The sequence below is a fragment of the Marmota flaviventris genome, chromosome 12, assembly GCF_047511675.1.
Source record: "Marmota flaviventris isolate mMarFla1 chromosome 12, mMarFla1.hap1, whole genome shotgun sequence".
In the NCBI taxonomy this organism is placed as follows: domain Eukaryota; kingdom Metazoa; phylum Chordata; class Mammalia; order Rodentia; family Sciuridae; genus Marmota; species Marmota flaviventris.
This window is the reverse complement of record NC_092509.1, coordinates 62598663-62656466: the sequence shown is the minus strand read 5'-3', so window position 1 is coordinate 62656466 and position 57804 is coordinate 62598663. Positions and strand designations below refer to the sequence as shown.

The 57804-nt window shown below is 38.2% G+C and overlaps 1 long non-coding RNA gene across 2 annotated transcripts; it reads left to right on the top strand.

Annotated features, from left to right (window-relative positions):
* The first annotated feature begins 35151 nt into the window (after positions 1–35151).
* LOC114092211 (uncharacterized) lies at positions 35152–54684 on the top strand. Of its 2 annotated transcripts, none has more exons than XR_003582648.3 (4): positions 35152–35400; positions 44234–44334; positions 53574–53725; positions 53855–54684. It is a non-coding gene; the product is annotated as an uncharacterized lncRNA (long non-coding RNA). The 2 variants fall into 2 exon arrangements; XR_003582647.3 differs by having other exon boundaries at positions 44216–44334.
* The last annotated feature ends 3120 nt before the right edge of the window (positions 54685–57804 follow it).

The window sequence follows — 57804 nt, the reverse complement described above, 5'->3', positions numbered from 1 at the left end:
CTCCCTCCTCCCCCTCCCCTCCTCTCTCCCTCCTCCCCCTCCCCTCCTCTCTCCCTCCTCCCCCCTCCTTCCCCTCCTCCTCCTTTTCACCAGGATGTTCTTCTTCCTCTCGCCTTTTCCCCCCTCCTCCCCCTCCTCCTCCTCCCCCTCCCCCCGTCTCTCCCTCCTCCCTCTCTCCTCCCCCTCCTCCTTTTCACCATAATGTTCTTCTTCCTCTCTCCCTCCTCCCCCTCCTCCTCCCCTCCTTCCCCTCCTCCTCCTCCCTTCCCCCTCTTCCTCCTCCTTCTTCTCCCCTCCCCCTCCTCATCTACATGAAAGATACAATGCAATGCAACTGGATAGCATTCTCATTTTTGCAATAGGAACCACAAAGAAAGAGAAATCAAGGCACCATGATTGTATCTTGCCTGGACTATCTTTCCCCTCAGCACAGGACATTCAGAGTGTGTGTGACTGGGTATTAGGTTTTTGTTGTTGTTGTTGTTTGTTTTCTTTTCTGCCCACAACAAGTAGAAGCCAGTGAGATTGTGTGTGACATTCACTCCTCACAAATGCTATTTCAATTGTGGTGAGTATGTTTCCCCTGCATTTTTCCAAGCAAAGTAAATGATTTGGAAAGAAAATATCCTGTGAGAGAGTCTGGCTGTGATAAAAGCACAGTGAGTTGGGAGAGTGGAGAGCGAGGGAAGGGAAAGATTTCTTCTAGCTACCAGCGCCCCTGAGTCCTCATGTGTTTCTGGGCAATCCTCCTATTTGAGTTTTCTTCTCGAAGATAAAATCGGCACCACATTATTGACAGCACAAATTCAAGGTCAACCCTGGAGTAGTGGTTGTTGGTTGTTATGGTTTAGAATGTGAGGTGTTCTCCAAAAGCTCAAGTGCAAGACAATGCAGGAAACTTTAGAGGTGAAATGATTAGGGATATCCTTAACATAACCAGCGCATTAATTCACTGACAGGGATTAACTGGGCAGTAACTGAGACGGGAAAGGTGTGGCTGGAGGATGGGGGTCATTGGTCACTGGGGGCATGCCTTGGGGTTTATATTTTGTCACAGTGAAGAGAGCTGGCTTTCTCTGCTTCCTGGTGTGATTCCCTGAGCTACTCTACTCTGCCGGGCCTTTTCACCATGAGGTTCTTCCTCACCTCGGGCCCAGAGCAATGGAGTTTGTCATCTATGGATCGAGATCTTTGAAACTGTGAGCACCAAGTAAACTTTTCCTCCTCTAAAATTGTTCTTGTCAGGTGTGTTGGTCACAGCAGTGAAAAAGCTGACTAAAACAGTGGCACTACAGTACCTACTTGTACAACCTCCTAGCATTTCATGTCTATAAACTCATCTTTCTGGCTGCTACTGATATTTTACTAAGATTGCCATTGGTTCTGAGGGGTGAGTGGGAGAAGTTACTATTATGCATCAATAGTCCCACTTTTCAGGGGGAGAATGGCCATCACATAGCAGTGTCAGTTTTCAGAGTCAAACCAGATTTGTGATATAATATGCACTACCATATACTATAAAAAAATACAGTAATACTTTAGGGTGTTGGGATCAGAACATTAATGCCTAGGGGAGGCAACTTCTAAAGCTACCTTGATAGCATTTCAGTTAATACCCAGTTTTACAGTTTCTAAAGCTAACATAGCCATAGATACGTGGGAAAAAAACCACACCACCAATAAGTTTACTGTGACCTCTCAGGCAAGAGTAAGTCTGGCTAAGTTGGCCTGTTGCAAGACATGCTGCTTAACTGGTCTATACATTCTGGGTACCAAAATCTTGTCTGTGATTTGTCAGTAAAACTCTGCTTGCTATAAATATATGTATCAATATACTTACTTAAAGGGATTATTTAATTCTAGACTTTATAAACTCAAATCCCTCCACAGTAGGAATTATTGAAATACTTTTCTAAGGGTGTCTAGTGGAGTTCTGATAAATTTTCTCATTCAGGATTAGGTTCTGCAGATGTTCTTATTTTTAGTTCATATTCTTTTTATATCAGGGGCCCTATTCCATTGACAAAAAGCTTATGGTCTCTGTTTATATGCAGTGATTCAACTTTTGGATTTTTATTACTGAAAAATTATCAATTGCTATTTAGAGAAGTTATTATTTTCTAATACTATTTGAAAACAAAGTCTGTTTCTAGTTATGTGTTACTGAAAAGAGACAACCTAAGGTTCTAATCATTTGCCAATTTTTGATTCTCTGCCAATCAAGAAGAGAAGAAAACATTGTCCTGATAGTTGAGAAAACTTGGTGTAGGGCTCCTGGATTTTCAGTAGGAAGAAATTTTTGTCACTCTCATATGAACTGAAAAGGTCTCTGTTGTTGGGGAGAAGTCAAAGTTGCCAGGAGCAACTCTATTAAATAGACATCTGGCTGCAGAGACCCTGGAGTGTACTCTTAACTCAATATTGGGCAGGCTGCAGAACCATTTTTCAAAACATGCAGAAGGCAGTCTACGGTTGGGGCTCCTAAAAAGCTAGAAAACAAGGGTTTGAAGAGTTAAAACTTAAAAGGATTTGAGTTTAAAGAAAAATGTGTTAGTCACTCGTGCCAAATTTCAGGATGATCAAATTCTTTCATCTGTTCATTCATTTTCTATAGTGACACTTATCTACAGGATTTTGGGGTCAGCCGGCTTGGTTTTACATAGCACGAGCTATTCTCCCTGTAACTCTGTGCATTCTCACCCCCTTGCCTGCTCTTCTCCAAATCCCTAACCAAAATATAATTCAGATGCCTTTCCAGGTCTTATATAAGACACATTTCCCAAACTAGGTTCTTTGGAACCCTGTTCTACAAACTGTTAATAACACTGCTGTGAAGACAGTATACTGTGCTGAAAATAATATAAGAAATGCTGGATTTAATTAACTAAAAGGGTTCATTTGCTTTGGGACTTCTCAGGAATTTTAGCATATTAATGCACATTGTAATTTGCAAAAAGGAACATTGTATGCATATTTCCCAAATGCATACGATCACGGTGGACTATTTTGTGGTATGTGTATTTGTTAACTTTAAGAGTTTTCAGTGAACCCAAAAGATGGTTTGGAAATGTCAGTCTTAGAACATTCTCCAAATAGTACCCTGAAATATATCTTTACATGATCCAACCCAGATGCCATGAGGGATAAGGAAGGAACACAATACCAGTTCTTTCTTCTACTTCTGTATTATGGTCAAAGACCTGCACTTAGCTGATTTCTCAGGATCAGTTCTGACTCAGGCTCTCCCATCTTCAACTCCTAAGGCTAGCATTCAAGTTCTCATGCTCTGGCTTCAAACTACTTCCCCAATTTTACCTCCAGAGGTGTGAGGTGGGAATGTAAGAAGACAAGGCAATATTATTATATCACTATCATCTACCTCTACATGTTATTCATTCCTTGAATCTATCCCCATAAACTCCCATCTCTATCTTTTTGCATTCCACCATCTTTACTATACATGGCCCTTTTCCCATCTCTGCTTTTCAAAATTTAACCAGGTCTTTGAGGGCAATCTCATATGCCATTTCTTTCAGGCAGCCTTCTCCACCACCCATCTCCAGAACTAAAAGGTGTTCTCTCTTCTTTGAACCATCATAGTCCCTTGATAGCTTTTTTTGTGGTATTTAACATTCTGCCTTAAATGATTATTTGGCATGATTTTTGTTGTATCTTTTTAAATAATATTAACCTCTATCTGTTGCTATCAGGTATCAGTTATTTTGTTGAATGCATGGCTTCCTTACTAACTCTGACAAGTTAGTCTTATTATTCACCCCATTTTACAAATTAGGGAAGAAGTTGAATTATTCAAGCATTTTAGCTGGCAAACGATCTTTAGACCTAGGCTCTGGTCTATCTGTCTCCATGCTCTTGGGTTAATTTTCTATAGTGACACTTATCTACAGTTAAAAAAAAATGGCCTCTAGTCTGTATCTCATTAAGGAAAGAATTTTATAAAGGGTTCTACTTACCTATTGCATAACCCACAAACACTAGAACCTTGATTAGAATAATGAAGTAGAATCCCATAGGGGTTTTAAACAACAGACTTTACAAAAACTTCAGCAGAATTATTGAGAATGACTAAACTATTCTCTGCAATGACAATCATACCAAATCCTTTGGTATCAGATTCTTACTTCAGTCACTGATTCAGATATGTGGGAGAGTGGGGTGGTGGGAGAAGTGACAGTTTTGCTTAATAACCTTGCCTCTTTTACTCCCTAGCTATTGCTCCACCATCAATTAGTGAAATCTTAAGTCTTTATGACCTTTAGCAAAATAGATTCGGTGTTGGTCTGGATCCTCTTTTGGTGCAAATTTTATTGTTCTAATCCTATGCTGCCTGCAGGGGAACAATAGTAACTTCTGCACCAAAGTCAAAATAATTATAATATATTTTGACAACTTTATTTGGGTCTATCATTGTATTAGCCAGGTAATGTATTAGTTGCTTCACAGACAGGTGGTTCCCAACTTACAGTGATTCAACTTACGATACTTTTACTTTACCATGGTGCAGAAGTGATAATGAATTCAATAGAAACTGTGCTCCAAATTTTGAATTTTGATCTTTTCCTGGGATAGCAATATGCCCTATAATCCTCTCTTGTGATGCTGGACAGCAGAGTGAGCCACAGCTCCCAGTCATCAGGGGAAACCGCCAATACTCTACAGTGTGTGGTGTTGCCAGCATTTTTTGGATATTGTGTTTTGCATTTTCACATTCCATAATATCTAAAAACACCCATCTGTGTTCATTCATGAGATATTCAACACTTTGTTATAAAGCAGGCTTTGAATTAGATGGTTTTGCCTAACTGCAGCCTAATTTATGTGTTCTGAGCACATTTAAGGTAGGCGAGACTGAGATTCTCTATTCAGTAGGTAAAGTATACTTAGGACATTTTTGACTTATGATATTTTTGACTAATGATAGAGTTTGGGGGATATAGCCCCATTAAAGTTGAAGAGCAACTGTATGTTATCTTATTTAATTGTTGCTATTATTTATGATACATATCTCATTATCTCCATTTTACCACAAAACTGAGACTTAAGATGAAATAGTTTGCCTAAAGTTGTACTTCTAATAATAATGGCATGCAGATTGACTTATCACTTACTGCAAAACCATATTCTTCAGTGGTCTTCAAACTGGAATGCATGTCCCCCTGGGGTATGCAAAAAACAAAAACAAGAAAATTTTAAAGGTATAAAATGTATAGTTTTAAGTAAATCAATTTCTAGATCTTCAACCCTCCTCATTAAGATATTCTTTCCTAGAGAATAGACCTAGGTTCACAATAGCTCTTCATGTCTCTCACACATGTCAAATCTTACCGTGGACACATGGACCCAGGATGTAAAAATGTCCAAGCTCCTGGCAGGAGGAGGACTTCCCCTGGTAGGTAAGTAGGCACCGAGAGCCTAGGTTTCCTGTCTTTTTGGTTTTTCTCTTATTTCTCTTAAAGGTGCAGAGAATGATGTTCCTTGAGTTAGAAGTTCTGATTCAGATATGTGGGAGAGTGGGGTGGTGGGAGAAGTGACAGTTTTGCTTAATAACCTTGCCTCTTTTACTCCCTAGCTATTGCTCATAAGAGACTCTTGTAAAAGTAAAGCAAGAGACCATCAATAAGAAATATGGAATGATAAAAATAGATTTCTTAAGACATTTAAATGTGAACTTTCTTCTCAGCTATTTGAGAATTGCTTACTCCTTCATAGCTAGAAAGTCAGCTCTGAACTGCAATATAAGGTAACATTAATTTATTTAAGTGTAATAGGAAGCCTTTTCAAGATACATTAACAAAAACACACAGATGAAACTTTTATGTGTTTTTTTTTCCAGAATTGGTAGTTAAAACCTATATTATAAAATAATATTATGAAATATCACTTCAGTTACAATTGATGCTTACTTCATCTTATAAAATTTTTAAATTAATTCATTAACAAAAAATAAAGTTGTATTCTAGTAATCAAATCTATATACATAAAAATCTGATTGTGATTCATATTATTAGATGTATTCACAATGTAATTTTATGTGTTATATAATTAATATTTGTATAAATACTTATTTCATTGTGCTTAACACAATGCAATCTAAGAGTTATTTTTTAGAGTTTAATATTTAAAGTCATAGGAAATAAGACAAATTTAAAATTTTTAAAATTTGAATCAATATATAAATTTATAATATTTATATATTAACATACATATATTAAATTATAAGTTTAATATTAACATATAATATGTAAATATTATTAAATTTATAAATAAGTACCTATGTTCATCTATAATATAATAAATAATGCAGATAAATTTCAATTAATATATTTACATGTTAATGTATATTTAATATAATTATATATATTGTTGCAGGTATAATGGAGGAATACAAGAGTTTTAACCATAAAAGACTTTAAACCATAAAATATATTAAGATCCGCCTTTTTCAGGGGGGAGAATAGAAATATGAGTTAAAATATAACAGAGAAAGATGTCAAAATTCTAAATATTAAAAAAAGAACATTCTTATATTTTAAAAGGGAATGATGGTAGGTATCAAATGATTATGATACTATATTCATTAGATAATGTGATAGGTTTCTCAAAGTAATTGTTTTCTATATTCCAGAAAGTCTGGTCTATATAATTGTTATATGCCTACTTAAAAATATGTGAGAAGGGACATAGTTTTAAAAATTCTTGGGTATCATATGGCATGTTCAATTAGAACCAAGTTATTAATTACAGAAATATTTTACTGGGACTATTTCTCAAGATGGTGTTTGAACACTAAATCTTTAAGGATTATTTTTATTGTGAGCTTTCTTTTCCCTCTAATTATACTACCTGGCATTGCAGTTAAAGAGACAGGTTGCAAAATGTTGTAGCTAAGTCAGGCCTGTTCTGTGTTCTGGGGGATGCATGCTTTCTCAGAACTGGAGTGGTGAAAACAAGTACTAAAAACCTTGCAAGAGAAAAGGGGCCTTATCACTAGGGGACTGAAGACAAGAGAGAATCCACCATTCAGTGGTTGGTAATATGTTCTGGTGACACCATTAAACCTCTCTAGGCAGAAGCATGTCTAGGCATTGCTGGCAGGACTAATACTGTATAAGGTAACCAACTGCTCTTTGCCTGGGATTGTCCTAGTTTTAGTGTTGCAAGTTTTTCTTGCTGGAGAACTGCTCTTGGGGATATGAAAAGTTTATTTTCAGTGTTCAGTGATAGATGTGGAAGGTTTGAGGAAAAAGAACAAAGTTCATATAGTGAGACAAACATCATTACCCTAGGTACATGTATGATTGCACATATGGTGCAACTCTACATCATGTACAACCAGAGAAATGAAAAGTTGTGCTCCATTTGTGTACAATGAATCAAAAAAGCTTTCTGCTGTCATGTGTAACTGATTAGGACTAATAAAAAATAAATTAAAAAAACTCATATAGTGGCTCAAGAAATTGAAGATGAAAACAACACTGACAATGTCAATGTCAATGGGAAAGTATAGATGGCCTGATTTCTACAGTCACTGTCACTGTTTTTCCCCTGGCGTTGGCAACCATGATTTACAGTTCACGGTAATGGATCATCCATTGTTGCATCACTGAGTAATGTAGCTTTAAGTGTGCAATTTAAGTGCATTGTAATCATGAGCATCAGCTCATCTTTGACTTTGCCTTTGCTTTGTATCAAGTGCCAGTTAAATTTTTAACTCTGTGCTTTGTATTAAGAGGTAGTTAAAATTTTAACATTGTCAGTTTGTGATTATGTGTCTTAATTTGTTTTGTAGAATTTGTAATAGAATATCTGAGATTTGGTAATTCATAAAGAACAAAGATTCATTTCTTAAGTTCCGGACATTGAGGGGCTCTCATCTGGCAAGGGCCTTCTTGCTGCTCATCCCATGATGGAAGATGGAAGGGCAAAAGAGCATGTGCAAGTGGGAGGAGAGAAAGAAAAAGAGCATGTGCTCATGAGAGAGTCCAAATGCATCCTTTTATCAAGATCTCATTCCCTAAAACATTCATTTTGCAAAACATACAAAATATAAATTTGTTGATATTTAAATGTGAACTAGACTTGGCATACTTCTCTTGAGTGTGAGGAGACTGTAAAAATGTGAATTTTGGCAAATTCCATTTTGTCCATAAACTTTTTGTCAAACAAAATGAATAGGCCTCACATGCTCAATGTCCTGCCCACTTTACATTAACACTGCAATGAAGGGGTAGGATCTGTTTATTTGTGCTCTTGAGGCTTTCATAATGAAACTTGGGCAATTTTTACTTTCCTCAAAATGCACGAATTATTTCATGCCTTTTTTAATTTATAGAAATGGAAAGAGATAGCTCTAGACATGCCTATAAGACAGCTATCGTTGATGCTGACCATTGAACAGATGTTAATATGTTGACCTATAAACACACACTTTCACAGTGTAAGAAGCATGTCCTTTGATTTGGAAAAGCACTGCAGATGAGAATGGAGAAAAGAATTATAGTAAAACAGAATTTTAAATGTTGTTTCTCCAAAACAATGTAATGCTCCTAGAAGAGGCCAGAGGAAACTAGAAAAGGGTACCTGAGTGATTGTGCTGAAAGTCTACACAACTGAAAAAAAAGGGGGAGGACTTGTTTGGGGGGAAGTAAGGCTGTTTCAGAACTAAAAGTGGGGAGAAAGGTCTTCAGTAAAGCTCAGCTAAGTTAAATAGAAAGTTCTCAATGTTTTGACTAAAAATATAACTTATCTGGAATCCAACTTCTGTTTTACAAGTTCAAATTACCTTTGTTTCTTAAAACTATTTGAGAAGGACATGTTTACCTCATGGTGACATCTAGCATGCCACAAAATGTTGAAAAATGATGACCGTTTTGGACATGCTAACCTATGTGGTGATTTAGATTCAAAGGACCTGATTGACAAACAGCTGGTCTACCAAATTCAGCCTGTAAATACACAGTGGGTGGACATTTTTTTTTTTTTTTTTTGGAGAGCTGGAATTGAATTCCTACAAGTCTAAAACCTTGTGCTTGCTATTAAGTAAAATTCTAAGGATTCCGAGTTCAAGTGCATTTGTTGTGAAGATATGAAACTTGATGTTAACACATTGGACTTATGGATAATCAGTTTAATGTGGGCCCGGTTAAGGGCAGAGCTGAAACTCAAAGTGAATTTCTGTGGTTATCACTACATAAAAAAAAGAAGAAGGAGAAGGAGAAGGAGAAGATAAGTGAAGGCTGAAGACAGGAGAAGTATTATTGGAAACAGTGTAAAATATTCTGCTCTATCATGGTTCAGAAAGGAATATTTCATTGCTATTTTTTACTAAATATTCATAATATCAGTTAACTACTATTGTAGTTTTCTTTTTCAAAAGACTTATAGGTGTTGACGAAATTTTGTTGAAGCAAAAGTAAAAAGAGAAGCTAAGGTACTAACACTCCTTTCATACTTAAGGGGAACCTAATGCAATTTGGGCATGCGTCACTGTGGTAAGTTGTGAAAAATACACAATAAAATTTAAGTATACAATGAAGAATTAAAATATTGTTGTATCTCAAGAAACACTAAGAAAATCTTTTTTGCTTTTTGCTTAATTAGCCCTACTAATTCTTACCAATTCACCCTCTTAACTAATCCTATAATTGTTTTATTTTAAAAATAGCATTTTATGTATCAGAAAACAATATAGCAACATAAATAATATGTAATGTTACATAAGTGCCAATTTCATATTTTATATTAATTAAGTAAAAACGTATGTAAAATAATGTATTCCAAATTGTATTATTATTATAATTTTTTGGTATGATATAGCTGCATCCTGATTTCTCTCTCTAAAAGACCAGTTACCTTACTTGTGAGAGATAGGGACTGAACAATGTCAGGAGCAAAAATGAATAGAATTTACATGTTTGTTATATGTGTAGTATTTTTTATAATTCCTGACCCATGTGGAAAAACCCCCTCTGTCCTTCTGGGGATAAAACCAAAGAAACTCTTATTTTAATGAGATAATAAGATTGGATTCTGAGATTTTCTTGGTTCTGACTAAAAATAATTTTAAAAAATTGTCACCCTAGGGGCTGGGGTGATAGCTCAATGGTAGAGAACCTGCCTAGCACGTGCCAGGCACTGGGTTCTATTCTCAGCACTGCATATAAATAAATAAAATAAAGGTCCATTGACAACTAAAAAATATTTTTAAAAAAATTGTCACCCTAAAGAAATCTCACCAGTGAGTGAAATGGAAAGGGATATGTTGGTCCAGAACAGTGAATTGATAGTGGTGGTGGGATCTAGGGGATTGCTGAGTCATGCACATACCTTGTCCTGAGTCTTGTTCTCTCACTCTCTAGAACCCTTCACCCTGATGTTTTTTTGTAGGTAAACTTGCTAATACCTGAACAAAAGGAAAATCTTGCTTTTTATCATACACACGTATACACACATGCACACCCACAATTATAAATAGCATTTGAACACATACTATGTGTCAAGAATGGTAATGAGCACTCGTGTTTTCTCATTTATTTCCCATAATGGAATAAGAGTTGGGTACTATTATCATTTCTGTTTGACAGATAATCAAACAGAGGCTTGAAGAGATTATAAAATATGCCCAAGATAACCTAGCTACTAGATCCCTGCTCCATGAAGCCCTGGGATTGTCTCTTTGGACCCCCAGCAAATCTCCAAGTTCTGGGCAGTTCCTGGCACACAGTAAGTACTCAGCACAATCTGATGGAAGAAAGGCCATTCTCCTCTGTGGTCGGTTCAATCACATGCATAAGGAGCCTAGAGCCCTGTGGCAGCCTTGTGAGGATCCCATCATGTTACCCCCTACACTGGGCTCATTATCCCTTTCGTTAGCTGTATGCATGAATTCCTTAAGTGCAGGGACCACCCTTATTCCCTCTAGGAAAGTTCCACAACTTACCACAGTGACACAATGCCCAAATTGCATTAGGTCCCCCATAAGTATGAAAGGTGTGTTAGTACCTTAGCTTCTCTTTTTACTTTTGCTTCAACAAAATTTCATCAGCACCTACATATGCCAAACATTGTGGTGTCTACTTTGCTGGCAAAGAGGTGGGAACCATGTTACTCTATGGGCTTGGTAAGTTTCCTTTGTGTGTGTTTGTGGTGGGGAGGGGTACCAGGGATTACCTCAGAGGCTCTAGACCACTGAGTCACATCCCCAGCCCTATTTTTTGTATTTTATTTAGAGACAGGGTCTTGCTGAGTTATCTAGCACCTTGCTTTTGTTGAGGCTGGCTTTGAACTTGTGATCCTCCTTCATCAGCGTCTTGAGCTGCTGAGATTATAGGCATGCCCCATCATGCCTGGCTTCATAAGAGTTTCTTTGGTACCATTTTGGTTGGTTCATCAGGATAAACAAAGTCAAAGTCATCCCTGGGAGGGAAAATTACCTTGCAGCTTTATTTACGAAAACCATCCCTCAACCCTCTGAACCCTGTGAGCCTGAGATCCTTATCCTCCAATACACAGTAGCCTGTGGATTCTTAAGCACTTAAATGGTTGGCTTGATTCTTCTCCTAGGTGGTGGGTGGAGGTGACATCAGAGAGCATGTGAATAATGGTTTGGGTAAGCCTTTTCTGCCCCTTCTGGGATCGCATTGGTCAAGAGGATGAATGGAGAAGTTAAATTCAATCTCAGTGCTCATCCTTTCAGGGTCACAGAAATTGAAGGTAGTGTTTTTATTAAAGCTCAAGAGAAATGAAGCCACACCTCAATACCCTCATTCACTGTGAGATCATTATTGACACTCTGGGTTTCTCTGTTTAGAAAGGTTTCAGCAATCTCTGTTTTGTAGCCATTAGGTCCTAACTATGTTATGGCACAGTTATCCTGCTGCTTGGCAAATCCCCAGGCTCAAGTGCTTCTCAGTTAGTGATTCTTAGAGGTCAGTGTTGGGGATGTGAGGCCAGACAAATGTTTTTTCATTATTCATCATGAAACGTGTCTTTAAAGGCATATATTTCTAGTGATTAATACAGTCCTACTTTATATAGCACTTAGTTTGTTTAAAGCTCTTCACATGATACTTCAGAAAAAAAGTAATACTAGATTTCATGCTCTTTCCTTTTGTCCTTATCACCCCCTGACTTGGGATTTATATTTGACTATTTCCTCTGTCAGTTCTGAGGGTCACTTCCATTAAAAGCTTCCTGTGAATAATTTGGAAGCATATGCTGTTGATAACTATACTGCATACTGAGTAGCAGGAAGAAAAGTAGTAGTGTTACTAATATTTATGAGCACTTGCTGCATGTCAAGGAAGGATCCAAGAACTCTTTATTATTATATAATGGAATTTTAACAAGTGGAGCATATCTAGAGGTTGACAAGATTTTACAACCTGTCTTGTATGATCTAATACTTAATGGATCTGTGACTCAGGTCCACTCTGATTTCATTGGTCTTCTACATTTTCTTATCTCTTTAAATGGCACCACCATTCCCTTGGATTAAAGCCAGGTCCTAAGAGATAATCTCTATTCTACCACTCTCCTAGCTCCAATGCATCTCTGGGTCCTGTCAGTCCTTCATCTTCATCCCTCTGGAGTCTCAACTTCTGCCCATCTCTGAACTTTACCATGCCACTTCCATTAATTTTTTTTTTTTACCTGCCCTACCGCAATGCTTTCTTCTTCAATTCTTCACTTATACTTGGGTTCCCTCCTATGTTGACCCACATTATAGCCAGAGAAATCTAATATCTAATATATATTATATAAATATGTCAAATAATTTTTAAAAATTGTCACCCTAAATAAATCTGAGTGAAATGGGAAGGGACATGTGGGTACGAAACAGTTCGTTGTTGGTGGTGAGGATCTAGGGGACTACTTGCTGAGTCTTGCACATACCTTATTCTGAGTCTTGTTTTTTGACTCTCTAGGACCCTTCACCCTGATATATATATATATACACACACACATATATATATATATATATATATAATATATATATTTATTTATATATATTTATATACATTTATTTATATATATGACCTTCACATATATAAAAATATATGTTTAGGTTATATATATATATAAATGTGTGTGTATATATATATGTGTGTGTGTGTGTATGTATATACATACACACACACACACACATACATGTCAAATAAAGCTACTACCACACAGCATTTCTGTCATGGTGGATGTAACAATTTGTCATTGCACAGTAAATACCTACTCTGGGCTTGGGCTTCTCTTTTTTGTCTATAGGGTTTGCACCAGCATCAGGTAAAGAACTCTGACCAGCGGAAGGGTCAGCTGATCTCAATATCATGGCTAAAGATAGTTTCCTTCTTTCACCATCCATTCCATGATATCTTTGCCCCCATGATGAGAGGAGTTCATATGATCCAGATACCTGAGATAAATATAAAGACTGATGGAACTTTGTTGCCCTCTTTTTGGGAAGATCTAGAAGATCTAGAAGCATCTGCATTTGTGTGATGGTTACTGCCTCACATTAGGAATAAGCAGGGATTACTGTAGGCATGGGCTGGCTATGTAGACTCCCAAGGTTCGTGTTTCCACCAAGTGAGTCGAGCTCCTAGGCTGCAGAGACCCTATTCCCTCTTTGGTTTCCCGAGGGGAAAGGCCAAGATTGACTTCCTGCTGTTGATAACTCTTCCTTCTCAGTATTTTATTCATCTGTAAAACTAGTTGTTTGCACTATTTTTTCTCTCTGTTAAATGTCCAGAGGGATTTCTGTTGTCCTGCTTAGACATTGACTAACATGGTCCCCAAAGAGGCCAGGATAATCTGGATCCTGTCCACTTGCCCAGTATCATCCGAGGCTGCTCTTGGTAATTGTGTTTCTTATGCCTTTCACATTGTCCTCCTCCACCCCATCCAAGTATTTCCTTGAATTCTTTAGTCCCTTCTAACAGAGGATCTTTGCCCATGCTCTCCCTCTTTTTAGAAAGAGTAAGAGATTTCTCTCCTTCTCTCCAGATAACTCCACTCACTCTTATAATCCTGCAAATTCTACTTCCTCAGGGAATACTTCCTTGACCTCTAATCTAGGTTAGACACTTTATTACATCTCTTCAGAGAACCACAATCTTTGTTCTGAAATACTTAGTAACTTTTAAATGATATATTCATTATGTAGCTAATTGATTTCCCTTTTTAGATGCACATTCTATGGGACCCAAAATCACAAATCTTTTTAGTTATCATTTTATACCCTGTACCTAGTATAGGGCCTAGTACATATGAAAAGCTCAATAGATTCTTGTTGATTGAATATGCGAATGAATGCTCCCTCCACTGTCTGTTTCTCAGTATCACTGTCTCTTTCCTTTTTCTGAAACAGCAGTTCTTACCCTCAACTGCACATTGCAGTCATCTGGGGAGTTTTAAAAAGTGCTGATACCTGGGTCTCTCCCCAAGAGCTTTTTAACTTAATTGGTCTGGAGTGTGGACTAAGTGTCAGGAGTTTTGAAAGCTCCTCCAGATAATTCTAATGAATATCAAGGTCACTGTGGACAAACCGTCAGAAGAATCTAAGTATGTTTGTATATGTATAAGAGGTGGATATATATGTGTGGACACTTGTATGTAGACACATTTAGATCTTGTGGAGAGTTTGGAATATGTTCAATAGGTCTTTCTTTTTTTTTTTCTTAACCAGTGTTTAAACAGAATGGCATTTTAACCTCTCTAACTCAAATTCAGTTTCTTTGTGAGCTATAGAAGCTGATCTCTTATTTGGTTAAACTAAATCACTTCTGAGGTCCTTTACAACCTTTATAGTTTAACTTATTAATTTTTTTTAACTTTATGTCACTGGGTATTAAGCCATCTTTATTTTTTACACAGAAAAACTATTTTCAACTCTGCAATCAGTGTCCTGATTTGCAGCTAACAACTCTTGACAGGCTACAATCCTTGTAGAAAATCTCAATGTATTAAAATTCCAGTCACATAGATTCCAGTGTGCTGTCTTCCCATGGAGATGCCACCTTAATGGAGTTCACAGCTGGCCCCCCTCCAACTACATTTTCCTAAATGTTTTCAGTGAGCACACTGCCTGACATCAGCGATGACTCACTAAGCTGCTGTTAGAGGCAAATCTGCTATTTGCTCGGTAATCCTTTCAGTGGAGATCAAACATCTGTTGGTGAAATCATTTTTATGAGATGGTGCAAATCTCTCCAGCACCCAGCTGGTTAATGCAAGCAGATTTTCCTGGGGACTCAATTCAGTGGAAGTTGGATTTTTTTTTTCTTTCCAAACATTGATGTATATTTGTTATGGGCTGACTGAGGGCCTGAAGGACACCTCTGCCTTGCTCTTTCTGTCTCTGATACACTCAGCAAGGACAGGAACAGGCTCATACCCTGAATAGGACAGACATACATGGGATGCTCCCAAGCACTTCGGGACTCCCAGGTACAAGGGCAATTGGAAGGCTTGGGAAGCACAATTGTTTGCCCTGGGTTGTTTTACATCTCTTCTTCCATCTCTACTTAAAAATCCTCCTGGGTTTAGAAAACTCCCTTTCTGCTGATCTCTGTATGTCAGGTCTTTATCTTTCCTTTATGTAATGTTATTATCCTTCCTTGAAGACGTAATCAAATGCAGTCCCCCTCCTCCCTCCCCCAGAGTAATCCACCTACACAAACCCTCCTTAATGGAGTGTGGTTTTAAATGGGGTCTTTGAAAAAACAAGCTAACGTGTAGAAAATAGAAGTCTTTCCTGTTTCCTATATCGATTGAAGGGTTGTAACTTAACAGCTTTTGGAGTTCAACTTCTTACCTCTATATTTGTTTCTGAAATATTCATTTTTGACCTGATGATTTCTCCACGATCAGCCTGCTTCCATGGCAGTCCCTTCTTGTTTTCCAAAAAGCATGTTCAGGATGAATGGGCACTGGACCCTTTGATGTTCTGCCTACTTGTTTGCTCAGACAGTATGGATACTCCATGGAGGCACATTTCCAGGTCCCATTCGTAGAGACGGAGGAAGAACACAGAAGAGTAGCTGGAAATAAGCCCAGGAGCAGAGCTAGACCAGGAAACAGGTGTGAACCACAGTGGAGGGTGGAAGTCAGAGTTTGGAGGCAGCACAAATTCAAGATCATATGCTGACAGCCAGTTCTGGGGGGGTCAAGATCTGAGGGAGTTTGGGGACAGCCTGGGAGAAGAGGTTAACAATTATCCTCAGCAACAAGGACTAAGTCTTCTAATATCATACATTTTGGAGGAGATTTTTATCAGATAGAATCCCAGCCGAGGCCCTGGGGGCAAAGCCCATGTAGGCTCATTGACCCAAAGATTGCACCAGGTAGAGGAAAGATACTGATGATCAGCCACAAGCTATTTTGTCACTAGGTCAAGGAAACTTCTGGAGTGGTTCCCTCTGAAAGAGGCTTCTGTTCCCCCCAGACCCTCCCTATTTAACTTACCATTTTCTCTCCCCTCATTCTTGGAGGACCTCCCACTGCTCTTTTATTTAGTCATGAAAATATATTTATTGAGTGCATACTGTGGCTCAGACACTGTTTATGCACTAAGAATACAATACTGAACAAGACAGAAGTTTCCATTCTGTTCAGTTGTGCCAATTGATGGAAAGGTATCAAAAGCCCCAGGCAGAGTCTGGGTTCTCTCCTTCATGTAAAGAGTGCAACTAATCCCCTATGGACAGCTCTACAGAACTGAAACGTGTCAGAGCAAGAGTTTTCTTGGGCTTCTGGGCCTGGGGGTACCCCAGCAGCAGATGACCTTCATATGAAAGACTAGAAGGAGCCAGCCGATGGCCCTTTTGCCACTCCCATGAGGATGTTATATCCTCTGGGACCCTCCCAGATGTGCCAAGACGCCTGCCTGTGTACCAGGAACTGTTGATGGGGACCACCTTAGCCATCTCTCAGTAGGCTTGCTGCAACACAGGGTGAATTTAAGTCCAGTTTCTCAGAGACCATTTCCAGGTATCCCACCCCCATGGCAGGCGCAGGCTTTAGACCTGCATGAAATAAACAAGGCAATAAATGGGTGTCCGTCAGTGAAAAATGCTTTTGAAACATAAAGCGGACTAAGGGGATAGTGAGTGAGGGATTAGTGGCTCTTTGGGTAATCAGGGAGGAATTCTTTGAGGAGGTAACATTTAAGCAGAGACTTAATGGAAGTGAGAGTGAAGCAAACAAAGGGTAGGGTAGGGGCTGGAAATCCTGGGAGGAGGGAATGACAGTGCAAAGACTGGGAGGCAGGAACAGGCTGGAGGGGTTTAAAGACTGCAGGAAGGCAGGGCTGGTGGGAGGACAGTGAGTGATGGGAGACTAGTGGGAGTTGAGGTTACAGGGCTGGTGGGGGCCAGATCACAGGGGACCCAGGCCTAAGGTAAGGAATTATTCTTTTTCCTTTCCTCTGCAACTGGCATGCATGGCAGTGAGAAGGATGTCCGGGATTTCACAGCACCTTAGTCTTTTCCAGAGGAGCTGAATCTAGGTGTGGTGTACAAGGAGAAGCACAGGTTTCAGCAGCAGGAGTCCCCCTAGCTGGGCCAGTCTGCTGATTAACTCCCTAGAGGCTGAAGCTTGAGTTCAATGCTACAGCTGTCCAGGTTTATGGAAGTCTCTAGAGTGCAAAAATGATATTGCTATTTTACCCACATATTGGAGGGTTTTTTTGGTATTAAATTGGTTCTTTTTAGTTATACATAACAGTAGAATCCATTTTGATATAATTACACAAGCATGAAATATCTTACTTTAATTAGGACCCCATTTCTTGTGGATGTACACAATGGTAGAATTCACGGTGGTGTATTAATATATGTACATAGAAAAATTATATCGGATTCATTCCACTGTCATTCCATTTTCTATCCCCACTCCCTTCCCTTCATTCCCCTTTATCTAACTTACTGAATTTCTATTCTTCTCCTTACCCCCTTATTGTGGGTTAACATCCACATATCAGAGAAAACATTTGACATTTGGCTTTTGGGGATTGGCTTGTTTCACTTAACATGATAGTCTCCAGAACCATCCATTTACTGGCAAATGTCAAAAAGTTATCCTTCTTAGTGGCTAAGTAATACTTCATTGTGTATATATATCACATTTTCTTTATCCATTAATCTGTTGAAGGGCAGCTAGTTTGGCTCCATAGCTTAGCTATTTTGAATTGAGAGGCTATAAACATTGATATGGTTGTGTCACTGTGTTATGCTGATTTTAAGTCCTTTGGATATAAGGAGTGGGATATCTGGGTCAAAATGTGGTTCCATTCCTAGTTTTCTGAGGAATCTCCATACTGCTTCCCAGAGTGGTTGCACCAATTTGCAGTCCCATTAGCAATGTCGGAGCGAACCTTTCCCCCCATATCCTTACCAACATAAATGAATTCAGCAAAGTAGCAGGATACAAAATTAACACCCAGAAATCAATTCCATTTCTATACTCCAATGACAAATCAGCTTAACGAGAGATTAGGAAAACCATCCTATTCATAATAGCCTAAGAAAATAAAATAAAATATTTGGGAATCAATCTAATTGTTGAAGGACTGCTACAATGAAAACTATAGAACACTATAAAGAAAGAAACTGAAGATGATCTTAGAAGATGGAAAGACCTCCCATGTTTTTTGATATGCAGAATTAATACTCTCAAAAAGACCATACTACCAAAAGCACTATGCATATTCAATACAATTTCCATCACAATTCCAATGATGTTCTTCATAGAAATAGAAAAAGCAGTTGTGAAATTCATTTGGACAAATAGGAGGCTCAGAATAGCCAAAACAGTCCTTAGCAAGAAAAGCAAAGCAGGAGGCATAACAATACCAGACCTTAAATTACAGAGCTATAGTGACAAAAACAGCATGGTATTGGCACCGAAACAGGCAAGAAGAACAATGGAACAGAATAGAAGACACAGAGACAAACCCACATGAATACAGATACCTCATACTAGAGAAAGAAACCAAAAACATACATTGGAGAAAAGGTAGCCTCTCCAACAATGGTGCTCAGAGAACAGGAAATCCATGTATAGTAAAATGAAATTTAACCCCTCTCACCCTGCACAAAACTCAACTCAAAGTGATTCAGAGACCTAGGTATTTACCAGAAACCCTGCACATACAAGAAGAAAAGCCCCAAAACTCCAACATATGGGCTTAGGAACCATATTCCTCAACAAGATTCCTAAAGCATAAGAAGTAAAATAAAAAGTCACTGAATGGGATGATATCTAACTAAAAATCTTCTTCACAGTAAAGGAAACAGTCAAGAACATGAAGAGAGAGCCTACAGAATGGGAGAAAATCTTTGCCATCTGTATGTCAGATAGGGCATTAATGTCCAGAATATCTAAAAACCCAAAAAGCTTAACACCAAAAATCACAAACAACCCAATTGACAAATGGGCAAAGGGACCGAACAGACACTTTCAAAAGAAGAAATACAATTGGTCAACAAATATGTGAAAAAAATGTTCAACATCTCTAGCAATAGAGAAATGTAGATTAAAACTACACTGAGATTTTATCTCCAGTCAGGATGGATGTCTTAATTTAAGTTTAACTAAGTTTCAAAGAAAAATACTCTTTCTTTGGCCTTCATTTAACCAGAACCTGACCTGTATCCTTTGCTTAAAAGAAAAAGGGTAGAGTCTCTTTCCCAGGGGAATCAGATTTTTACTGTGGGTCCAGTTTTTTTCCTAGCTATCCCACTGTATATTATGCTTGTGATAGACAAGAGCTTTTAAATGTATTCGTTTAAAATGTATGCCCCACCACTTCTTTCTGAAAGAATGTAAGATGGTGCTTTTGTTCAGGCTGCTATAACTAATTACCAAATATTAGGTGGCTTAAACAACAAGTGTTTCTTTCTCACAGTTCTGGAGGCATAGGATGTCCAAGATCAGGATGGTTGGGTTCTGGGGAGGGTGCTCTTCCAGGTTATAGAGTACTGACTTCTTCTGTCTTCACACAGTGGAGAGAGAACTAGCTGATCTCTTGTAAGAGTACTAATCCCATTGATAAGGGCTTCATTCTCATACCCTAATCACTTCCCAAAGGACCTACCTCCAAATATCATCACACTGAAGACAAGATTTCAGAATAGTAATTGGGGGTTCCCGAACTTTCTGTCCATAACTGATGGTATGAAAGTTGGAGAAGTGGAGTGGTTTTTAAGGAAGTCATGCTTATAGCTTAGTTAAAAACAACTCTGCAATGTTTGAAGAACTAGGAGCAGAAAACATGCTCAGAAAACAACTTTAAGTGACAGTAGACAACTTCAGGAAAGTTCTACAAGTTTGGTGAGGCATTTCGTCGGGGCAGGATCATCCCCATAAAGTACTATAAACCTACATTTACCATAAACACTCTCTTGCTAGACCTATATAATGCCAAGAGGTATTACTAGTCAACTAGTTTTTCATGGTAAGTTATGTATTGTTTTAGAGATCAGTTCAGGTTGGAATTAATTCCATCTGCTTTGGAAATGTTTGTTTGTGGGATAAATGACATAATGACATTAAAGTAGGCAATAGATCTGGGTGTGGTGGCTCATACTTGTAATCCCAGCTACTCAGGAGGCTGAAGTGCAAGGATTATAAGTTCGAGGTCTGCCTGGGCAACATAATAAAATTTTTTAAAGAGCTGGTGGTGTAGCACAGTGGTACAGTGCTTGCCTAGCATGTGTGAGTCCTGGGTTCCATCCCCAAGATTGCAGGAAAAAAGAAAAAGTAGTCAATGGAAACATAGAACCATATATTCCAGTTATTTAATGCAGATTCCCCAGGAAGCAATTTCCTCTATGACTCCTTTTTCAGGTAGGAACATCATCTCAAATTTGGACACGTTTGAAGAACATCATGTGCTCAAATTTGAATATATTTCTCATTTTCTTCACCAAACTACCATCTCCTTGCTGGATGATTTTAGTCCAGCATTCACCAATGTGTTTTACAGAATACTTACTTGAGGAGACATTAGCAGATGAGTCATGAAAACTAAATTAGTAAATAAAATAGAGTTTGGTTATGTGGTCAATTAAGTTTGAGAAGCGTTCTTTGGAAAATTAAAACATCTTAACACATTAAGGGATTTTAAGAGTCCAGCCATGAAGAAAACTGTCTGACCCAGAGATTCCTAAATGTACCCCTTGGAGCATCTATTAATATCCAGGTAGGGTAAGCTAGTGGGAGAGGTGCTTACTTGTTAGAAATAAATGTCTTCACTTATTACATAAAAGTTAGTATCCCTATAACTGTCACTCATTGTTTCTAGTTCTTCCTCAAGAGTTACTACAAATAAATTCTTCCTGCAAAGGCCAGTTCTTTGGCTAGAAGAAGGTAACATGTTTCTCAAAGGTCCTCTCTTGACCAGAAATCCAAATGAAAGCTTCAGTCCCTGAAATGAACCCTTATCTAACTTCTCATCATCCTCTGTGGTTTGTCTCTAGCCTCCTGAATATGGAGTGGTCAGAACTGGACACGATTCTAATGAGTGCAAGAGACCAACTGTTTCCTTTTTTGTTTTTTAATTTTCAATTTTACCAGACTATAAGGCTTACAAACTCTCTCTCATATATACACATATATATTTATTTATACATACACACACATATATATATGTATATATATATATATTTTTTTTTTTTTAATTTATTAGTTCTAATCAGTTATACATGACAATAGAAAGCTCTTCAATTCATTGTACACAAATGGAGCCGAATTTTTCAATTCTCTGGTTGTACATGAAGTAGAGTCACACCATTTGTGCAATCATACATGTATCTAGGGTAATGATGTCCATCTCATTCCACTGTCCTTCCTACTCCTTTGCTACCTCCCAGCTCCCTTTTGCCCCATCCAAAGTTCCTCCACTCATCCCATACCTCCCCATATGGATTAGCATCCACTTATCAAGGAAACATTTGGCCCTGGTTTTTTGAGATTGGCTTATTTTGCTTAGCATGATATTCTTCAACTCCATCCACTTATCTGAAAATGACATAATTTTATTCTCTTTTAATGCTGAGTAATATTCCATTGTGCATATGTACCACAGTTTCTCAACTGTTTCCTCTTGAACTGGAGGCCACACTTCTGACAAGGGGCCTGGTGCAGATTGCATTAGCTTCTGCAGAGGCCTCCGGGGCTGTTACTTCCTTTTAATTCAGTGGTCAGCTAAAACCCTCCAGGCCTTACCCCTTGATTGCCAAGACAGTTCTCCCCTCATTCTCTGTTCTCAGGACAGGCATAAGGACACATTGCTTTCTAACCTTGTCCTTTCTAAATTTTTACAAAACCAGGGCCGGTTGCTGTCTCAGTCCCTGTCTGTGTTCTAGAACAATTTAGACCCTCCGTGGAGAGGCAGCTTCAGACCCAAGATCCATGACTCTGCAGAGCACATTCCCCAGCTCTGGTAACAGCTCACTTCAACTTCTCCTCAGACACAAGGCCTTTGGCCGTGGCCTTCTCCTTTGAGACTGCATACCAAGTCACAAAGTCACTGTTTGATTTCTTTTAAACATCTTGTTCTATAAGAGGAATTTTGCCTTTACGGGTTATCCTTAGGTAGCTCGGGCTGTGGACAAGCAAGATGAAACCTTTGCTGGTGTGCCTCTTTCCCTGATGCCATATATCTCCTGGGCTGACACCTTTTATCATCGTTAGATCCCCCTGATGTTGGCCACATACCTATCTCAACCTTTGCTTGTCTCCTTAAAGGAGTCCCTCTCTCTCTCTCCCCCCTCCCCCCTTTCTGCCATTGGTAAGCTTCTGTCATGAAGGGCAAATATATAGGACATGTGCTACCCCTTCACACTCCTACACACAGCAGACACTGATAATCAATCTTATCCTCTCCAACTCAGCCCAGACACTCTCAGAAACACATTTAATCTACTCCAGGTGGTCAACTAGAATTGTCAGGCAAGTTGAAATCTATTTGCTATTCTGGGATTTGTCCCCAAAGAGTGAGCCTTTGGAGGCAAATTTATTCTAACCTTATTAGTACTGCTTTATATATAACTTGTTACAAATTTTGTATTTTTATACTTCTAGCTTAATCTGGATGCAGGCATCCTAATATTTTTCTTTCAGTTCTGTGCTTTTTCTTCATGTTGGTATAGATTAAGAGCATAGACTCTGGAGTCAGACTTTCCAAGTTCAAATCTAGATTTGGGCAAGTTACCAATTGTATGAACTTGACCATTTAGCTAACCTTGTGAACTTTGGTTTTTCTCATGGGCATAAAAGTTCCTAAGATATATATACATAGTTGTCTTGAGGAATGCAGAAGTGTTTGTAAATAATTTTAGTAGGATGCCCAGTATTATATTAAATGTCTTCACTTATTACATAAAAGTTAGTATCCCTATAACAGTCACTCATTGTTTCTAGTTTTAAAAAGAAATCAACTTTAAAAAAGCAAACATATTTTTCTCAGCAAAAGATACAATAAGAGAGGTAAATAGAGAGCCTACATCCTGGGAACAAATCTTTACTCCTCACACTTCAGATAGAGCCCTAATATCCAGAGTATACAAAGAACTCAAAAAATTAGACAATAAGAGAACAAACAACCCAATCAACAAATGGGCCAAGGACCTGAACAGACACTTCTCAGAGGAGGACATACAATCAATCAACAAGTACATGAAAAAATGCTCACCATCTCTAGCAGTCAGAGAAATGCAAATCAAAACCACCCTAAGATACCATCTCACTCCAGTTAGATTGGCAGCCATTATGAAGTCAAACAACAACAAGTGCTGGCGAGGATGTGGGGAAAAGGGTACACTTGTACATTGCTGGTGGGACTGCAAATTGGTGCAGCCAATTTGGAAAGCAGTATGGAGATTTCTTGGAAAGCTGGGAATGGAGCCACCATTTGACCCAGCTATTCCCCTTCTCGGTCTATTCCCTAAAGACCTAAAAAGAGCATGCTACAGGGACACTGCTACATCGATGTTCATAGCAGCACAATTCACAATAGCTAGACTGTGGAACCAACCTAGATGCCCTTCAATGGATGAATGGATAAAAAAAATGTGGCATTTATACACAATGGAGTATTACTCTGCATTACAAAATGACAAAATCATAGAATTTACAGGGAAATGGATGGCATTAGAGCAGATTATGCTAAGTGAAGCTAGCCAATCCCTAAAAAACAAATGCCAAATGTCTTCTTTGATATAAGGAGAGTAACTAAGAACAGAGTAGGGTTGAAGAGCATGAGAAGAAGATTAACATTAAACAGGGATGAGAGGTGGGAGGGAAAGGGAGAGAGAAGGGAAAATGCATGGAAATGGAAGGAGACCCTCAGAGTTATACAAAATTACATACAAGAGGAAGTGAGGGGAAGGGGAAAAATAATACAAGGGGGACAAACGAATGTCAGTAGAGGGGGCAGAGAGAGAAGAGGGGAGGGGAGGGGAGGGGAGGGGAGGGGGGATAGTAGAGGATAGGAAAGGCAGCAGAATACAACAGACACTAGTATGGCAATATGTAAATCAATGGATGTGTAACTGATGTGATTCTGCAATCTGTATATGGGGTAAAAATGGGAGCTCATAACCCACTTGAATCAAATTGTGAAATATGATATATCAAGAACTATGTAATGTTTTGAACAGCCAACAATAAAAAATTTAAAAAAAAAAAAACCCAAAAAAATAAATAAAAAAGCAAACATAAATTACTTGTCCCAACCCCACTTAAGTCATCATTGGAATTGTTTGGGATTACATTATTAGTATTATATTTAAATTATCCTGGAAACTTTCACCTTCTATTAAGCATGATCCCTTCTGGGACTTCTGGTCATGGTATTTTAGATTCATGGTATTTCAGATTCCCTTGTTGCTGAGAATCTGACTTCTGCTCTTCACACCAGACTATTCCCAGCATTCCCTACCTTGGTTCATGAACTCTTAAGGTGACCAGGTCCCAAGGGGTTTTCTGCCACGTCAGCAGTCAGTTGGTCATGGTTGAGTCCAAATAGTAATTCTTCTCTTGACTCCTCCCTCCTCATTGAAGCCACCCTCAAACAAAGTAATTCCTTCAGACAAGTCTGTGCAGTATGCGAGTAATACAAACCACATGTTAGGACCAGGCCAAGGGGCCTCTGGAGTCTGTACATCAAATGGGAGTAAGACTCAAGGCGCTTTCTCTGGAGCACAGGAGCCAAATCTTCCACATGGAGTCAGTTTAGACTGAGCCAGTGGCAAGTGCTATGAAATACATTCTCGGAGGCTGGCTGGCTCCCTCTTTCCCGAGGTTGTTTTCAGAGGCCTTGGCACTTCTAATCAAGGGGTCACATGGAGTGCACTCATTGAGTGCATATGAAAGGGATCATATTCCCAGGATGAGGCTGGAAGACGTGAGTCAGCAGTTGTGAAAGAGACTAGCAGGCCTGCAGGCCTGGGAGCACATGCTACTTCAGGGTTCAGAATACCACCTCCCTCTCACCCCCATAGAACCCCCATCAGACTATCCATCTTGTCTCTAATTCTACAAGGGTCAAGATGTGGGGAAAAAAAATGCAGATTAGTCAGAATCCTAGTCAAACCGGATCCTGAGAGAGGAGTGACAGGGCTTACCCAGACTGACATGGCATGGGCTGAGATAAAAAGTAGCTAGTATCCCAGGCATCTGAAACAGGGTTCAAAGTGAGTGCTGGTTCTCAGAAACAAGGCAAATTTTTAGGTGTCCAGATTGGAGGAGTGGGGAGCATGAATGAGATTGGTTCTGATTTGATTCTTGATTGGGCTGAGAAAGTTTAAATCCCTTCTACTTAGCAGGATAGGCTCCAGAGATGAAGACAAGCCTGAGCTAGTTGGAAATAAAAAGTCCTTTGCTGGGGCTGAGGCTGTAGCTCAGTGGCAGAGCACTTGCTTAGCATGTGTGAGGCACTCGGTTTGATCCTTAGCACCATGTAAAAATAAACAAATAAAATAAAGGCCTGCTGTCCATCTATGACTACAAGAAAATTAAAAAAAAAAAAAAAGTTCTCTGCTATAGCGATTAGAGAGAAACCCAGACTAGGAACCAGACTAGATCTACAACTGTAGCACTCTGGCCTATTCCAGTTCATTGTGATGGGTCCTATTTGGGTCAACCTGATTCTTGGAGAGAAGGAATGTTCCTTAAGGTTGGCTAGCAGACACCTGTCATTCCATCCCCCTCTACTCTCCAAAGGCTGTGATTAATACACAGACAGGGAACCATCTAGGGACAGAGGTGAATTTAACCAAGGCAGAAGTCAGGCAGGTAAGGCATCTGGGGTGACAGACAACGTATGCTGGTAACACACCACTAGAAAAAAATGGAAAGACAGATGGGGCAGGTAGAATGTTGTGAATCCAAGGAATAGGGCAAGGCTTAGAGGGCTGAGCTATGTCTCCAAGTTCCCAGTGGCCCAAAGTTTCAGGATTCCACAGGTAAAGAGGTCGGAGGCAGTGGTCCAAGAAGGTGGAAACATAAGTCCTGACCATGGGGCAGGATCTATTTGTTCTTCTTTCACTTTCCCTTCTGGATATAGGTGGTCCTGGGTATTTGAGTAACCAATTGACAGAGGCCTTTTAGTGCATCCTGCTTCTGAAAGAACAAGGATAGAGGTTCCAGAATCACCAAGAGTGTCTTATACAATCACTGTGACTGTGGTTAAACTAGATGCAGAATTCCCCTTGGCTATGGAACGTCTTATTTACCCAGAAACTCAGTGACCATGAATCTGTCACCCAGGTGTCCAGGGGCATTGACTATGTTTTTTAGAGGCTAGAAGATAGGGCCTGTGGTCAGAAGGCAGGCTGGAATCTCTAGACTTGGGGATTTGACAAGGAGGATTGAAGAATATAGGGAGAATTAATGAGTGTCTGTGGAAAGCTTTGAACTCTCTCTCTTCTGTGTTAATACCAAGCATCACTGTTATTAAGATGCTTTGATATCCCCAGATACAGGCTTCTGTTAAGTCAAAAGTTCAAGGATCAATCATACACAGTACTTTTTGGAAAGGCTGTGGCTTTCCAAAGGGCTTGTAACAAAATGTTTGTCATGTGTCCATTTCCTGACCCATTCATATGAACCAAAGAACTGCAGGGAAAGCTTGCTGAAAGTATTGAAGACAGCCATCTGAACATGAAATTCTACAACTTAGAATTTCTAAAACTGTCTCCTCCTGTACATTAGTAGTTCTTAACTAAGGTTGTTTGTTAACTCTTCATGCACATAAAATAAGAGGATGAAGATATTTTTGAGGGGGATTTTAGGAAGCAGGTCTGTTATCTCTCTTTTTTCGTTAGTTTGAGAATGAGCAAAGATTTCCAAGAGGACAGTTAATTTCATTTTCAATACTTTTGAGCAGCCTGATACTCAATGATGTCTCAGTGCATCTATCAGTGATAAGATCAACTGTCTTACTCCTTCCCATTTGCTCTCTTTCAGTTCTTGGGCAGAACTCATTTTGGTAGTGAATCTCTAAGAAGAGTGCAATATTTCAGGTGTGGACTAATGACAAATCCCGGGGCTCTCCTGGGCCTTGTCTCTGGCTTGAGCAAGTCAACTTAAGCCAAGCCTTCTGTCTGGCCAAGTTAGCAGCTTCTCACCAACTTTGTTTAATCCTTGAATCTACAGAACACGCTGTTGGGCATGGAGCTGATAATGATCAAGGTAGTGGCACTCTTGCTACTTGCATTCGATTTTAAAAATCACTTAACAGTAATTCATCTCTGGGTTTTGAGAAACAACAAAAATGAGGTCTCTGTCCTCAGAGTACCTATGACCTCATCGCTGCTGAGACATCTGTGGTTCTGGCCACAGGTGTGTGTATGTTGGCGCCATCTCTGGGCTTCCACTGTGTGCTCAGTGACCTCCTTTGCTGGCACTCCTGGAAGTCAGAAGTACTGCTGTGTTAACCTTCTATTGACATATACTTACAGGTGAGGATGCTAACCACCTGACCATGCAGGTGATTTGTTCTAGACTTTCTTTCCCTTCTAGGGTTCAAGTTTTCTCAATAATCATCCATGGACTGAGTTTTTGAGTGGCCCCATGGGAAGCTCCCTTCCGTGTTAGTTGACAATTCACCTTTACTTGGGATGTGGTGGAAAAGCAAGGGCTTAGAAAATAGGAAGGAGTCTCCTTCATGTTACTATCTTCCTATATCCAGGAAATGACTTGAAATAGTAATCCAATTTTTTTTTTTTTTTTTTTTTTTTGTGCAGCTGCCCTGGATAGCAGTTCCTAATCCTACACAAATCTCTGTAAAATAGAGAAGGGAGGTCCTGCGACCTCTATATAGATTTATGAAAAAGTCCTTGCAGGCAATCTCTTAATATCCAGGCACCCACCTGGTGTTCTGGACCATGTAATCTCTTCCTTGATCCCATATCACAGGGGAACATTCCTAGAAAAAAATCTTCCATTTCATCTTCTTCCTCATGAAGTTCCAAAGCAATTCTAGTCAATAGGCATGCCTTAAAACTACAGTATTGCTTATATTAGTAAAGAATTAGAAACATCTAAATGCCTATCTTATAGGAAGGTTGTTAAATATAAAGAAGTCTATAAAATAAATTAGTATGCAGCTGTTTTTTAAAATAAAGTAAAACTATAGACATTTACATGGAAAGATATTGTTAAATTGTTAAAAGTAAACAATTTCACAACAGCTTATAGTATAATCCACTTTGAGAAAGTTATGGATAAATATATATTAAATAATATAATACAGGGACTATTTCTATGAGATATGGATTCACAGAGACATGTATATTCTGCTTGGCATATCAATTTTTTGTAATAAAACCCCAACACATTTAAAATTACATCAAACTATAGCAGTTGCTTGTTTTATTGAATTATTAAGTAATGGTTTGTATGTGGAAATTGTGCCTTCTATGTACATAAAAATGTCTTAGCCAAACCACCAAAAAGTTGGTACGTGGAATTATTTTATCAATTAGGATTTTTGGCTGAAAGCAACAAAAGCCCATCGAAAGTGAAAAACAGATATTTATTGAAAAAAAAAAAAAAAGGAGAAAAAGAGTTTAGCAATCTAACCTCAGGGAGAACTGGAAAAAAGTCAGTTACTGGAATCTCAGTATAGGAACTTATTCCTGTCTGTGGTGTCAGGAACTGTGGGACAAAACCACCAGATGACAAAGCTGCAGCATTCACATCCTTATGTCTCCAGTCAGGACTCAAGTCCCCACGAAAGAGGATCTGCTGGGTCAAGGGTAGGTGTTTCTACCCCTGCAAACACAAGCAGGTCAAGAGGACTCAGTGGGTGACCCCACTGGAACTTCATGTAATAGAGAGGGTGTTTCCATGAGGAAAGCTGTTTCTATAAGATGGAATGTCGGACAAATAATATTCAACAGATTTTCACTGTAGTTATTTTTTTTGTGCAGTGGCATGAACTGGTACTGAATTGGTCACATTCTCATGCCTGTTGTCACCCATAGCACATATTTTTGATGGAAAATGAATAGGACTAGTAATGCCACCCATGACAAAAAAAAAATACTGTACAACTGATGTTAATTAGCTCATGAGACTTAAAGCAATGGCATTGGTATCATTGATATTGTGGTGAAACAATCTAGTTAATCAGCCATGGACAACACACCTCACATGCATGCTCTCTGGGGGCCCCGCTTTCCACACATTTGTCTGAGTAGAGCTATGCTCTAACACTCACGTCAAGCTGTTGAGCAGCTGCCTCCCAAATCTTCCTCCTGAATGTTTAATGTTGGGCGATGCTCAGGAGTGCTGAAGAAAATTCAAGCAAATTTCACAGCTATAAAATAATGGGATTGGACCATGCTATCTGCAAATTTTCACTTAGCCCTTATGATTGTATGCTAACTTCTCAAAAATCTATTAGGCCCGTGAAACAGAGCTGTATTAAAAGTGAGATGCCATTCCGCATCATCAGTCTTGGGTTTGTTTTAGAGTTTGAAGCAAATTTTATATTCACATTTGGCTGGCTGAGTAGATCCACTGTCTGAACCTTGGTTAGTTGGGGTATGTTAAGGTCATGTGTTGCCAGAGTGGATTTCAATGAGATTAAATACCTCATAAATCTGCTGTATTTTCTATTGTGTTCTTGTGGTGGTGGTGGTGGGGGGGGGGTGTGAATGGAGAGAGAGAAAAAAAACAGAGAAGTTGTGGGGAGAATATAAGGACTTTGGCAAGTCCAAATCTGCAGTGTGGACTGGCAATTTGGAAACCCAGGAGACCCGATGATGCCGATGAAGTCCAAAGGCAATCTTCTAGAGGATTCCCTCTTACTCAAGGAGGCCAGTCATTTTGTTCTCATCAGCCCTTCAGCAGATTGGACGAAGCCCACCAGCACCATGGAGGCCAATTTTATTTTGCCCAGAGTTTGCTTATTTAAATGTTAATCTCATCCAAAACACCCTACAAACTGACATACAAGTCAACTGTCATAAAATAATTAAGTAATTGTGATTGTTTATATTTCCACGGATTGAATCTAAAATGTGATTAAAAATTTTTTTTTTTTGGTAGGGCTAGCCATTTCTTAAATATTTACCAAGTACATCCACCTTTTTATATTTTTAAAGACAAAACTCTAACCCAGGCTGCTGGAATCGTTCTCTTGGATAGCTAGAAGAGCTTCCCAGCTGGCCTTCCTGACTCTAGGCTCGTGTCCTTTCAATTTACACTCTAATAAATGTGTTGCAGCAAGAATAACCCCTCTAAACCCCCAAATAGATTGTAGGTATTTCCTCATTAAAATCCTTCAGTGGTTTTTCATTGTACTGAGGGAAAAAGGACAATCTCTTGAAGGTGGCATCCCCCTCCTGCTCTTGCCCTTTATCTCAGGAGTTTCTGGAACCCATAAAGCTTTCTCTCAACCTTCTATTCAGAATAGCTATTTCTTGACTTTGCCTATGTCCTATCCCTCTTTCAGATCCTCTTAAATGCTACCTTCTGCATAAGATTTCCCAGATACTTAGTGCCAATCTCCCCATTTAGATTAGGTGCGCCTTATATATATATTTATTCATTCAAAAGGTACTTTTTGACTCCTGCTGTGGGTGCCAGACACTGATCTAAGACCTGGAGATAAATTAGTGAGATTTATTTATTTATTTTTAATTTTTTTGAAGTTGTAGATGGACACAGTATCTTTATTTTATTATTATTTTTTAATATTTATTTTTTAGGTGTCAATGGACACAACGCAATACCTTTATTTTTATGTGGTACTGAGGATCCAACCCGGGCCCCACCTGTGCTAGGTGAGCGCTCTACCGCTGAACCACAATCCCAGACCCTATTTTATTTGTTTTTATTTTTATGTGGTGCCAGAGATCGAACCCAGTGCCTCATGCATGCTAGGCAAGCATTCTACCACTGAGCCACAACCCCGGCCCAGAGATTTAATTTTTAAAGGCATGAATCCTTCCCATTCTGTGTTCTGTAAGTGTACTTCTCTATTTTTCATATATTATCACTATGGCTTATTAATAGTCTGTCTTCTCTTGAGTCAGGGATTACTTTTTCATGATGTACCTCAAACTTAGACTGAACACAATTAGTAGTTTATAAGTATTTGATTAATAAATACATGAATGAGCAAAGTTTCACACTTGCCCCTATCCCAGTCAACACAATTGTTTTGACCCTCCCTCCCTTTCTGGTGATCTGCAATTCAGATATTCAGTGCTCACTCCTCTTCTTTGCTTCATAAACGACCACTTGCTCAATATTTAATCTTATTCTATTATTTACCCTTGGATTTCTCAATTACAATGCTCATCTGTCTTTTTATTCCCAAAGCTTTTTTTCTTTCTTGGCATATAATAGGTACTCAATAAATAATAGTTGTGATTCAGTAACACACTGCGAAGAGCTTGAAGCCTTTAAATGTGGCTGATGGGGAAAGGATTTCACCACACCCAGGCTACCATTTACTCTGCTTATGGGTAAGTTGCATCTTGCAGATGAATTTATGTTTTACAAAACCAGTATAACCACCTAGAAATTCTTAGGAACCCCAGGTTCCTGGTGAGATTTAGTTATTTGCCACTTGTATAACAAATATAGCAAATAGTTAGTGTCAAAATTATATATATATATATATATATATATATATATATATATATATATATATATAAAAGAGGTCCTCAGTAAATGTGCCATATTTGTTAGCTCAAGAAGAAAAAATTCTAGGGATTCATTTCCTTAAAACAACACTATTACCAAAAACAGAGTGGCTGCTACCGACACATATCAAGTATGTTTAGAGTCAAGTTAGTCTTTGAAGTTTGATAAGCCTGGATTGTTTTAGTGGAAGAGAAACCAGCCTTGATTGCTGGTCTCTGGGTGTGCACACTGCTAAATCTTGTACTACCTTAGCTGGACTCCTGGCTCTGGGTCACTACACTCTTTTTAGAGTAGATGGTGCTACCAAAGCAAATTTCTATATAGATTTAGCTCTGGTGTGTGTGTGTGTGTGTGTGTGTGTGTGTGTGTGTTGCTGGGGATTGAATCCAGGGCCTTGTGCATGTGAGGCAAGCACTCTACCAATTGAACTGTGTTCCCAGCCTGCTCTGGTCTTCTTCAGTCCTAAGACTCTTGGACCTGACGATCTGCACTAAGTCAGTCTCCTTGTTAATCCCTCTCTGATTTTGACTCATGCCCATCTCATGACTCATGCTGCTTTTCTAATCATTGGATTTCTTTTCTTCACTCTGGCCTTTCATCTGTCTATTTCCCTGATTTCTTGTAATCTTGTGCCTTCAATACAGGATCCTTCCCTGACTACCACTCTCCATAACACATTATTTCTAGGAATTGGGATCTTCCAGTTTTCTCTAGTTCCTGTGACTGGATCTTGCTACTTGCTGCTGGTCATCTTGGCACTGACATCTCATGTACCCAGATACCTCCTTTTAAGTGGTGCTGACCTTCTTGCTACCCTGGGTCTCTATAATTTGGCTCTCCCTGTTTTCTAGGCTGTTCTATTGCCAAATTAGCTGAGGTAGGAATGTCTCCTCTCCACTAAACAGTTCTTTGTTGGGTCTGGAGAGGGACTAAGAGAAAAGGAAGAAACAAAGAGAAAAAAGTAGGAGAGGGAAGAAGGGAGAAGAGAGATAAAGAGAAGTTGGTTTGCAAAGAGTTTTTCTCATTCTTATCAGATAGCAAACAGGAAATGAGCTGGGTGAGACATGTATGAAAACAGATGTGGTATCATTGTGAACTCAGAAATATTGGCCAGCTTTTCTTGTAGAAGGTCATATGGATCCATACTCTAGGGTGAGATCTATTTCCTGAGATTTGCTGTTCTAGGAAATCTCATCATCTTCTGTGTAAGCAGAAGATGCAGTTCAACCCTCAATCTACTAAGGAAACAGTTATGTTTAACATTATCTTAAAGTGGAAATTGAAACTCCATCCTCTTCAGTGACAGGTGGCAAATTTCTGCCAGGTTGATCTTTACTAATCTTTCCAAGCCACCCATTCATGAGAAAGCAAGGTTTGTACCTGAGTTGGTTCCTTTTAAAAGGACTGTGCTGACTAAACCTCATCCCTTCTTTCCGTCTTCTCTATCATTGGAAATAGTAGTGAAATTACCATTCTGCAATTCTAGTCACCCTATCAGGGAAAACTAGTGGAATATGCTAAAGTTGTTTTTCTCTCTTTGATCCACTCTAAATGAACTACTCAGAGATTTGGGTGTTTTAGAAATGTAATAGGCCAGAACTGGGGATATAGCTCAGTTGGTAGAATGATTGCCTTGCACGTACAAGGCCCTGGGTTCAACCCCCAGCACCACACACACACATAAAAAAAAATTCAGTGGACCATCATCAAATACAACATGTAAGTACCTACTAATGAGCACTTACTGTGAGATGGACACAGTGTTGTGCTAATAAACAGCTTCAAGGAAATGAAAAACCAAGCCCTGATTTGGATTGCTGCCAATTTCTATGGTGTAAATATTCTTACCATGGCTAATTTCAAGCTGTCAACATTGGGAAGAACTGAGGATCAAAACTGGAAATTGATGTGCAGAAAAACTTCTCACCCACCAGTAACAACTATTCTAGTGTAGTATAGGCATTTTACAAATGTCATTTCTTTCAGTTGCCATTACATCTCCATGGATTAGGTGTTATTATTATTATCTCCGTTTTATAAATCAGAAAACTGATGTTCAGAGAGATTAAGCAACTCTTTGAAAACCACAATCCTACAAAAGAAATTTCAGAGATTTGCATCTAAGTTTGTTGATTCCAGGTATATGCCCATCTATGATAGATGGTCTTGTGTTCTGTGAACCAGTTCATTTCTAAGCTTAGAAAGTATCTTCAAGCTCTTTTTGTAGTCAGTCAATTCAAAGTCAAATCCACTAGTACCACAAAATTCTGTGTTTCCATTTATTATAGAGGAATTTTTTTTCTCTGAGTGAAGCATTTGTTTTACCTTGTGCAGAAGTATTTACTTGGGGGAACCTAGTCTTGTGCTCACCAAACAGGGATGTACCAATTGGTTATTACATGCAACAGAAAGGACTCAAGGGTGTCATTTGGGGCACACACATACACACTTTCTTACACCAGTTAAGAGTTTTATAAAGACTTTATAGGTTAAGAATAAACCCAACAATTTTCTTGATCTTTATGGTGATCAGGCTAATTGTGCCTAGAATGTCTCTATCATTAGATACAATTTCAGTTTTTTCTCTATAGGATAGGAGTGGGAAAGGAACTACCATTTTTTATGGTCTTAGATTTCTTCCAAAGTCAGATTTGTTGTTCACAAATAGCCCAAAACAGGATACATAAATTTGGAAAATGAATTCACAAAAGGACAAAAAAGACAAGTGGATTCACTCATGCTAATGTCTCCAGATGGTGCTGAGCACAGAGCACAGCCCTGTCCTTGACATAGCTTGCATATGTATGTCTCACATTTCAGAGGGCATCTGAACAAGTCTAGTGTGTTCTTGAAAATATTGCTTCATCAGGATAATTGCTAAGAAGTTTGCACCCCAAAGGAAGTTAGAACCATTTCCTCCTCTCAGTCAGACCTCTGAGCCTCCCCACTCCCTCTTCAGAGCTATTTTTATTAGTTAATTCTCTTAGCCAGTGGCAAAGGGGACCTTTATGTTATAAGGATCAGTGAGAGTTTGAGGGGGTATCCTTTCCTAGCTGCCCTCTGGATTGTAACCAGAGCTTAGAGCCACCACTGCTCATCCGTCTCCACCCTGTTGCCCTGATCTTCAGCACTAGCTTCTGATGAACAGTTTCCTTGACAACCAGAGTAACACCTCCAGTCTGCCACCTCTGAGATGAAAAGGGTAACGAAAAGTATAAGGTAAGAGAAGTTAATCTTCAGCATACACTTAAAAGGAATTGCAGTTTCATCACCAATGATTATTTAACATCAACATCCAAATCGAATGGTCAATTTTTATCTCACCTTTGGAGGTATTATTTTCTTTTTTGATATTTGTCCCAGAGGATCTATCTTCTTCCTTTTGTTAATTGAGTCCCATTTCTAGAAGGCAAAGGCCTAAAATAGTTTTCCTCAAGCTGGAGGTTAGGATTCTTCAAGAGGTCACAGGTCCTGCTGATACAGAGAAAGAGCAGAGAATGAAAAACTGCAGATTCTCAAACAGGAAAAAAACAAAAAACTATCAGTCTCCAGAATTTTCTTCCTCTAATTTTGTCAGCTTCCCAACTTTCTTGGTTTGTTTATTCTTTCCTGACATCTCCACAAGACAAGATGACATAGATGACTGACAGGAGAAAGTTGAGCAAGATAACAAATGATGTAGAGGAAAGCATAATTGGCAGAAAGATGGTTTTAGACTACTGTTTACTACTGCTTCTCAAAGTTTACCAAATCACTGAAAAGTATGGCTTATTTCTTTGGGAAGACCTGAACTATAGACCATCATGACCTCTTTAGATTATTATTCATTCTTTTCAAATAGTATTGATGTAAACATAATGTGCTAGATATAGAGAGGAATAAGATGAGTTTTCAGAGAGATTATATGGGAATCTTAGCTTTTTCCTCTCCAATCTTTGGTTCCTCAGGAAATTAAAAAAATCTCTATCTAACCAGTATAAGGCAGGAAAGTAGCCACATTTACCAAAAATGTTTGAGATTAGGAGTCTAGCTGAAAATTGGGGTATGACAGGATAGATTCAAAGAATTATATTGTGCCAACTGAAGAAGTGTGCTGAGTCAAATGAAGCAGTCATGTCCCGTGGGACTAGAGAGGACAATAAAGGTAGAATACAGTGTAGGTAAGCTCTGATCCTAGAGAAAAGACTCTCTGATCCTTGCTGTTTTGGCTATTTGCTTGCCTCTCAGTGGCCTTGACTGCATGGTTCACAACCCCAGCAAGAAGGATATCCCAGGTCTACAATGGAACCATGATTCTCTCTGGAGATTGGGAAGGAGAACTCTGAGATCATCTTTTACAGTTTTATATTTATTATTCGATACAGTCATCTTCTAAAACAGTTTTAAAAAATAGTAAAAATTACATTTATACCACCTTTACCTCTTTCTACAAAGGCACTTCTCCTGATGTGCTTAATTTCTTCATGTGGATTTGAATTACTATCTGGTACCATTTCTTTTTAGATTTTTGTATTTCTTGTAAGGCAGATCTGCTGTCAATGAGTTTCCTGTTTTACTTTTCTGGGAAATGTCTTTATTTTGTCTTCACTTTTGAAATATGGTTCAGCTGAATATAAAATTCTTGATTGATAGCTCTTTTTCTTTTGGCACTTTGAATATGTCATCTCACTGTTCTCAGCTCTTCACTCTTTCTGTTGAGAAGTCAGCTGTTAATCTTATTTAGGTTTCCTTGTATGTGATGAGGCATTTTCCTCCTGCTGTTTTCAAATTTTTTTCTTTATCTTTTGACAATTTGACCATATTTGAGTTTATTCTACTTAATATTTGTGCAGACTTTTGAATATATTAAGATTAATGGATTTTTTTTTTGTTTTAAATCGAATTTGGAACCTTTCAGTTATCCTTCTGATATCCCCATCATTTGAATATTGATTTGATTAATGGTATCTCACAGATCTCTAAGACGCTGTATTTTTCTCCATTCTTTTTTCTTTCTGTTCTTCAGTTTGGATAATCTCTTTGTCTCCAAGTTCATTTATTCTTTTTGGCGAGTTCAAATCTGCTATTGAGCTCCATTAGTGAAGTTTTCATTTCAGTTATTGTACTTTTCAACTCCAAAATTTTTATTTGTCTTTTTAAAAAATTTTATAATTTCTGTCCTTATTATTATCTGTATAAGTGAGGCATTGCTATTGTACTTTCAATAATTATTTAAACATTATTTCTTTTAGTTCTTTGACCATATTTATAACAGTGATTTGAAATCTTTGTCTATTAAGTTCTACATCTGGGTTCTCTGAGGGACAGTTTCTATTGCCTTTTTTCTCTCTGTATAAACAAGTTTTACTGTTTCTTTGCATTTCTGGTAATTAAAAACAACAATGGAATGTTTTAGATAATATATTGGAACAACTCTGGGTTCTGATCCTCTCAAAGATTAGTTACTTTTGTTGCTTTGCTTGTTTGGTGACTTGCCTAAACTGAGTCTGTTCAATGTGTGGCCTATGAAGTCTTTACTCCAGTTTTTAAAATTTTTAACTACTGTTTTTATTTTTAAGCCAGGTTTCCTATAGTGGTTGTCCCTGGGTCAGCATAGCTGAATGGTAATCCAGTGATTGTTCCCAGAAATTTACCTTAAACACCTTGAACTAACAAGGCTCCCACTCTTGTTAAGAGGTCTCTGTATGGGCTGGTGTACACATTTAAAGTTCAGACAGTTTATAATTCTTCCTTAATGTTCACTTTCTGTTTGCACAGAGCCTTATGGTCAGCCAGAAATTCTGAGACCCTCTGGTTTTTCCTGGGTGTGAATGCAATCCTGTATGCATATTCATCCAGATCCCAAGGAATATATTTGAGATTTTTAAAACTACTTTGGCTGTCTTATTTTTCCAGATATTTCTCTTAAAATTTTTTCTGATCTCTTGTTTGCTCCTACAAGTTCTGCAGCCTTGGACAGATACACTGTTGGCTCTCCCAGTTGTTTGCCACTTATTACTATTGGTTTAAAAATGCTTTGGTTATGGGACTTTTCTGGGAAGCTTGAGATCAAATCAGGCCCATCCTTGATAGTGAGGCCTGATTTGATCTTAGTGACTATTTTACCAAGGACTTATATGGAAGGGATGGGAACAACTCCAAATTAAAATGTCATAGAGTCCACTGTTCTTACTGAGATTTGTTAGTTTTCCTTGAATGAATACTTTCCAATTTATTACATGCTTTTGACTATTTCCAGAGTTTTGAAATGGTTGCTTTCAATAATTTTGCCAGTTTCATTAGTGCTTTCTAAAGGATGATTTACCAAAGTTCTCACTCCAGTGTTGTGAAAGTGCCCAAGTCTCTCAGTACCTCTGTTTGGCCCTTGGAAATATAATTAATTATAAGAAAACTCTAGCCACAGAAACCCAGTGAATGACTGGTTGGTATGATAACAAAATAATTACAAACAATTAAAAATTGATTTATACAACTTAACAAGAAACTCAGTTTGAAATATATGTAACTAAGAAATTTTTTAGAATTGTTATCACAAAGTGATATTCAATAAATAAGCCTCCTTTTGACAGTCTTATATCATTCTTTACAGATTTCAACCAGTACAGTTGAAATCTGTAAAGAATGAAATTTTTTCTAGTCATCTTTTTAAGGATCTGTCTTCTCTACTGAACTACGAGATCCTTGAAATAGGGACAGTATTTTAATAATCTAAGTGGTCTCACAACATGTGACCAGAGTTCACAGTAGTTACTCAGTAAATTCTTACTCAGTGTTGTCAAATGTTGTAGATACTTTCAGAAATGGTCCAAGGATAAGAGAAATCTAATAGTGCCTAATCTGTGAAACAGTCTGGACTTTACTTCCCAAAAAATCCATCTTTGAACATGTAAATATCAGAAATTAATGTGATTTATTCTTTTATACATACCTTATAAGCATTTATCTAAATCTAATTTGATATGCATTTTTTCAAAGTTTATTTTAAAAATGTTTTAAATGTATTCATTCTATTGTATACAAAAATGTATTAGCTTTGGTGGCCAGTTTAACTATAGAAATATGACTTAATTAATATAATTTTTAAAACATCTCAAAAATGTGCAAAGAATTAAGTCAATTTCTATTGAAATTGAGTTTCATATAGTAAATTTAATTATTTGAGATAATAGCATTGGAAATTCTTAATGACGTATTACCACAATATTCTTTTACCATTTAAAATTTACTTTTTATCAAAATAATAATTACATATATTTATGGGGTACAATGTGAATATTTTTACATATGTATACATTGTAAAATGATCAAATATCAAATTAGGCTAATTAACATAGACATTGCCTGTGTACTTATTTATTCATGAAGAGAACATTAAAAATCCTTTCTTTTAGCAAATTTTTGAAATATACATTATTATTAACTATAGTTACTTTGCTGTGCTAATAGAAAACCAGAAGTTGTTCTTCCTCAATTAAAATTATTATTTTTTGACTATCATCTCTCCTTTCTCCCTGCACTATCTCCTGCTCCTTAGTTTCTGGTAACCACCATTCTACTGTCTACTATTATGAATTTTTTTTAAATTATACATATAAGGGATCATGTAGTGTGTCTTTCTTTTTTTTTAAAATATGAATCTTTTTTGTAGATGGACACCACACAATGCCTTTTTTTTTTTTTATGGTGCTGAGAATCGAATCCGGGTCCCACCCGTGCTAGCCAAGCGCTCTACTGCTGAGCTACAATCCCAGCCCTGTAGTGTGTCTTTCTATGCCTGGATTATTTCATCTAATGTAATATCTTCTATATCCATCCATGTTTTGACAGATGACAGAATTTCCTTCTTAAGACTGAATAGTATTGCTTTGTGTGTGAATACCAGATTTTTATCCATTAATTCTTCAATGAGCTTCTTGCTTATTTCCATTATCTATTATGAATAGTTCTGCAGTGAATATGGAAGTTCTGATCTCTCAAGATACTAATTTCACTTTCTTTTGAATATATATATATATATATATATATATATATATATATATATATATAATCATATAGAAGTAGGATTCCTAAATCTTATTGGATTGCTGGTAATGCTTTTTTTTTAAAAAAAAATGAACATTCATATTATTTTTTTAAATAACTATGTTGATTTACATTCCCAGGAAATAATAGACCAGGATTTTATTTTCTCCACATCCTTGCCAACACATCTTTCATATTTATTTTTATTTTATTTATTCTAATTAGTTATATGTGACAACAGAATGCAATTCAATTTACATTACACAAATAGAGCAGTTTTTCATGTCTGTGGTTGACCACAAAGTAGAGTCATACCATTTGTGTTTTCATACATGTACTTAGGGTAATGATGTTCTCTCATTTCACCGTCTTTCCTATCCCCATACTCCCCTTTCCCCTCCTTCCCCTTTGCCCTATCTAAAGTTTGTCTATTCCTCCTATGCTCCCCCCATACCCAAATGAATCCCCATCCTTATATCAGAGAAAACATTGGGTATTTGTTTTTATGGGGGACTGGCTTACTTCACTTAGCATTATATTCTCCAACTCCATCCATTTACCTGCAAATGACATGATTTTATTCTCTTTTAATGCTGAGTAATATTCCATTGGGTATATATACTACATTTTCTTTATCCATTCATCTACTGAAGGTTGGAGCCCCAATTTAGCTATTGTAAATTGTGCTGCTATACACATTGATGTGGCTGTGTCCCTGAGTACGCTGTTTTTAAATCCTTTGGGTATAAACCCAGGAGTGGGATAGCTGGGTTAAATGGTGGTTCCATTCCCAGTTTTCCGAGGAATCTCCATACTGCTTTCCAGACTGGTTGCACCAATTTGCAGTCCCAGCAGCAATGTGGGACCAATTTGCACATCCTCACCAACACTTATTGTTGTTTGTACTCTTAATAGCGGCCATTCTGACTGGAAGTGAGATAAAATCTTAGAATAGTTTTGATTTGCATTTCTCTAATTGCTAGAGATGTTGATCATTTTTTCATGTATTTGTTGATCAATTGTATATGTTCTTCTGAGAAGTATCTGTTTAGTTACTTAGCCCATTTATTGATTGGGTTATTTGTGTGGTTTTTTTTTTTTTTTTTTTTTTTGGCTTTCAATTTTTCTCCATTTCAAATGATGTTCACTGGGACTTAGCATAGACAGCTTTTAAAACATTGAGATAAATACCTGTTTTCCCCAGTTTTCCTAGTGTTTTGAACATAAAGTGGTGCTGTATTTTGTCAAATGCTTTTTATGCATCTATTGAGATGATTATAGGATTCTTATCTTTAAGTCTATTGATGTGATGAATTACATTTATTGATTTCCGTATGTTGAACCAACCTTGCATCCCTGGGATGAGCCCCACTTGATGGTGGTGCACAATCTTTCTGATATGTTTTTGTATTCGATTTGACAGAATTTTATTGAGAATTTTTGCATCTATGTTCATTAGAGATATTGGTCTGAAGTTTTCTTTCTTTGATGTGTCTTTGTCTGGTTTTGGAATCGGGGTGATATTGGCCTCAAAAATGAGTTTGGAAGTGTTCCCTCTTTTTCTATATCATGAAATAAATTGAAGAGTATTGGTATTAGTTCTTCTTTAAAGGTCTTGTAGAACTCAGCTATGTATCCATCGAGTCCTGAACTTTTCTTGGTTGGTAGGCTTCTAATAGCATCTTCTATTTTATTGCTTTAAATTGTTCTGTTTAAATCATGTATATCATCCTGGTTCAGTTTGGGCAAATCTTGTGACTCTAGATTTGTCAATGCCTTTGGTATTTTCTATTTTATTGGTACAAATTTTCAAATAATTTTTTTAATTATCTTCTGTATTTCTGTAGTGTTTGTTGTGATATTTCCTTTTTCATCATGATGTTAGTAATTTAAGTTTTCCCTCTCCTGATCTTTTGTCTCTCCTGATCTTCTGAGATATAATGTTAGGTCATTTATTTGTTGACTTTTTCTTCTTTTAAGGAATAAACTGCAGTGAACTTTCCTCTTAGTACTGCCTTCATAGTGTCCCAGAGATTTTGATATGTTGTATCTGTGTTCTCATTCACCTGTAAGAATCTTTTAATCTCCTCCTTGATGTCTTTTACTACTCATTGTTCATTCAGTAGCATGTTATTTAGTCTCCAACTGTTGGAGTAGCTTTTATTTTTTATTTTATCACTGATTTCTAATTTCATTCCATCATGACCTGATAGAATGCAGGGTAGTATCTCTACTTTTTTGTATTTGCTAAGAGTTGCTTTGTGTCATAGCATATGGTCTATTTTAGAGAAGGATCCATGTGCTGCTGAGAAGAAAGTGCATTCACTCATTGATGGATGAAATACTCTACATTTGTCAATTAAGTCTAAGTTATTGATTGTTTTATTGAGTTCTACAGTTTTTTTGTTCAGCTTTTGTTTGGAAGATCTATCTAGTCGTAAAAGAGATGTGTTAAACTCACCCAAAAATTACTGTGTTGTGGTCTATTTGACTCTGAAATTTGACAAGAGTTTGTTTGATGAACGTGGATGCTCTATTGTTTGGGGCATAAATATTTATTATAATTATTATATCTTATTGATGTATTGTTCCCTTGAGCAATGTGAAATGTCCTTCTTTATCCCTTTTGATTAACTTTGACTTGAAGTCTGCTTTATTGATATGAGGATGGAAATCTCTGCTTCTTTCAGCAGTCCATGTGAATAATGTTTTTTCCAACCTTGCACTTTCAGTTTGTGGATGTCTTTCCCTATGATATGAGTCTCTTGGAGGCAGCATATTGTTGGATCTTTTTATTAAATCCAGTCTACCAGTCTGTGTCTTTTGACTGGTGAGTTTAGGCCATTAACATTCAGGGTTATTATTGAGACATGATTTATATTTCCAACTATTCTTGTTTATTTTTGGTATTAAACTGACTTGATTTCTCCTTTGATTGGTTTTTCCTTTAGTGTAATACTTTCCTCTGCTGATTTTCATTGTTGTTTTTCATTTCCTCCTCGTGGAATATTTTGCCGAGGATGTTCTGTAGTGACAGCTTTCTAGCTGAAAATTCTTTTAACTTTTATTTATCAATGGAAGGTTTTTATTCATCATCAAATCTAAAGATTAATTTTGCTGGATATAAGGTTCTTGGTTGACATCTGTTTTCTTTCAGAGCTTGATATATGTTGTTCCAGGGTCTTCTAGCTTTCAGAGCCTGTGTTGAAAAATCTGTGAATATACTAATTGGTTTCCCCCTATATTTGTAATCTGATTCCTTTCTCTCATGGCTCTTAAGATTCTCTCCTTATTCTGTATGTTAGGCATTTTCATTATAATGTGCCTTGGTGTGGATCTGTTGTGATTTTGTACATTTGGCGTCCGGTAGGCCTCTTCTATTTGGTTTTCAAATTCATTCTTCATGTTTGGAATTTTTTCTGATATTATTTTATTGAACAGATTGCTCATTCCTTTGGTTTGGAACTCTAAGCCTTCCTCTATTCCAATAACTCTTTAATTTGGTCTCTTTATGTATCCTATATTTCTTGAATGTTTTGCTCATAGTTTCTCACCATCTTCACTGTGTGATCTACATTCTTTTCAAGATTATATAATTTTGTCTTCATTGTCTGAGGTCCTGTCTTCCAACTGGTCTAATCTGTTGGTTATGCTTTCTATTGAGCTTTTAATTTGGCTTATTGTTTCTTTCATTTCAAGAATTTCAGTTTGTTCTTTTTTTTTCCAGAACCTCCAACTCCTTCTTTTGCTTCCTATATTTGCTTATGTAGCTCTTTATTGAAATGATCTTTTGCTGCCTGTATTTGTTGTCTTACATCATCCTTTAATTCACAGAAAAATTTTAATTATGTATATCCTGAACTCCTTCTCTGTCATTTCTTCTGTTGTGTTAGCCATGGATTCTAATAATGTAATATTTTGCTTTGTTTGGGCACTTTTTTTTTCCATGCTGTTTGTGTGTCTTTCCTTCTAGCACTGAGGATCTTCAGTTTTGCTATTTTTTATGTTTAAGCTTTTAGTGTCCCTGCAGGGTTCCAATACCTCTCCTGCCCAGCCGGTGTTCCAACCTGGGAGTTGCCAGAACTAAAGATGGCAATGACAGTGTTCCAAGATGGAGGTGACTACTTTCAGGTATGGAGTCTCAGGTCAAGTGCGGGGACCTGCAGTGGTGTTGGGTAATGTGTTCAAAGATGCAGCTCCCACCTAGTGCGGACTCTGCAGGTGTTGGTGGGCCTGACCTGGGCCTGCCTGTGCTCCGTGCTGGCTCAGTGGGGCTCTTGATAGGCATTTTTTAAAGTAACATGTTCCTTAAAGAAAAGTGTTCAAACCATCTTGGGCATTTTTGTAGTGTTTATTGGTATCTTTGTGACTTGTGCTAACTTCTGGTGTGCTTTCAACAGGTTGAACAAATTGTAGTTACCAACCATATTGAAAATAGCTCAAGGCACTTGTTAATTAAAAAGTGAATAATTGCAAAGACTTAATATCACATTCTTTTAAGTACCAGATTATCAGTGTGTACTCTGGCTCCTTCAGCTTCCCATACCTCCTGTTGATCACTTCTATGCTGAGTTCCCAACTGTGTTAGTCCCCTTTCCATCACTGTTACAGATACCTAAGATAAGCTGATTTGTAAAGAGAAAAGGTTTATTTTGGCTCAAAATTTGGAAGGTCTCTGTCCAAGATCAGTTGGTCCCATTGTTTTCAGGTCTATGATGAGACATGAATCATGGCAGGAGCATGTGGTGAAGCAAAACTACTCACCTCATGGCTGGGAAGCAAAAAGATAATTGGATGGAGCCCCAATATCCCCTTGGAGGCACATACCCTTAATGACCCAAAGACCTCCCACCATCCCTACTACCTCCCAATAGCACCAAGCTGGCATCAAGCTTTTAACACATGGGTCTTCAGGGTACATTCCAGATATTATATATATTATATACATTATAGAAATGTAAATCTATAATGATAATATATATTACCACCATTGTGACAGCTCTTCTGAATGCAGGGACAAGGGCATTGCTTGCCTTCTGTTCTCTTCCTCTCAAAGATGAAATTGGCTTTCCCCTAGAGTTTACAAGGCATAGCAGATTTCTATAGATGTTGATGATTTATTGAAGTTTGGGGATAATGGATAATTGCACAAGGCCAGGATGTCTGGGGGTCCTGTCTCAGTACTTCTCTCTGCCTCACACACAGCTAACATCCATGTGGCCAAGGGGAGCTACCCTCCCACCTCTGGAATTGTTATTGGCATCTCCATATCTTTGACCCTTACTCTCTCCTAAGAGGAAAAGGGTTTCCCTTCAAGACAGACTAAAACTACTTCTGAGTCTTTGTTCCCTAACAGAGGATTGCTCTATTAAACAACCTGTACATTTATCTCTTTTTGTAGAAGCTTCCAACTCCACCCACCAAAGTATGCTCTAATCCTGTTTTCCCCAATAGGACAATCATGTAAAAATATAGCCTTACTACTATTTTTCAAAGCCTGACTCAGTTGGTCTGAAACACAAGCAGTTATTTTGTATAAATTATATTTTGGTCCTTTTGCATTAAATATTCATGAAACCTGAAGGTCCAGTACTGCAAATTATCAGTTTATCACATTTTAAATAGTCAAGGCAATTTTCCAGACGCCATGGTAATTATAAAGATGGTCAAACAAAGTCCCTTAACGTGCATGTTTTGAATAGGAGAAAGACTTACTGATAAACTGTCGATAACTATTAGGAAAAGTTTGATGATCAGGTATATAGGTATGGTCACAGAATAAAAAGTTTTGTTACGAGAGGGGAAAAAATTAAGAGGTGTAGATCGAAAAGACTTCATTATGAAGGTGATATTTGAATTGGATTTTGAGGGACAGTAGGATTTCAACAGAGGGAGCTTGTGAGAAAGGCATTTGTAATGGAAAGAGGAAGCTGGGTACATGAAGTCAGGGCAGTGAGAAAAAAGTGAGCATGCTCAGGAAGTCCTGAGCCACCAGCTTAGTGACAGCCCTTATTATTAGGAAGAATGGCTAGAAATGTAATTAGAAGCCAGGGATAAGGACTTGAATATCTGCTAGGGAATTTGGAGAACTTCTATAAAGAGGGGAGAGAAGGAAGTGGTGTGTTAACCTGTGGATTGCCAAAAAGTAGCTAGGTCAGACAGATTTAATGCAATTCCTATTAAATTCCAATGACATTCTTCACAGAAATAGAAAAGGCAATCATGAAATTCATTTGGAAAAATTCGAGATCCAAAACAGCCAAAGCAATCTTTAGCCAGAAAAATAAAGCAGGAAATATCACAGTACCAAAAGTTAAATTATACTACAGAGCCATAGCAACAAAAAAGGCATGGTATTGGCACCAAAACAGATACATAGACCAATGAGACAGAATAGAAGACACAGAGACAAACCCACATAAATACAGTTATCTCATATTAGACAAAGGTGCCGAACACATACATTGGAGAAAAGAAAAGATAGCCTCTTCAACAAATGGTACTGGGAAAACTGGAAGTCCATATGTAGCAAAATGAAATTAAACCCCTATCTATCACCCTTAACAAAAATTAACTCAAAGTGGATCAAAGACTTAGGCACTAGAACAGAGACAGTGCACCAATAGAAGAAAAATTAGGCCCAAATTTCCACCATGTCAGCTTAGGAACTGACTTCCTTAACAAGACTCCTAAAACCCAAAAGGAAAATCAAGAATCAACTAATGGGATGGAATCAAACTAAAAAGCTTCTTCTCAGAAAAGGAAACAATCAATAACATGAAGAGAGAGCCTACAGAATGGGAAAAATCTTTACCACACATACCTCAGATAGAACATTAATCTCCAGGATATACGGAGAACTCAAAAAACTTAACACCAAAACCCCAAATAACCCAATCAATAAATGGGTAAAGGAACTGAATAGATACTTCAAAGAAGAAGAAAAACAAATATATGAAAAAATGTTCAACATCTTAAGCAATTAGAGAAATGTAAATCTAAATTACCCTGAGATTCCATCTTACTCCAGTCAGAATGATAACCATCAAGAATACAAGCAACAATAAATATTGGTGAGGCTGTGCAGGGAAAGGTACACTTACACATTGCTGGTGGGACTGCAAATTGGTGCAATCACTCTAGAAAGCAGTATGGAGATTTCTCAGAAAACTTGGAATGGAACCACCATTTGACACAGTCATCCCACTCCTATATTTATACCCAAAGGACTTAAAATCAGCATACTACAGTGATGCAGCCATATCAATGTTTATAGCAGCTCAATTTACAATAGCTAAACTATGGAACCAACCTAGGTGCCCTTCAACAGATGAATGGATAAAGAAAATGTGGTACTTATACACAAAGGAATATTATTCAGCCTTAGAGAAGAATGAAATTATGGCATTTGCCAATAAATGGGTGGAACTGGAGAATATTATGCTAAGCGAAATAAGCCAATCCCAAAGAACCAAAGGTCAAATGTTCTCTCTGATATATGGATGCTAATTCACAATAAGGATGGTGGAAGAATAGAGATATTTTGTACTAGACAGAAAGGAGTGAAAGGAGGGGAGGGGACATGGGTGTAGGAATGATAGTAGAATGAATAGGACATCATTACCCAATATGCATATATGATTACATGAACTGTGCAACTCTACATCATTGTACAACAAGAAGAAAGAGAAGTTATACTCCATTTATGTATGATGCGTCAAAATGCATTCTACTCTCATGCATAACTAATTAGAACAAATTAAAGAAAATTTTTTAAAAAGGTAACTAAGGATGATGTAACCCTGTGGAGTTTTTGCTTGTTTTGTCTGTTAGACTAATGTTTTCATTATCAATGGAAAATTCTATAAGAAGACATTGTTTTGGTAAGACCACAGTACCTGGCAAGTGTATTTCCTAGGGTGAGTGAGCAGAAACATCTGCAAAGCTCCTAGAAAGTGCCATTTAATGTTGTGGTTGGTGTTGAGTATTGGGTTTATGGGAAGGGAATAGGAGGGATAAGTTCAAGTAGGAATTTCTCCTGAGAGTTTTCCTAGGAGCCTTGGTCAAATACCTTGGGGTGTGATGAATGGCAGGAAGAATATCCTTCCAGAGTTTGCACAAATTATATTTTTGTGGAATGTGCCAATATAAGCAATCCTGCTACTCTGATGCTATTATTTGTGCTTTTCTTTATCTTGCCCTACCACTCCCATCAATGATTCAGAATGTGAATGGCCTTTGATTAGCAAGCTGATAGACTGCTATGATACCAAGAAAAAAAAGGGAGAATTTCTAGGAGAGGAAAAACATTCATGTGCTCTTCTCCTCACTCTGTCTAGAACCAGGTCCTCCAAGCAGAGGTACATTAGGTTGTACAACTACTGTCTTATTCCATTGTGCTACTTTAACAAAATACCATGAACTGGGTAATTTTTAAGCAATTAAGATTTACTTGAGAGTTCTGGAGGCTGGGGAGTCCCAGATTGAGGTGCCAGCCTTTGGTGTTTGGTGAGGGCCTATTTGATGAATTCTTAGGTGGCAGAAGGTGCTGTGGCTGCTTTCTCACTTAGGGGAAGGCAAAGGCAAAAGGGACGAATCCCAAGTCCTCACATGACTGAAGAGCTGAAGAGAACAAACACACTAGTCCCATTCACAAAGGCTCTGCCCTCTTTACTTACTCACCTCCCGAAGGGCCCACCTCTTGTTACCATTGCGCTGGTGATTAAGTTTCAACATATGAATTTTGGATGACCTTGGAGATTTCAAAGGGTGGCTTGTGATCTGCTATAGACTGAATGTTTGTGTCCTATTTCAAATTTATCTGCTGAAGCCTTAATCCCTAATGTCATGGTTGGAGGTTGTGCCTTTGGAAGGTTAATTAGGTTTAGATGCAAGCTGTGAGTATATAGCTTCCATGATAGAATCAGTACCCCCAGAAAACTAGGAAGAGACAGGAGATCACTTTCTCTGTGCACGAAGGCACCATGAAAAGGTCATATGAGGACATAATCAGGGAGAAGTCTTTACTATGCTGGCACCCTGATCTTGACTTCCAGCTTCCAGAACCCTGAGAAATAAATGTTTGCTGTTTAAGCCAACTGGTTCCATGGCAATTTGTCACAGCAGTCCAAACTGATGAAGACATAATCCATTTAGAGACGCAAGAAATGGTTTAAGAGATGTCGTATGGTTAATAAAAAGAATATCCAAAAATTTTGATTGTTTATGGCTTCATAGGAAGATGATTGGAAATGAGGACTGACTTGGAAAATCTGAATGTTGCTAAAGCATTAGGAAGAGTAGATTAGAAAGAGAGGATTGGGAGAGATGGGAAGCAAATTCTCCAGACACTGGCTAGGATGCAGACGCAAGTGGGAACAGCAGTCCAGAGGACCAGAGGAGACTGGCCTTGAACTATTCCTTCCCTAACTCCTCCTCACAACTCTGCCTTCCATGTATCTTCCCCATGTCAGTCCCAGGATAGACAGTCCAACATGGAACAGAGAATTGGCCTCCAACAGCTGCTGGTCTTTTCATAGAATAATAAAACGATCTGTTTGGTCTGGAAGATTTCCTTGTCCCCTTTCTCAAGGGCCCTAACACAAATCAGCCCCTCCTGTTGACACCGGAGCCAGCTTTTCCTCTCTCTTCCTATGGCTGTGGCATATGATTTCATCAGAGGGAGAACATTTCCTTTGGCACACCTCTACCACCCACTTGCTAGACTCAGTCAGCAGAGCAGTTTCCCTTCACCCAGCAGAACACTCGCTGCTGTTTTTAGGTAAGTCCTACCTTGAGGGGAGAGCAGGCTGCCAGGTCGTGACAAACACTGGAGACAACTCCTTGAGTCTTCCCTGACAACGTGTTTCTGGGGGTGGGGATGCCAACCCAGTTTTAAAGGGATGGCAGGGCTGCAGATGGAATATGGAAATAAATGATTGCCCTGGGCCAATTCCACAGACAAATGCCGAGATAATTTCTGCTCAGTAAGAGTGTTATGTATTTGCTGGTCAGAATCTGCCAAAAAAGCTCAAGTTCATACGCTTAGAGCTGCAGTTCCCCTTCTGTCTATCTGGCTCCATTCAATGTTGAAATAGCCCATTTCCTTGTGCCTTAGGCTGAATAGTGTGGGGTCTTACATTCATAACTGAGGTGGTAATCAAGCTAATGAAGGAAGACAGAGGGAGGAGAGAGAGGCAGTTGAGTTGTAGGAATAAACATTGCCTGGCATGCTGGGTACATGCATGCCTGTATATGTTCAGCTTCCTACTACGGCATTTACTTTATGCCGTGAGTACAAAGCTTGCTGTTTAACCACAAGTGACTGACGTTTGCCTCCCCACTTTTCTCCTTCTCCCTCTCCCTCCCTAGTGGAGGGAAAACAAGACTAACATTTTTCTTGTCCAAGCCTAAGCTATGATGTCCTTCACTGCCCACAAGAATAAAAAAAATAAAATAAAATAAAAAAAAGACTACAGATTTGAGAGCTGGATCAACAGCTCTCTCAAGGACACCCGATGGACGCTAATTGACTGTACCTACTGATAATATTTGGGTCCCAGCCCTTGTATTCCCCTTTAATAAGCCCTGTGTTTCTCCTTTGCTAGCAAATCACTAAACTTTTTATTTTTCTCAAAACCTTGTTCTCATTATTGAATTGGCAATGGAGACAGGGACAGAGCTTTTGGTGTCATATCCACTATTCACACGTGGCTCTTCCTCTTCGCGGAGTACTTGAAGCACATTTCATCTTGTGTTGACTTTCCATTTAGAAAACGTCTTGCCTGTTTCTCCCTGTGTGTCTCTTTTTATGAATTCAAGGGAGGTAAATATTTTTTTATCATCACCTAGGCAAAACATAATTAGAAAGGAGAATCCTCAAAACCATTGTGATATTTTCTAGAACTGAATGTGAGTGGTTTTGAATTGTTGTCCAACATGTTGAAGTGCCCTGTGTTTCTACTCATTTCCACATCAAAGAAACCAGGCATCCACAGTAAAGTACAAACTGGTCTAATGTTAGAGTAAGAGACGCCAAATTATATTTCTCAACTTGCATGCTGTTTTAAAATAGCTTTATTGATATATAATTCATATAATGTGCAATTCACTAATTTCAAGTGCACAATCCAATGATTCTTAGTAAAATCACAGATATATACAACTATCACCACAGTCCATTTTAGAACATTTTCTTCACTTCAAAAGGAAACTCCATACTTTTTCTAAGATCTACAGTAAAAATGAATCTTTTACTTATTTGTTTGTTTCCATTAATTATACATGACAGCAGAATGCACCATGATACGTCATACATAAATGGAGTATAAGTTCTCATTCTTCTGGTTGTACATGATGTAGAATCTCACCAGTAGGGCAGTCATATATGTACATAGGGTAATAATGCCTGATTCATTCTACTGCCCTTCCTACCCCCATACCCTCTCCCCTCCCTTCACTTTCTCTACCTAATCTGAAGCAACTTTATTCTTCCTTAGCTCCCCCACCCTTATTGTGAGTTAGCATCAGCATATTACAGAGATGCAGGCACATCTATGTTTATAGCAACTCAACTAACAATAGCTAAACTATGGAACCAACCTAGGTGCCCTTCAACAGATGAATGGATAAAGAAAATGTGGTAAATATATACAGTGGAATATACTCAGCCTTAAAAAAGAATGAAATTATGGCATTTGCTGGTAAATGCATGGAGCTGGAGAATATCATGTTAAGTGAAATAAGCCAATCCCCCAAAACCAGAGGCCAAATGTTTTCTCTGATATGCAGATGCTAACTCACAATAAGGAAACTTCATACTGAATTTCCCAATCCTATATAACCATGACCATGAAATAACCCTTAGTTCCCAATCTCAAACAACCTGCCATTTCCCATCTCTAAATAAGCACTAATCTACTTTCTGTCTATCTTATGGATATTTCATATAAAATGAAAACATAATATCTGGGGTCTTTTGTGACTGGTTTCTTTCTCTGGACATGCTTTCAAGGTTCATCTGTGTTGTTGTAGCATGTGTAAGTACTTCATTATTTCCATGGCCAAATACTATTCCCATTGAAAAGGTATACTACAATTTATCTGTTCACCACCTGATGTATATTTGAGTTGTTTCCAATTTTTTGTCTATTATAGACAATACTGCTTTGGACATTTCTGTACAAGTTTTTGTGTGGACAATGCTTACTGTTACAATCTCTATTGTCAATAAAGCCTTCATTTAGCCAACCATCCAATCATCTCTTTTATTTTTCTTTTTTTTAAACTCAAATTAATTAATTTTCATGTGGTGCTGAGGATCAAACCCAATGCCTCACACGTGCAAAGCAAGTACTCTACCACTGGGCTACAACCTCAGCCCCTGTTATTTATTTTCTTTGTCAAGTGTAGTAGATGTTATTGGTGCCTGCCTTCCACATTAATAAAAATAAGTGACTGAATAAATAAATAAGTTGGGGGGACAAATGAATATAATTCCAAATTATACACACACACACACACACATATATATATATACATATACATGCATGCATACACAATACACATGCACACATGCACACACACACACACACACACACACACACTCCATCCTCAAAGAGGTAGAACATAACCTCATACTCCTTAAATATGAGCTGCTCTTAGTTACTTCCTTCCAAAGAATGTAGTATGGAAAAAGAGAATAAAGGAAACTTTACAATGTAGATATTTGAAAAGTACAACCTCAGTCAGGTGATCAAGCCTAACATCAATGGTAATAAATTATATTGCTTGTGTATACACCTGATACGATGTGTGTACTTCACCTATGTGCTTTTCCTACTAAAAAAAAAAAATGCCTCTAATTATAAGAAAAACATCAGACCAATTTCCAGTTGCTAGAAAAATAAATCAGTTACACTTCAGAAATGTTGTACTGTCATTCACTTCATTTAGCTTCTTTGACCAAATATCCAACACTAATCCTCAAAACCATCAAAGTCATCAAAAAGAAGAATGTGAGAAACTGTCACAGCTGAGACGAGCCTAAGAGACATGATGACTGAGTTTTGCGTGGTGTCCTAGGTGGGATAGGAAAAGGACATTAGGGGTAAAAAAAGTGAGTAAAACTTTAATGAAATGCAAACTTTAGTTAATAGCATATCAATAATGGTTTATTGATTGTAACAAATATACCATACTAATGGAAGATGCTAATACTGGGGGAAACCAGGTGTGGGGTGTACAGACCTCTGTATTTTTCCATAAATCGAAAACTATTCTAAGATGAAATATATTTTTTAAAAATAGATGAAGATATCATGTTAAAAACACAAATTAGTTGTTTTTCTATTTCTTAATCTCTTTTGCAGTTATCCATTTCTCATCAGCCAGAACTTCAGTGAGAGCAGCCTCGGACAACTTCTCCAAAGCAAAGAAATCAACTCCATGATGTTGAAGAGGGAAGAGAAAAGGGCAGTGGACTGAGACTTAGGAAAGCTCACTCCGGTCTCTAATTTCCCATGTAAGCAGGGGCAGCTCCTTCATCTCCCTGGATCTGTTTTCTCACCACACTGTAATGAGTGGGTTGGGATGGTCGAGGGCAGGGTTTCATCTACCCTAAAGTCTTGGCCTCCACTTGTTCAATCTGCAGATCTGGCTGCTGGACTGGACCAGACTGACAGCTCTCTTTCTGACTCACCGCATTTTGCCCATCAGCAGATCTTGTGATCTCTACATGAATCTAATCACTTCTCATTTCTGCCTCTGCTGCTCCTTTGGTCTGAGCAACCACTATTCTTCCTGGGATTATCCTAACAATGTTTAAATGCCTCTCCTTGCTTCTCTTTTTACCTACTCCCAATTCCTGACCCAGGAACAAGAATGTCCTTTTAAAACAAAAGTCAAATCATGTTACTTCTCTGCATAAAACACTCCAATGACTTCCTGTCTCACTCACTGGAAAGAACAGCCTTCTTTTCAATGGTCTCTAAAGCCTTATGTAAGGTGGACTTCCATTTATTTATGATCTCATCTCTTAACTCTCTCATCTTCAGTTTTTCCATCCACGTACTGAAATATGAAGTACATCTCTGCCTCAGGGCCTTTGAACTGCTATTCTCCCTGCATGAAATGCTCTTTCTCCAGAAAATCATGTTGGTTCTCTTATCTCTTTCAGTCACTTAACTAAAGAGGCTGTCATTGGATCATTTCATATAAAATAGCAACCTCCTCTCCATTCTACCTCCAGCACCACCTCCTGCACCATGCATTTACCCTGCTTTACATCTGTCTATAGCACTTATCACCATCTAATGCCCCACATTTGTTGAGCTGCCTATTTTTTTGTCTCTTGTACATGAAAATATAAGCATCTTGAGGAACAGAAAATTTACTATGTCCACTGTTATATCTCCAATGCCTAAAATTGTATCTGGAACATGATAGTTACTTAACAATCATGAGTTGAATAAATGAATTTCAAATGAGTAAATGCTTCTGTGGGTCTGGAACTTGTCTCCAATTATACTGTCAATGATTTGGTACAGGTCTCCTCCCTCTCATTCCTTAAAAAATTAAGTTAGACCTCCATTATTCAGGCTTAGATTTTCATACATTGAGGCTGTCACAGTCTTCTCCTGTGGTGGTGGGTATGGATTGTCCTCTCTGCTCGAATGAAGATAAAAGGAGAGAAATAACGATGCTAGAAAAATAAATCAATTACACTTCAGAAATGTTATATTGTCATTCACTTCATTTAGCTTCTTTGTGTCTAGCTCTTTTCCTTCAATTGAACATGAGCCATTTGTAGGAAAGGCTCTGTGTTATTCATCTGTACATTCTCAATCCCTAGGATGGTGCCTAGCACACAGAAGTTTATCCAGTCAATATTGGTTGATTCTGTTTTCTAGTCAATAAAAATAGAAGTACAAGGCTCGGGGTATAGTTCAGTGATAGTGCACTTGCTTTGTGTGTGCAAAGCCCTTATTGGTTCAATTTCCAGTACCAGGGAAAAAACAAACACAGAAGTACTAGGAACATGCTCTAGCAGATTAGTTGCATTTTATTTCTCTTTGGCTTTAGACAGAGATAAAATAGATTTTCAGTACGGGCATCCCAACTGGATATAAACATGACTGCAAAGACCAGGCTAGCACCAATGATCCCTTTGCAAAACAGAGACACGAGGATGACTCTGCTAGGACTTAAACTTTTCTGCTAGTTGTGGAAACTTAAGTTTCCTCATTTCCTAATAACCATGTTGGTGAATATTATTTTATCTTCGGGTCATGAACTGTAAGTAGTTTGAACTGAGATTCATACCCAGGTAGGCAATGTTGGTTTCAGAGATCGCACTCTTAAAGACACTACACCTTACTAAGTTCTAAAGGGTTAGACTTAAGTCTTAAAATAAAGTGCCACTTGAGTACAACATTTTATACCCAGGGCATTAAAAAAACTTCAAAAGACATGACATTGGCAATGCAGAATGTTATTTAGAAACTGACCCTGGGGTTGTGATGAGGCTTATCCTAGTCAATAAGTGTAAAGCACACAGAGCAAAGACTGGCACACAGGAAGAGCTCACTGGGCAGTGGCCATCAGCACCACCCTTTAGAAGCCATCTCAGGGGCCATTTCTTCAGCCTTAGTTTGACCAGCATGTCTAACAGAAGGGATTTCCTCTGAAAAATCCCTTTTTTCAGGGGAAAAAGGGAGAAAGAAGTAAAGATAGTGAGAAAAGAAAACCAAAATTCAGGTTGGTAGAAATAGAATGTCACCTGCAGCATGGCCATACATGACAGCTTCCTCTAGTTTGGTACTGTTTCCTTCGGGTCATTGGGTCACAGAATCACAGAACAGGATGGACCACAAAGGACTTGCACTAGCATTACACTCTTCCTCCTCACACTGCAGCCTGGCAAACCTTAAGTCCATGGGGCCAGGCTACATTGGCTGCCTTGGGACACAAACAGTAGCATTTGGGGGATAAGCAGGGCGGTGGTGTGGGGAAGGAGATTGAGGATAGAGTTTTCTGAGCTAATTTTGTGAATGTAAGAGTGTGCTTGCATGGGCTAGTGGGTGTCTGAATGAGTGAGGACGAATTAAAGAGACTGCATCGAGGGAGACATTAGACATGGCCTCCCACATGTTATTCGCTCTGCAAGTCCTGTGTGAAGTTAGATTTAGAATTGTCAAGTTCTGAAACAGGATCCATCTGCCACACAGGGGAAAGTCTGATTTCCTCAATGCTCTCAAAGCTCTTTACAAATATGATGAAGCTGTCATTGCCACGATCAGAGAAGGGCTTGTGTTGACTTCTCTGTTTCCTCCCTCCCTTGCAGAGCAGAGACTCCCAAGTGATGGACAGATGGTGGGGAATCCTCCCACTGCAACTCGGAGGCTGATGACTCTCATAATGAAGGCTGGCGAGTCAGTTTTGAGGACACCAGGTTTAGTCTTGGAGACTTTTTCTTTGCTTATGTCTTTTTCTTTGAAGCTGTGTCACTGCTTATTGGCACAGCTCTCCTTGCACTCCCTCCCCAGTCCTAGGTGACAGGACATGGCACTAAGCTCAACAGCTCAGATGGTTTAGTCCAACAACTGTTTAATTCAAATACATTTAGCTGTGATTCCAATAGAAAAATCTTGGTCCCTGATTGTGGGTGGAGTAACTGATTTCACTAGTCAACCTGCTTTATTAAGCAGGGCTTATGATGATCCAGCATATTTTGGAAGGAGATAGTTTTACATTTTATTTCTCAATTTTGTTTCCATAAAGACACAAACTAGTCTTCTTTCTAAAATGATCCCCAAAGGAATTTGCTGTGACTTTAAACATTTTCTATTAGTTAAGTAGAGATCCATGTACAGATGTGTATATGCATGTACACACACACACACACACACACACACACACACACTAGATGTTTCATATGAATCCTATCTGAGAACTTCAACATTGCTTTCACATTGCTCAGAAATGCTGGCATAAGAGAGAACAGCCCTGCCTTTCATTATGAAGGTATAATTATAAGAACTACTGATGATTTGTAACCAAGCAAGGTCTGACAGTGACAAGTCTAATTAGACATTGAAAGAGGAATGATCTACTTTTAGCTGATTCTGACTCTCTGATGAGAATTTTTTTCCTGAGTACAAACTGCTCACATTTACTTAAATATTGAGACCAAATAAACTAGATAAAAGTAACATGAGTTTTGGTGATCCCACGGTAGAAATTCAACCAACTAGATAAATACATAAATATGTGAACATATACATGAGTGTGTTTAAAATATGTATGAATCTGCTTTATCTCTGCTTATGTATAAAAAACAAATACAACTGAATGGTATAGAGAAGCCAGACTGGCTAAGGAGCTCAAAAGCAGAGAAATGACCCAGTGGTAATTCCTTGCATTTTCTTTTTGCTTTGAATATCTCAGACCCAAGTCCGGGCTGAAGATGCTGGCAAACCAGAATCATGAATGGGTACAGACCGAAAACAACAACAACAACCAAAAAAACCCTCTAACAAAGGCCTGTTCTTCCTGACCAAAGGGCCAGGGAAAGGGCAGCCGAGCAAGACAGAAGATGTTCAG